This window comes from Tachyglossus aculeatus, chromosome 7, assembly GCF_015852505.1.
Source record: "Tachyglossus aculeatus isolate mTacAcu1 chromosome 7, mTacAcu1.pri, whole genome shotgun sequence".
NCBI classification, from domain to species: domain Eukaryota; kingdom Metazoa; phylum Chordata; class Mammalia; order Monotremata; family Tachyglossidae; genus Tachyglossus; species Tachyglossus aculeatus.
The window spans coordinates 30,284,880-30,356,968 of record NC_052072.1 but is presented as its reverse complement, the minus strand read 5'-3'; the positions used below and the strand labels follow the sequence as shown (position 1 = coordinate 30,356,968).

General features: G+C 44.5%; 1 protein-coding gene across 5 annotated transcripts; it reads right to left on the bottom strand.

Annotated features, from left to right (window-relative positions):
* Positions 1 to 17,210: 17,210 nt before the first annotated feature.
* Positions 17,211 to 70,991, bottom strand: CTTNBP2NL (CTTNBP2 N-terminal like). Of its 5 annotated transcripts, XM_038748871.1 has the most exons (7): positions 70,947 to 70,991; positions 55,311 to 55,412; positions 53,808 to 53,918; positions 52,967 to 53,074; positions 27,761 to 27,991; positions 22,999 to 23,106; positions 17,211 to 22,446 (listed from the first exon to the last, which is right to left on the bottom strand). In XM_038748871.1, exons 3-7 carry the CDS (start codon positions 53,820 to 53,822, stop codon positions 20,962 to 20,964), a joined length of 1,947 nt encoding a protein of 648 aa, XP_038604799.1. In that variant the 5' UTR covers positions 53,823 to 53,918; positions 55,311 to 55,412; positions 70,947 to 70,991; the 3' UTR covers positions 17,211 to 20,961. The 5 variants fall into 5 exon arrangements, with proteins under 5 accessions (XP_038604799.1, XP_038604802.1, XP_038604801.1 ...); XM_038748874.1 differs by lacking the exon at positions 53,808 to 53,918; XM_038748873.1 differs by lacking the exon at positions 70,947 to 70,991 and having other exon boundaries at positions 55,311 to 55,531.
* Positions 70,992 to 72,089: the final 1,098 nt, after the last annotated feature.

Here is a 72,089-nt window from a genome sequence, read left to right as displayed (position 1 = left end):
TTATTTGTACATATCTATTCTATTTATTTTATTTTGTTAATATGTTTGTTTTGTTCTCTGTCTCCCCCTTCTAGACTGTGAGCCCGCTGTTGGGTTAGGGACCGGCTCTCTACGTCGCCAACTTGGACTTCCCAAGCGCTTAGTACAGTGCTCTGCACACAGTTAGCGCTCAATAAATACGATTTGACTGAATGAACGGGCAGAAGGGCAGGCGGTTCGGGTGGTACGGCTCAGCAGGTAAGGCCCTGCTGAGAGCTCACCTCCTCCAGGAGGCCTTCCCACACTGAGCCCCTTCCTTCCTCTCCCCCTCGTCCCCCTCTCCATCCCCCCATCTTACCTCCTTCCCTTCCCCACAGCACCTGTATATATGTATATATGTTTGTACATATTTATTACTCTATTTATTTATTTATTTATTTTACTTGTACATATCTATTCTATTTATTTTATTTTGTTAGTATGTTTGGTTTTTTTTTTTTTCTCTGTCTCCCCCTTTTAGACTGTGAGCCCAATGTTGGGTAGGGACTGTCTCTATATGTTGCCAATTTGTACTTCCCAAGCACTTAGTACAGTGCTCTGCACATAGTAAGCGCTCAATAAATATGATTGATTGATTGATTGGAATGGACCTAGGGTCGGGGGCCGGGCTGGCCAGTTCGGCTCACAAGTCAGAGGTCACAGGTCATCCTGGAGCTGCTTGGCAGCCTGGGCTGGGCAAGCCTGGTGGGCTGCCTGCCGGAGGAGGGCGGGCCTGGTGGGAGCCGCAGGCAGACACTGCCCTCTGCTGGCCCAGACGGGACACTGAGAGCCCTACTGAGAGCTCACCTCCTCCAGGAGGCCTTCCCAGACTGAGCCCCCTCCTTCCTCTCCCCCTCGTCCCCCTCTCCATCCCCCCCACCTTACCTCCTTCCCTTCCCCACAGCACCTGTATATATGTTTGTACATATTTACTACTCTATTTATTTTACATGTACATATCTATTCTATTTATTTTATTTTGTTAGTATGTTTGGTTTTGTTCTCTGTCTCCCCCTTTTAGACTGTGAGCCCACTGTTGGGTAGGGACTGTCTCTATATGTTGCCAGCTTGTACTTCCCAAGCACTTAGTACAGTGCTCTGCACACAGTAAGCGCTCAATAAATATGATTGATTGATTGATTGACACAGGCGCTCCCCACCGGCTTGGGAGAAGCCGGGGCCTGGGGGTTCCAGCCATGATCCTTTCACATACAGCTATAGGAATATCTGCATAAATATAATATATATATAGTATACATATATATGTATATATGTATGCATATATATATATATTGTATACATATACATATATGAAGCAGCGTGGCTCAGTGGCAAGAGCAGGGGCTTTGGAGTCAGAGGTCATGAGTTCAAATTCCGGCTCGGCCCATTGTCAACCGTGTGACTTTGGGCAAGTCACTTAACTTCTCTGTGCCTCAGTTACCTCATCTGTAAAATGGGGATTAAGACTGTGAGCCCCCCCCTGCCGTGGGACAACCTGATCACCTTGTAACCTCCCCAGTGCTTAGAACACTGCTTTGCACATAGTAAGCGCTTAATAAATGCCATCGTTATTATTATATATGTATATGTAGATATACATTCATTCATTCAATCTCATTTATTGAGCGCTTACTGTGTGCAGAGCAGTGTACTAAGCGCTTGGGAAGTACAAGTTGGCAACATATAGAGACAGTCCCTACCCAACAGTGGGCTCACAGTCTAGAAGGGGTAGACAGAGAACAAAACAAAATATATCAACAAAAAAAATAAATAGAATAAATATGTACAAGTAAAATAAATAAGTAGAGTAATAAATACGTACAAACATATATACATATATACAGGTGCTGTGGGGAGGGGAAGGAGGTAAGGTGAGGGGGATGGAGAGGGGGACGAGGGGGAGAGGAAGGAGGGGGCTCAGTCTGGGAAGGCCTCCTGGAGGAGGTGAGCTCTCAGTAGGGCTTTGAAGGGAGGAAGAGAGCTAGCTTGGCAGATATGTATACATATTGTATACATATGTATACACACACACCTCTACAGACACACAATAAGCACAAACCCAGACACTCTAATAATAATATATAACCGTGGTATGTGTTAAGTATTTACTATGTGCCAAGCACTGTACTAATAATACTAAAACCTATGGTATTTGTTAAGCTCTTACTATGTGCCGGGCACCATACTAAGCGCTGGGGTGAATATAAGCACTAAGTACTAAGGGCTGGGGATAGATAGAAGATAAGCAGGTTTGACACTTTTCATTCACACAGGAATATGATTTATATTCATACATTTGTGGAAACACACATAGGCATAAACCTGTAGATATTCATTCATTCATTCAATCGTATTTATTGAGCACTTACTGTGTGCAGAGCACTGTACTAAGCGTTTGGGAAGTACAAGTCAGCAACATATAGAGATGGTCCCTATACAACAATGGGCTCACAGTCTAGAAGGGGGAGACAGACAACAAAGCAAACCATGTAGACAGGTGTCAAAATCGTCAGAACAAATAGAATTTAAGCTATATAATAATAATGATGGTATTTGTTAAGTACTTACTATGTGCAAAGCACTGTTCTAAGCACTGGGAAGGTTACAAGGTGATCAGGTTGTCCCACGTGGGGCTCACAGTCTTAATCCCCATTTTACAGATGAGGTAACTGAGGCACAGAGAAGTTAAGTGACTTGCCCAAAGTCACACAGCTGACAATTGGCGGCGCCGGGATTTGAATCCACGACCTCTGACTCCAAAGCCCGGGCTCTTTCCACTGAGCCACGCTGCTTCTCTAATGCACATCATTAACAAAATAGATAGAATAGTAAATATGTACAAGGAAAATAGAGTAATAAATCTGTACAGATATATACAAGTGCTGTGGGGAGGGGAAGGAGGTAGGGCGGGGGGATGGGGAGGAGGAGAGGAAAAAGGGGGCTCAGTCTGGGAAGGCCTCTTGGAGGAGGTGAGCTCTCAGTAGGGCTTGGAAGGGAGGAAGAGAGCTAGCTTCGCGGATGTGTGGAGGGAGGACATTCCAGGCCAGGGGGAGGACGTGGGCCGGGGGTCGATGGTGGGACAGGCGAGAACGAGGTACAGTGAGGAGATTAGCGGCAGAGGAGCGGAGGGTGCGGGCTGGGCTGGAGAAGGAGAGAAGGGAGGTGAGGTAGGAGGGGGCGAGGGGATGGACAGCCTTGAAGCCCAGGGTGAGGAGTTTCTGCCTGATGCGCAGATTGATTGGTAGCCACTGGAGATTTTTGAGGAGGCAGTAACATGCCCAGAGCGTTTCTGCGCAAAAGATAATCCGGGCAGCAGAGTGAAGTATAAACATATAATATGAAAAGTTATACATACACACTGTCACTTATCCAGGCATAATATTTCTATTCACACTTGCGGAAAAGCACACACACAAGCACATACCCATGCGCGCGCACACACACACACACACACACATGCAACATACACACACACTCCCACACCCATACCGTGGCAGTGATTGATTGATTGATGGTCTCTGTCATTGTGAAGATCCTTACCCACAAGCCTTCTAATGTATTATTTAATAATACAAGACTACCAACTCTGTTTTTACTGTACTCTTCCAAGTGCTTAGCACAGTGCTCTGTACACAGTAAGCACTCAATAAATACCATGGATTGCTTGATCATTGATCCATCCCCTGCCACTCCAATTATCACGGATTTCACCTACCTATAGGTAAATCCCTCTCTCCCCACCCCCATGCTCTTCCACCTCACACCCACCCTCTTTTAATCTACCCTATTGCCTACTCCCAAACTCTACTTTTAAAATTGTTTCTCTGTTTCCCTGAAAGTCCCTTGTTTCCCACCACCACTACCTATGTCCCTGAGGCTTAGGGCCATAAAGGAGGATAGTGTTCACTTTATCAATGGTATTTATTGAAGTACAGTGCTCTGCACACGGTAAGCGCTCAATAAATACGATTGATTGATTTATTGAAGACTTTCTGTGTGCAGAACTCAGAACTTGGTGCTTGGGAAGATACAGTAGTGTTGGTAGACGCGATCCCTACGCTCAAGGAGCTTACAATCTAATCGTGGAGGACATTAAAATAATTTGCAGATCGGAGAAGCTGCAGAACAAAAGGATATGTACCTTGACCTTTGGTGAAATAGACTGTGAGCCCCACGTGGGACAACCTGATCACCTTGTATCCTCCCCAGCGCTTTAGAATGGTGCTTTGCACATAGTAAGCACTTAACAAATGTCATCATTATTATTATGTGAGAAGCAGCATGGCTCAGTGGAAAGAGCACGGGCTTGGGAGCCAGAGGTCATGGGTTCTAATCCCAGCTCCCCCACATGTCTGCTGTGTGACTTTGGGCAAGTCACTTAACTTCTCTGGGCCTCAGTTCCCTCATCTGGGGAAATGGGAAAATGGGGATGAAGACTGTGAGCCCCATGAGGTACACTCTGATGACCTTGCATCTACTCCAGTGCTTAGAACAGTGCTTGGCACATAGTAAGCACTTAACAAATGCCATTATTATTATTATTATTATTATTATTATTATCTATCTTGTCACCGACCTCTCGCCCACATTCTGCCTCTGGCCTGGAATGCCCTCTTTCTTTATATCCAACGATCACTCTCACCACCTTCAAAGTCTTATTGAAGGAGCATTACTTCCAAACCTTCCCTGACTAAGCCCTCATTTCCTCTTCTTGCACTCCCTTCTGTATCACCTTCAAACTTGGATTTGCTCCCTTTATTCACCACCCCCACCGAGCCCCTCAGCACTTATGTACATATCCATAAATTATTTATATTAATGTTTGTCTCCTCTTCTAAACTGTAAGCTTGTTATGGGAAGGGAATGGGCCTACCAACTCTGTTGTACTCTCTGAAGGATTTAGTACAGTGTTCTGCACATGGTAGGTGTTCAATAAATATGATTGATTTAAGTGCTGTGGGGGTGGAGGTGAGGTGAACATCAAAAGACACACAACGAACTTATAGTCTAGGGGGGATACAGACACTAATATGAATAAATAAATTACAGATATGTACATAAGTGCTGTGGGGCTTAGGGAGGGTCAAATCCAAGCATAAGGCTCCTTGTGGGCAGGGAATGTGTCTGTTAATTGTTATATTATACTCTCCCAAGAGCTTAGAACAGTGCTTTGCATGCAAAAAGTGCTCAATAAATAGGATTGAATGAGTGAAGGAAGGCTTTCACAGAAGGAAGTGGAAGAAGAGGGCCTTTCAGGGAAGGCATCTTGGAGAAGTTGTGCCCTCAATAGGGCTTTGAAGGGGGAGGCTGTTCCAGGACAGAGGCAGGATATGGGTGAGGGGTTGGCAAAACCCTTGAGTTTCCTAATATGAGGTTTGAGTGGGTGTGTGTGATGGGAGAAGATGTGGGGGTGTGGGAGAGGGCAGGAGAAGAGGCTGATGAGAGTGTTAGGAGCTCAAATTTTACTACTTTCAGCTGCCTCCTCCCAGACTCCAAGCACCTCCGAGGCACTGCTAATGACAGCAGTGTGTGAGTGAGAGGCAGCATAGCTTAGTGGATAGAGCAAGGTCCTGGGAGCCAGAAGGATCTGGGTTCTAATCGTGACTCTGCCACTTGTCTGCTGTGTGACCTTAGCCAAGTCACTTCTTTGCCTCAATTACCTCATCTGTAAAATGGGGATGAAGCCCGTGAGCTCTCCGTGGGACAGCGACTGTGACCAACCTGATTAGCTTGTATCTACCCCAGCATTTACTACAGCGCCTAGCACATAGTAAGCACTTGTCAAATACCAAAGGCAAAACAATAACAACAACAGCTCCATCTTCTTGCTTGTCCCATGCAGCTGGGGTCTCTGACATGGATTGGCCTGTATGAGCACTAGCCTGCCCAGGAGCCCAGTAGCCCAGTGGGCCAGTCTACTTTTGGATGGATGGTAGGCCCAGTCCAGTTCAATTTATTCTAATCCTGGCTCTGTCACTTGTCTGCTGTGTGACCTTGAGCAAATCACTTAACTTCTCTATGCTTCAGTTACCTCATCTGTAAAACAGGAATGAAAACTGTGAGTCCCATGTGGGACATGAACTGTGTCCAACCTGATCATCTACCCCAGTGCTTAGTACAGTGCCTGCCACAAAGTAAGGACTTAAAAAACCCCACCAACCAAAAAAAACCCCATCTTATTCTAGGCTGCCGTACTTGAGAAAATGATAGGAAACTGGGAAACCGGTGTTGGAATACACTTCCGATCCACCAGGAAATTCCCAGTACCTCGGGATTAGAGCATCACTGAAGCCTCAAAAGATGGTGACTCAAGAATGCTGATGACTGGGGCCCCTAGAACTCCTACAAAAGAAGACATGCAGGCCATGATCAGTGAGCGCTCAATAAATACGATTGATTGATTGATTGATTGATTGATTGATCAGTTCACAGAATGAGCAAAGTGCTAAGTTGGGGGTGGTAGCACCCCCAACTATACCTTAAGAACTAGTGCCATAAAACAGACTAGTATTGAGAGGCAGTGTGGCCTAATGGAAAGAGCATGCACCCAGGAGTCAGGAGACCTGCATTTTAATCCCAGCTCTGCCGTTTGTCAGCTGTGTGATCTTGGACACATCACTTACTTTTTTTCTGTGCCTCAGTTTAATCATCTGGAAAATGGGGATCAATCAATCAATCGTATTTATTGAGCGCTTACTGTGTGCAGAGCACTGTACAGGGGATGAAACACCTGTCCTCCCTCCTTTAACTGCAAGTCCTGTGTGAACCAGGGCCTGTGTCCAGTCTGATTATCCTGAGTCTATCCCTGCACTTAGCATAGTGGTAGGCACATAGTAAGCACTCAACAAATACCATTATTGCTACTATTGAATAGGTTTAACAGATGTGTTGTAAATCTGAAGCAGAATGTAGATTGAGAAATATCATGCTATTCATTTTACCTCAAAACGTCTTAAGCTGAGGACTGTCTGTATTTGTGTGTTGCTTGCCTTAGATTGCTAACTTCCACGGGGAATGGATGAAAAGTATTTCATTTTATTATTATATTATTTTGGTATTTGTTAAGCACTTACTGTGTTCCAGGCACTGTACGAAGTGTTGGGGTAGATATAAGCAAACTGGGTTCATTCATTCATTCAGTCGTATTTATTGAGCACTTACTGTGTGCAGAGCGCTTGGGAAGTACAGGTTGGCAACATACAGAGACGGTCCCTACCCAACATTGGGCTCACAGCCTGGAAACAGTCCCTATCCAAATACCATTATTATTATTAATCCCCATTTTACATATGAGGGAACTGAGGCCCAGAGAAGTTAAGTGACTTATCCAAGGTCACACAGCAGACAAGGGATTAGAACGCATGAACTCTGACCACGGCCACAGCCCCCTTCTAGACTGTGAGCCCACAGTGGGGTAGGGACCGTCTCTATATGTTGCCAACTTGGACTTCCCAAGCGCTTAGTGCAGTGCTCTGCAAACAGTAAGCGCTCAATAAATACGATTGATTGACTGATTCAAATCCTGGCTCCGCCAATTGTCAGCTGTGTGACTTTGGGCAAGTCACTTCACTTCTCTGGGCCTCTGACCTCATCTGGAAAATGGGGATTAAGACTGTGAGCCCCCCATGGGACAACCTGATCACCTTGTCACCTCCCCAGCGCTTAGAACAGTGCTTTGCACATAGTAAGCGCTTAATAAATGCCATTATTATTATTATTATTATTATTATTATTATGGACTGCGAGCCCGCTGTTGGGCAGGGACAATCAATCAATCAATCAATCAATAGTATTTATTGAGCACTTACTATGTGCAGAGCACTGTACTAAGCGCTTGGGAAGTACAAATTGGCATCACATAGAGACAGTCCCTACCCAACAGTGGGCTCACAGTCTAAAAGGGGGAGACAGAGAACAGAACCAAACATACCAACAAAATAAAATAAGTAGGATAGAAATGTACAGGTAAAATAAATAAATAAATAAATAAATAGAGTAATAAATATGTACAACCATATATACATATATACAGGTGCTGTGGGGAAGGGAAGGAGGTAAGACGGGGGGATGGAGAGGGGGACGAGGGGGAGAGGAAAGAAGGGGCTCAGTCTGGGAAGGCCTCCTGGAGGAGGTGAGCTCTCAGCAGGGCCTTGAAGGGAGGAAGAGAGCTAGCTTGGCGGATGGGCAGAGGGAGGGCATTCCAGGCCCGGGGGATGACGTGGGCCGGGGGTCGACGGCGGGACAGGCGAGAGCGAGGTACAGTGAGGAGATTAGCGGTGGAGGAGCGGAGGGTGCGGGCTGGGCTGGAGAAGGAGAGAAGGGAGGTGAGGTAGGAGGGGGCGAGGGGATGGACAGCCTTGAAGCCCAGGGTGAGGAGTTTCTGCCTGATGCGCAGATTGATTGGTAGCCACTGGAGATTTTTGAGGAGGGGAGTAATATGCCCAGAGCGTTTCTGGACAAAGATAATCCGGGCAGCAGCATGAAGTATGGATTGAAGTGGAGAGAGACACGAGGATGGGAGATCAGAGAGAAGGCTAGTGCAGTAGTCCAGACGGGATAGGATGACAGCTTGAATGAGCAGGGTAGCGGTTTGGATGGAGAGGAAAGGGACCGTCTCTCTATGTTGCCAACTTGGACTTCCCAAGCGCTCAGCACAGTGCTCTGCACACAGTAAGCGCTCAATAAATAGGACTGAATGAGTGACTATGGAGAGGGTCTTAGTCTGCGCTCCTGATGATGAGGAATGGCCTCTGGGATTTGGTTTGCGGAAGGACCTGTTCCTTGTCTTCGGCATCAATCTCGGGTGCTCGCACGTTATTTCCAATTCTGACAGCAGGGGGCACTGCCCTCCAGCTTTTAGCGGAGGCGCTGGCAGGCATGCGCACTTGGAACAAGCCGGCCGGGCCCGAGGGGCTGCTCCTTGCTCTCTATTAGGGAGCGGTAAATGGAAAGAATTTCTTTTCTTTCTCTCTTTCTCTTTCTCTTTCTCTCTCTCTCTCTCTCTCTCTCTCTCTCTCTCTCTCTCTCTCTCTCTCTCTCTCCCCCTCCCTCTCCCTCTCTTTCTCTTTCTCTCTTTCTCTCTCCCTCTCTTTCTCTTTCTCCCTCTTTCTCTTTCTCTCTCCCTCTTTCTCTCTTTCTCTTTCTCTACCTCTCTTTCTCTTTCTCTCTTTCTCTTTCTCTCTCTCCCTCTTTCTCTTTCTCTCTCTCCCTCTTTCTCACTCTCCCTCTTTCTCTTTCTCTTTCTCTCTTTCTCTTTCTTTCTCTCTCTCCCTCTTTCTCTCTTTCTCTTTCTCTCTCCCTCTCCCTCTTTCTCTTTCTCTCTCCCTGTCTTTCTCTTTCTTTCTCTTTCTCTCTCCCTCTCTTTCTCTCTCTCTCTCTCTCCCTGTCTTTCTCTTTCTCTCTCCCTCTCTTTCTCTCTCCCTCTCTTTCTCTTTCTCTCCCTCTCTCTCTTTCTCTCTCTCTCTCCCGCTCTCTCTTTCTCTTTCTCTCTCCCTCTTTCTCTCTTTCTCTTTCTCCCTCTCCCTCTTTCTCTCTCTCCCTGTCTTTCTCTTTCTTCCTCTTTCTCTCTCCCTCTCTTTCTCTCCCTCTTTCTCTCTCTCCCTGTCTTTCTCTTTCTCTTTCTCTCTCCCTCTCTTTCTCTCTCCCTCTCTTTCTCTCTCCCTCTCTTTCTCTTTCTCTCCCTCTCTTTCTCTCCTTCTCTTTCTCTCTCTCCCTCTCTCTCTTTCTCTTTCCCTCTCTCTTTCTCTTTCTCTCTCTCCCTCTCCCTCTTTTTCTTTCTCTCTCTCCCTCTCTCTCTTTCACTCTCTCCCTCTTTCTCTCTCCCTCTCCCTCTTTCTCTCTCTCTCTTTCTCTCCCTCTCTCTTTCTCTCTCCCTCTCTCTCTCCCTCTCTTTCTCTCTCTCCTTCTCTCTCTCCCTCTCCCTCTTTCTCTCTCTCCCTCTCCCTCTTTCTCTCTCCCTCTCTTTCTGCACTTACTGTGTGCAGAGCACTGTACTAAGCGCTTAATTTGTTCCCTCAGGGTTCCCAGCCAGGGCCAGGAGCCCCAATAACCCTAGCCTGGCATGCAGGAGTGTGGGAATAATAATAATAACAATAATAATAACAACAACAATAATAATAATAATAGCATTTATTAAGCGCTTACTATGTGCAAAGCTCTGTTCTAAGCGCTGGGGAGGTTACAAGGTGATCAGGCTAGCCCCTTCCTTCCTCTCCCCCTCGTCCCCCTCTCCATCCCCCCATCTTACCTCCGTCCCTTCCCCACAGTACCTGTATATATGTATATATGTTTGTACATATTTATTACTCTATTTTACTTGTACATATCTATTCTATTTATTTTATTTTGTTAGTATGTTTGGTTTTGTTCTCTGTCTCCCTCTTTTAGACTGTGAGCCCACTGTTGGGTAGGGACTGTCTCTCTATGTTGCCAACTTGGACTTCCCAAGCAATTAGTACAGTGCTCTGCACACAGTAAGCGCTCAATAAATATGACTGATTGATTAATCAGGTTGTCCCTCGTGGGGCTCACAGATTTAATCTCCATTTTCCAGATGAGGTAACTGAGGCCCAGAGAAGTGAAGTGACTTGCCCAAAGTCACACAGCTGACAATTGGCAGAGCCGGGATTTGAACCCATGACCTCTGACTCCAAAGCCCGGGCTCTCTCCTACTGGGCCACGCTGCTTCTCCGTGGGAAGGACTTGGGCTGATCGACGGATAGACATTCTGGCAGAAATGTGAGTGAACAAATGCACACACACATACACACCACACCCCCTCACACCCTTCCAATCCGCGCAGAGAGAGAGAGAGACTGAGACCCGAATTCAAAGCAGAAAGAGAACTGATGAATGAGGGTCTTTGTGTGTGGCCTGACTCACCGAGCCTGAGAGAGAAAACAAGCTGGAGGGGGATGAAGAAAGGGTCTGTTCGGAGCTGCCGATGAGATTTCCCCAGGGTCCCGGGCAAGGTCACCACCTTAGGGTGGAAGGAACAACTGCCACTATGGAGGGTTTGCTGAGGAAAAACAACTAGGGGAGGATACATGCATTTTGTTCATTTTGTTCATCGGCCCCCGGGCCTGGAATGCCCTCCCTCTGCCCATCCGCCAAGCCAGCTCTCTTCCTCCCTTCAAGGCCCTGCTGAGAGCTCACCTCCTCCAGGAGGCCTTCCCAGACTGAGCCCCTTCCTTCCTCTCCCCCTCATCCCCCTCTCCATCCTCCCCATCTTACCTCCTTCCCTTCCCCACAGCACCTGTATATATGTTTGTACATATTTATTACTCTATTTTATTTGTGCATATCTATTCTATTTAATTTTGTTAGTATGTTTGGTTTTGTTCTCCATCCCCCTCTTTTAGACTGTGAGCCCACTGTTGGGTAGGGACCGCCTCTCTATGTTGCCAACTTGGACTTCCCCATCGCTTAGTCCAGTGCTCTGCACACAGTAAGCGCTCAATAAATACGATTGATTGATTGATTGATGAAGAGGGGCAGGGGGGCGGGGCAGTAGGGAGTGTCTGCAGGGGGTGGGGAGGAGGGGGAGCTGGAAGGTAATTTTCAAGTTGCAAAAGAGCATTCCTGCCTGGGCTGTACATTCCCGCTTTGGGAGGGGAGAGCTCAGAGCCCGGACACACCCAGGAGTCCCACACAGGCTCAGCCGCCTGGCTGAGCTGCCAACTCCTCCTCCCACGAGGAGGGAGGGAGGGAGGGGATGAAGGCATGGAAGGAGGGGGAGAGGGGCAGAGGAAGGAAGGAATGGAGGGAAGGAGGGAGGGACAGTGAACACACATGCCCCGCATGGGCTGCGAATTGGGTGGTAATAATAATAATAATAATGGCATTTATTAAGCGCTTACTGTGTGCAAAGCACGGTTCTAAACGCTGGGAAGGTTACAAGGTGATCAGGTTATCATCATCATCATCATCAATCGTATTTATTGAGCGCTTACTATGTGCAGAGCACTGTACTAGGCGCTTGGGAAGTACAAATTGGCAACACATAGAGACAGTCCCTACCCAACAGTGGGCTCACAGTCTAAAAGGGGCAGACAGACAACAAAACCAAACATACTAACAAAATAAGATAAATAGAGTAGATATGTACAAGTAAAACCTGTATATATGTATACCTGTATATATGGATATATGTTTGTACATATTTATTACTCAATTTATTCTACTTGTACATATCTATTCTATGTACAAGTAAAACCTGTATATATGTATACCTGTATATATGTATATATGTTTGTACATCATCATCATCATCAATCGTATTTATTGAGCGCCTACTATGTGCAGAGCACTGTACTAAGCGCTTGGGAAGTACAAATTGGCAACACCTAGAGACAGTCCCTACCCAACAGTGGGCTCACAGTCTAAAAGGGGGAGACAGAGAACAAAACCAAACATACTAACAAAATAAGATAAATAGAATAGATATGTACAAGTAAAACCTGTATATATGTATACCTGTATATATGTATATATGTTTGTACATATTTATTACTCTATTTATTCTACTTGTACATATCTATTCTATGTACAAGTAAAACCTGTATGTATGTATACCTGTATATATGTATATATGTTTGTACATATTTATTACTCTATTTATTTATTCTACTTGTACATATCTATTCTATTTATTTTATTTTGTTAGTATGTTTGGTTTGGTTCTCTGTCTCCCCCTTTCAGACTGTGAGCCCACTGTTGGGTAGGGACTGTCTCTATATGTTGCCAATTTGTACTGCCCAAGCGCGTAGTACGGTGCTGTGCACATAGTAAGCGCTCAATAAATACGATTGATGATGATGATGATCAGGTTGTCCCAAGGGGGGGCTCACAGCCTTAATCCCCATTTTACAGATGAGGTAACTGAGGCCCAGAGAAGTTAAGCAACTTGCCCAAAGTCACACAGCTGGCAATTGGCGGAGCCGGGATTTGAAGCCATGACCTCTGACTCCAGAGCCCGTGTTCTTTTCCACTGAGCTACGCTGCTTCTCTACTTCCCAAGAAGTACGCTGCTGCTTGGTACTTCCCAAGCGCTTAATACAGTGCACTGCACACAGTAAGCGCTCAATAAATACAATTGAATGAATGAATGAATGGTGCAGCCCCCACTTAGCCAGAACCAGAAGGACAAGAGCAGGTTTTGGCATATCTCTTTTTTATTTTAATAAAAAATAGATAGATTTAATAAAAAATAGAGAAGCAGCGTGACAGTGGAAAGGGCATGGGCTTTGGAGTCAGAGGTCGTGGGTTCGAATCCCGACTCCACCACAAGTCTGCTGTGTGACCTTGGGCAAGTCACTTAACTTCTCCGAGCCTCAGTTCCCTCATCTGTAAAAATGGGGATTAAGACTGTGAGCCCCACGTGGGACAACTTGATCACACTGTATCCCCCCCCCCCCAGTGCTTAGAACAGTGCTTTGCACATAGTAAGCGCTTAACAAATGCCATCATCATCATTTTAATGGTATGTTAAGCGTTTACTATGTGCCAGGCACCGTACTAAGCGTTGGGGTAGATACAAACTAATCAGGTTGAACACAGCCCCTGTCCCACAAGGGGCTCACAGGCTTAATCCCTATTTAACAGATGAGGTAACTGAGGCACGGAGAAGTTAAGTGACTTGCCCAAGGTCACACAGAAGACGAGTGGTGGAACAGGGACTAGAACCCAGGCCCATGCTGTTCCTGGCAGGTCATGTTTTTCTCAAATCTCCTCTCAGGGAGGGACTCCTCAGGAACAATGCTCCACAGAGTTAAGAAGCAACATGGCTTAGTGGATACAGCATGGGTTTGGGAGGCAGAGGACCTGGGTTCTAATCCCCACACCGCCACTCGTCTGTTGCAAAACCTGGGCAAGTCACTTAACTTCTCTGTGCCTCAGATACCTCATCTGTAAAATGGGGATTAAGACTGTGAGCCCCATGTGGAACATAGACTCAGTCAAAACCTGATTAGCTCATATCTACCCCAATGCTTATTACGGTGCCTGGCACACAGTAAGCACAAATACCATCAAAAAAGTCCAGAAAAACTGAGCAACAGCTGGCATTGGCTGCAAAAGCAACAACCCCTTCCTCTCCCCCCCTACCCCTACCTCCAACAGCCTTCCAACCTGTTTGGTGGTATCAGAAGAGATCCTTCGTGGGCGAGGAGTGGGGAAAGACATAATTGGCCAGGGAGCAAAGGACCTGGGATGCAGGCCAGGAGAGGGGAAGAAGACAAACTCAGGACAGAAGTGGAGGAATGTGGATTAATAATAACGATAGCAATGATAGTAATCATGGTATTTGTTCAGCTATTACTGTGTGAAAATACTGCCTTAGTGCTGGGGATGATACAATATAAGCAGATCAGAGACAGTCTCAGTCCCACCTGGGACTTTTAGACTGTGAGCCCACTGTTGGGTAGGGACTGTCTCTATATGTTGCCAACTTGTACTTCCCAAGCACTTAGTACAGTGCTCTGCACACAGTAAGCGCTCAATAAATATGATTGATTGATTGATTGACTCGAGCCCGTTGTTGGGTAGGGACCATCTCTATATGTTGCCGACTTGTACTTCCCAACTGCTTAGTACAGTGCTCTGCACCCAGTAAGCACTCAATAAATATGGCAATGAATGAAAGAATAATCTATGAGGGAGGGAGAACGGGTATTGAATCCCCATTTTATTGATTAGGAATCCTCGGTACAGAGAAGTGATTTACACCGTTACATAGCAGGCAAGCAGCAGAACACTTGATTTGCAGAGAGCGCTGCAAGCCACCAGGCTGAATTCCTTAAAAGTCCCCAAAGGAGCTGGATCCTGGCAAGTGCTCTGAACTTGTGGACCGGCAGCCGTGCCAAGCCTTGGCCCTCGTAATGAAGATCCTGGCTGTTGTCTAATTTTTAAAATGAGTTCCCTGGCTAGGGAGGTGTGTTTTCACCACGCTCAAAAACTTAAAGAGGCACTTACCAGTGTCCCCCGCAGCCTCACTGGTCCCCTTCCAACACATTATTCTCGTTTTTGACATGATTAGGGAGAGTTGAGGCAAGTCAGTTTTCTCAGTGTCACTCTGAAACTTCTGTGACCACCTGCCTCTTGCGGCTCTCAGAATGTGTGTCCCCGAGAGAGGGGCCTGGGGCCACACTTCAAACCTTCATAGAGCTAAATCCTGTCGAGTTTTCGACAGTGTTTCCCACATCTGTCCTCTCCTCTTCATCCTAATGTCCATCACCCTAGTGCAGGGGGTCTTCATATTCATAGACTACCATATCAGCCTCCTCAGAGGTCTTCCCTGCCTCCAGCCTCTCATTGAGCACTGTTTGCTGAGCATTGTACTAAATAATATATATATATATATATATATATATATATATATATATATATAATGGCATTTGTTAGGCGCTTACTATGTGCAAAGCACTATTCTAAGTGCTGGGGGATACAAGGCGATCAGGTTGTCCCACGAGGGGCTCACAGTCTTAATCCCCATTTTACAGATGAGGTAACTGAGGCTCAGAGAAGTTAAGTGACTTGCCCAAGGTCACACAGCAGACGTGGCAGAGCTGGGATTCGAACTCATGACCTCTGGCTCCAAAGCCTGTGCTCTTACCACTGAGCCGCGCTGCTTCAAATGCTTGGGAGAGTTCAACACGACAGAGTTGATAGTCATGTCCACTCTTTACTCAGCTGCTGTTCACTGGCATCACAGAACTAAACTTCTAGAAAAGCAATATTGGCCTAATGGAAACAGCACAGGCCTGAGAGTCAGTCTAATCCCAGCTCCACCACTTGTTTGATGGGTGGCCTTGGGTCACTTAACTTCTCTGTGCCTCAGTTACCTCATCTGTAAAATGGGGACTAAGACGGTGAACCCCACGTGGGACATGGACTGTATCCAATCTGACAGCCCGTATCTATCCCAGAGCTTAGTACAGTGCTTGGTGCATAGTAAGTACTTAAATACCATTTAGAAAAAAAAGTTTTCTAAAACATCAATCGTATTTATTGAGCGCTTACTGTGTGCAGAGCACTGTACTAAGCGCTTGGGAAGTACAAGTTGGCAACATATAGAGACAGTCCCTACCCAACAGTGGGTTCACAGTCTAGAAGGGGGAGACAGAGAACAAAACCAAACATATTAACAAAATGAAATACATAGAATAGATATGTACAAGTAAAATAGAGTAATAATATGTACAAACATATATACATATATACAGGTGCTGTGGGGAAGGGAAGGAGGTAAGACGGGGGGATGGAGAGGGGGGCAAGGGGGAGAGGAAGGAGGGGGCTCAGTCTGGGAAGGCAAACATCATTCTGCACCCATTTCCCCACTCCTCCAGAACCTCCAGGGGTTACCCATTCCTTTCTGCATCAAGCAGGGAGTCATGACCTTTGGCTTTAAGGCACTCCATCAACTCTCTACTTATCCACTCACTTCTCCCACTACAACCCAGCTCCCCCTCTTTGTTCCTATCAAGTCAATTTAATGTGCTTGTTCTTGACCTGTAATCCTAAAATCCACACCCTGTTTCTTACCTGGAACTCTCCTCCTTCAAATCCCACCTCTCAGAGGTCTTCCCTGATTAATTTGTCCATTCCCCAGGTCACACCTACCACCTCAGCTGTTTCACACTACCTCAGGACTCACAGCACACTTGAAGATAATGACTTACATATTCTACTATTTTAACACTTATTCACATAACCATCTTTCCATTCTCTTCTTTACCCTACCTGAAATGTATCTTGTGTCTGCCTCCCCCAATAGACTGTAAGTTCCTGGAGGGCCAAAGACTGTTTTCTCTACCCTCTTTTGTACTCCCTCAAGTGCTTGAAGAATGCGCTACTCAGAAGTGCCCACTTTTCATTTTGAGTGTGGGGAAGAAAAGGTGGCAGACATCTTTGGGGAGGTGAAGACTTGGGGATGACAGGCTTCCAAGTAAAGTCTTGTCAGAACCCAAGATTGAGCAGACTTGGGAGATTAGCTCACCCTTGTTGGCATGGGCATCTGTGACTGGGAAAACAGCATGACAGAATGGGGCTCACCAAACAGAAGTGTTGTTCAAACCTTGGATAAATTGCTTCCAAGCACTTCCACAAGATCAAATCCAAGACAGCGAAGTATTCCAGAAAAAACACTTGAGGCTTTGGAACTAGGCGGGAAGAAAGGAGACGTGGCTCGGAAAGAGTACAAGAACAGGTGTTTTTATTTTGCTCAGTTTATCAGACACGATATAGGTTTGTTTCATTGGTTAGTTTTTATAATTACATTGTCTACAAACAGGCAAACTAGAACAGGGGCTGGGCTTCTAATAAAGCTTGTTCAGATCAGAGGCAACTGCAAGTTATTCGGCGGGTGCACGTTTGGTATAACGGGGAGACTGACGAGTTTGGCAGCTTCTGGGGAAAGTAGTGGGAACATCGAGGGGCTCCCGCTACTCACTGAACAAATAACAACAAAAACCCAAGTGCTCTACAAATGATACTTCCTGGTCCCGACAAGTGCGTGAAATGAAAGCAGGTGGGAGGACTCCCAAATTTTGCTAACTGGTTTTCTAGCAATTAAATTTTTTAAAATTGCTCTTGTGAAACAGTGCTCACGATGCTGCTGATTCATACTAGTAAAAAGTGTCGTATTTACAAATTGGCATTGCAAAAGGCACTTGAAGTTGAGTTGAACTCTAGAGGACTGAGTATCGGAAGTAGCTTGGATGCACACAATTCTGTGACCTCTGCAACAAAAAAGCCCTCAAATATAGGGTTACTGTGAATGCGCACTGACAGGTTAGCCACCTTATTCTCTCTCTCTCTCTCTCTCTCACACACACACACACACACAATGGAAGAGTTGACACCCTCAGCTCATCGGTTTATAATCCTGAGAAGTAGGGCAGTAGTTGAACACTGAAAGTGAGTTACACTATCTTTTTTAAAAATGATATGCAAACGTATCTCCCAGAGCCCGGCAGAAGTGACACTCGTGTCCTGGGGGCTAGATTGGAAAACTGCCAGTGGCCATGGTGCCTCAGTATCCAAAACTATCCCTGGGGCCAGAGGGATCTGCTCACAGATGGATCACCACCTTCTGACGAAGCAGCCTCTTCCAGATTCGGAAGCTTCATGGTGCCCTCTGTACTGGGCATCGCTAAACAAACATGCTTAGAAGCACTCCTCTGCTTTTAAAGAAACCAACACAATACACCTGGTTGGGCAATACACACCTCTTAATACAATAAACTCCTATACGGGCAGTATGATTTAATATGTTTTAATTTTGTCTGCTATAAAAAATGAATGAAGACTTCTGCTTGGTACATTTGGCTTTACAATGTTAATGAATAATTAATGCTAGTGTATGTGTCTGCACTTCATTATGCTCCATTAACCAGTGACAAAGCTTTGCAACAATCTGATTATAACATGTGAATCACAGAAGAACTCTTACTTATCGGCACACACACAACCTACCGCAAAACCTAATACAAACCTATAAAATCTAACTGGATTAGCTGTATCCATTGCAATATTTGTGCTTATTTTATCTCAGAAGATACGCTACTAGCAAAAATACACATTTTTTTTTTTGCATTTCCCCTCCCCATATTACACTGTAGAAGACATTATTCAGTGCATTTCCTAAGAAATAAACTTCATTATAGTATATATCTCTCTATATATCTATTCCATAAAGAAAAGAAGAAGAGCATAATGCAACTTTTAAGATTTCCACTTAAAGGGTGGGGGGAGAAATCAGCGTTTTGGAAAGCTGGTCCCCTCTCCTACTGACAAATGAAGATTTATTTGTCACTGATATTTAACTCTTTGTTCTGCTAAGCATGGAGATGAAATGGACACGCAGCAGAAGAGAAAGCTGCCATTCCCACTCCTCTCAGTCCTCAGCAGATTTCCTGGAGCATTCGTTAATGGCGGTGTCTGCCTAGGTCACTTGCTTTTTTGGTGGCACCATTGAACCTCAAAGTAACCCATAAATCATTTTCCAATTAGGAAAGAACCGAGTTCCATGGCCACTTTAATCAGTGCTGGGATTTTTCCACTGGCTGAGTAAAAGGAAGTGGATTACGGGTAGAGGAGGAGGGATTGAGGTTAGCATAATGTCAAGCTTCCTGCCTGTCAATGGTGTGACACACTGGAATAACTGATCGGGGGAGGTCAAAACCTCTCCTGTAGACAGTCCAGAGTCGCAGCACCATCCGCCCCAATGTGCTAAATGAGGTGGGGAAGTCCTGCCAAGACCAGGAAGACAGAATGAATGACCTCTCAAGGGCCCTTCCTCGATCTACAGTTTGATGAGATGGTCATAAAGGCAGGTATCCCTCCCCCCAGCCCTTCCCCACCAAATTTAAAATGACCCGGGGAAAGGGTATACTCAACTAGAAAGCCAATGATCTGAATACCCACCTAACTACATGACCTGAGGCTAACCGAAAAAGTAGTTTGGATAACTGGTATCCGTGGAGCTATCCCGGAAAGTCAGACCCTATTGATTCGCTATCCAAACCAGTGTCGAGATATTCAAACTAGTTGATCAGCTAGCTATCCTACCTAGTTGAGGTTCCAAATGCTTGGGAGACTAGGCATTCTGCAGGTCTGAATGGTCCAAAATGGGAGTCCTAGGAAGAGAGGGTACGTTCTTCCCCACTGGCAAACTCCCCATCATCTTCCGTGCCTTGACTCTATCTAGTTGACGGAACGAGCCATTCCGCATTAGCCTCCAGGATCTCCAAAATCCAGCAACTAAATTGAAAGCGCATTGGCTACTTTGGGAGGTCATCTTAAAATGCATTTCTGCTTTTCCCTTATGCAATACAAAGAACTCCAGGAATATAATCACACTAAGATTTATATAAGCATGTGTTATGTGTGTGTATGATAGCAGGTACACTTGTGACTATCTATACATATATATATATCTATATCTATATATGTATATCTATCTAGGAAAAAATTAAAAATTTGGTTCCACAGTTACAGCTGCCAAGGACCGGCAGCCTAGACAGCAAATGTAATTCAGTAAAACTGTAATTCTGACATACAGTATTATAAAGTGAGTAGTTTGAAGTTATTGCTTTGATTACATAGTAAAGAAGATCCCATCGTTCTGTTGCAAAACTTTTATACAGAGTGAGTAGAACTGTTTTCCTTTTCAAGTAATAGCAAGATTCTGGACTCAGAAGTTCTACACATAACAGTAGAATGCTTGAAGGATTGTTTTTGCTTTTTGAAATGGAATGGGTTGCCTCAGGACTCATCTCTAACGATTTCGATCCACATAAGAATAGATGCAAGCAACTACAGAACTTTAAAAGCAAGAAAAGTCACAGGACAACTAGCATCCCAAATATTTCAGGCTGAGGAGGGCTTGTCCGGGCTGTTTACAGCTCAGCTTTGGGGTGAACGTGGCCTGCCATTTGAAAGGGGTCATCCCATTCCATGAATGCAGTGCTATTTCACAACCGGAGGCTTGTAAGGAGAATAATTTAAGTGGGTCAAGAGCAGGGTTAAATGCAACATTCACACTTCACAAAAGATCCCGTTCCTGCCACTGGATGATCTTTGTTTTTCTGAGCAGAGAACAACATTCAGAGTGTAAGTTGATTTCAGGCACTTTTTACACACGTCCATTTGGAGTTAAAATCTGCACGGACGATTTCAGTCCAGAAAAGACGGCGGGGCCACCACCCGAGACCCCATCACAAGGCGACGACCACCGCCGAGACGAGATGTCATTGTGGTGCCCTTCCATCCGCGGTACAAAGATTTGAAGACAAAACCCCACAACCGTTTTCTACTTGGAAAATATAAAATAAGGGGAATTTCCACGTAGAGTTTCCGCTACTCTCAAAATAAATAACATGATCTGACCAAACGTTGGTCACTGAGGGCCGGTCCACCCCACCACCTAAGTCTGTTTCCCCAAGACTAACTGCTGGTGGGCAACAGGATCTCAATCTCTTTGCCATTGGTTACTACCGCACTGTTAGAGCAGCTACTGGCTAGGTCCTCCGGGGTACCCAGAGAGGCTGCCTGGGACGGGGTTTTGGTCAGTGGAACCGTGGAGGATGGCGCTGGGGCCAGGCCCGGTTTTTTGGGCGGGATCGGAGGGGGGTTTCCTCTTTCGGCTCTGGGTATGGTGGGGGATTTGATGCCGGGGGACAGAGGGCTCAGTGGACTGGAGACTTTCCCTGGGGTAGGTGAGTGGCTGCTGTCGCCTCTTGGGTTGGGGGAGCTGGCCAGATTGCGATAGTCCGTGCCAAAGGGCGAGCTGTTGGGGGAGACGGGCTTGATGGGCCCCTGCTGGCTGGTGAACCTGGAAAGCACCTGAGTGACCGTGTTGCGAGCCAGCTGCTTGGCGGCAGAGTTGTCGATGAGGGTGGGGGACAGGTCTCGGGACGGGGGGCTCTGCAGGCCGCTGGCCTGTTGGTCTTGGTCAGCTTGGGACTGGAATTTGTGTCGAGCCGCGTGAAATCGCTGGTTGATCCCCACTTGGTAGGAAGACTGGTAGCTGGGGCTGCTGGCTGATGGCCCAATGAGCCGTTTGCTCAGCACGGGCGAAGAACACGGGGAGGAAGTCAAGGAGGAGGCGGCCGTGCCGCTAGGAGACAGCGAGATCCCAACGGATGGAAGATGAGCGGCCATGGGGATGGGAGACTCGGGTCCCGCCGGAGAACCGCCACCGTTCTCCATCGCGTTCTCTTGGGCCGGCACGGCCAACTTCTCTCTTGAGGGGGCCTGGGGCTCCGCCCCGCTGCTTGGCAACGGCTCTCTGCTGGCTGACATCTCTGGGTCACAGTGACCGTTGGTTTTTGTCAACGGGGGAGCGGGTGAGGCGGGGCTCAGCAGCCCAGTGTTGATCCCCTTGACGCTGACACTCACGGAGGTCCTTTCTGCCGGCAGGTGCTCTGTCTGACACGACACAGACACCAGGAAGGGCGGTTCGGTCGCTGTGTCTTTAGACACCACCCCCGACTTCTTGGTTGGCTCATTACGGCCACTGGCCTCGTAAGATGCTTCAAGCTCCTTCACAGTTTTCTTCAAGAGCTCCATCTCTTCTCTGAGAGCCTTGGTGCGGTTTTCTTCTCTGTTCAGCTTGGCTCGTAGCTGCTCCCTTTCAATGTCGAACTCGGAGAGCTGCTTTTCTACCTGGGCCTCGGTCTGCATCCCTCGCCTCCTCTCGGCTGCCAGCTCTTCCTCCAGCTTGCTCGCTCTGCTCCGCTCTTTCTCCAGTTTTAGGCTCAGTTCCCCTGCCTTCTGTCCTTCCTCTGCTGCCTTGTTGGTGGCCTTCTTGCACTCCATCACCAGCATGGAGGACAGCTGCTTGTGGCGGGACCTCTCTTCCTCCAGCTGGCTGGAAAGCTTCTTCTGCTCCTTTTCGAACTTCTTCACTTGAGACTTCTCAAATTCCAGCTGGGAAGAAAACCAAATGGTTTATTAGAGGACCAAAGCCAAAGCAACTGTATCTTCCCACTAGACTAAAGACACAGCCTTTTAGACTGTGAGCCCACTGTTGGGTAGGGACTGTCTCTATATGTTGCCAACTTGTACTTCCCAAGCGCTTAGTACAGTGCTCTGCACACAGTAAGCACTCAATAAATACGATTGATTGATTGACTAGAAGCTCCTGGAAGGCAGGGATCCTGTCTACTAACTCTACGGTACCCTCCCAAATGTTTGGTACCGTGCAAGGCACAGCGTAAGCCCTTGATCAATACCACTGACTGACCGATTGACGGGGGAGAGGAAAGCCTTGGAGATGAAGCGCCAATCAGGTCAGGCCTTGAAGAAAGCCACAGAGAGACTTAAATACAATTCCAATGAACGGATTAGCTTGGCATCACTACCAAGACAGTCCACCCAAGTCCTGAGCAATTTGACGGGGAGAGAGTCGGGGCGAGGAAATGAGCTGAGCATCCACCTCCATTTGCCAGTCCCCGGGGCATGAGGGCCACAGCCCCTTACCTGTTGAGTGAGTCGTTCCCGCTCCTTCTCCAACATATAGGTGACATCATCCCCTTCGGCAGTGTCTTGCGCATGCCTCTGCCGTTCTTCCTCCAGATCCAGGATCACCTTCCAAGGGCAGAAAGGAAATCCACCTGTCATCTCTAAATATCAAAAAGCCTCACATCTTCTCATGCAAATTTCAAAGAATTACCCCCAGAGATATGGTTAGCAGCTGCAGGCTGTAACTACCTCACTGCCCAAGTAAAGCTTGTGTAGAAAAGTGGGAGAAAGACCAAAAAAGGCAATGAGACGGTACCAAAACAGAGTGGGACCGTGGAGGAGATTCTGCTTAATTTGGTGCATGATAATTAAAGATAATGACATAAAAGGGAAACCCCCATCTCTCCTCCTGTGCCCATATCTGCTGTTGGATCAATAAGCTCCTTATGGAGAGGGATCATGTTTCCAGCCTTTACTGTACTCTTCCAGGCACTCTGCACAAAGAAGGCACAAAAGAAATACTATTACTTGATTGATGGACTATTATATAAAAAAGAGCACTCTTTAATGTCACATATCCGTAATTTAGTTTAATGTCTGTCTCCCCCTCTAGATTGTAAGCTCCTTGTGGGCAGGGGACATGTTTATCAACTCTTGTATTGAACTCTTCTGAGTGCTTAGTATGGGGCTCTGCACACAGTAAGCCCTCAATAAATACCGCTGATTGACTGACTGGACCAGTCATCTGGGCCTAAAATGAAGGACATTCTTCACAGGGCCTCTGCTTCTCACCATCTACTTTTACTACTGAAGATGGTGGCAGAGAATCAAACAGAATTATGAAGGAGGAACATGAGTTGGAGGGAAAGATTCCCTGACTGAAGAGAGTGGGATTTTCCCCACTCGCTTCATCACGAGCACTACAGACACACACAGATATTGCTCACGGCTCCAGAAACATTCCCAGGGACCCGACCTTTCTTGGCTCCACCCATCCTAGCTGCTGCTTTTCCCGCATTTTTCTTTAATTGCAATTAACCTGAGCGAGAGAGTTCAAACTTCTCAGAGTTTGGCTTCGAGAAGAGAGAGCTTAACCCAGCTGTTCCTAGAGGCTGTTACAAAAACCTCGCCGGACCAGTAGACTACACACCCACTTTGGAAATTTTACACTGGCTTATTACAGAAAAGGCCAAAGCAAACAAAAAAAAAAAAAACCAAACCCAAATCCTAGGCCCTAGACCTGCATGCATCTCCATTAAATGCATTCCTGAAGCAAGGCCCAATACGCATGCCAGCTCTCTGGAGTCCTTGGCACCCAACTCGAAAGAATCGGGCCAAAGAAGCGTGCTGGGTTGCAGTCTTAATGTTTCCAGATCACTACAATTCTGATCGTTCATTCAAACTCTCTTCCAAATTGTCAGCAAACAATTAGAGGAAGAACTTTTAGTCAAAAGCAAAGGTTGAGATGCAAAAGAGTGGATGGGCTTTAGTGCTGGTGAACCCTCCCCAGCCTAAGGACCACTACGCTGTAGTAGCTGCTAAAGCAGTTTAGGGATTCACCTGCTTCCTGCCATTCCAAATGCAGGAATGTTGGTGGGGAGCCAGGCTCAGTGGAAAGAGTACGGGATTTGGAGTCGGAGGTCATGGGTTCAAATCCCAGCTCCACTGTCAGCTGTGTGACTCTGGGCAAGTCACAACTTCTCTGTGCCTCAGTTCCCTCATCTGTAAAATGGGGATTAAGACTGTGAGCCCCACATGGGACAACCTGATCACCTTGTATCCCCCCTAGCACTTAGAACAGTGCTTTGGCACATAGTAAGCGCTTAACAAATGCCATTATTATTATTATTATTATTATTATACTTGAAGAGAGGAAGATTTTAGTGGACACCTTCTGGAGGGTGGCTAGTAACACCAGAGGGCAAATAGCTGAAAAGTCCCTCAAAGCTGCTCAAATTCCACTGCCTGAACAGTTCCTCAAAGTCCCTCAAATTCCACTGCGCTGAGGGTAGTGGAAGCCTCACAGCTACTTAGACTGGGGACAAGGTCATTTCTAACAAGGGAGAATTGCTCTTAATCAGCATTAGAAAATGGTTATGATAATAAACAAACTCGAAACAGCAAAAAATGAGAAACAATTTTCAGTATGCACATGCCACAATTTAGGTGAACACACACACACGATGCAGTACTCCTCAATGGTCAGTTCAACTTCTATAATTTGTGCTCTTCACGGTGAAAATCAAAGATCTATTAAGCACCTATTGCTGCTCAATTTGAGCTAAACAATTTAGCATTTTAATAAGCAAACATCCAACACAATCTGGTTAACCCAGGACTAAAACAAGAGGTGGAGGACCTGGGTTCTACTCCTGGCTCTGCTACTTGTCTGTTGTGTAATCTTGGGCAAATCACTTAAGTTCTCTGTGCCTCAGTTACCTCTTCTGTAAAATGGGGATTAAAGCTGTGAGTTCCACATGGGACACAGACTGAGACCAACCTGATTAGCTTGTATTTATCCCAGATCTTAGCATAGTGCCTGGAGCATAGTAATCACTGAATACCATAACAAAATTCTGAAATAGCCTTCTAAGAAGAAATGTAGTTTTTAAATGAAATAATCTGCCAGTGGTTTTCTTTTTAGTAGGGTTCAGTGATAGTGGGCAGAGGCAGTGAGCGGTCCAAGATGAGAGGGAAAGAAAAAGGCAAGAGTCCAAGCTTCCCAGAATTCGGCTCTGAGAAGAGCTGAAAGACTAGCCCAGCTGTGAGTCGGGAGATACAGGTAAAGAGAAAGAACGAGAGATGAGAAATATGCATAGACACGCATGGGCCCCCACACATACAAAATCCCACACAAATGTGCTTTCACCCAGGTGGTCTTCTCCTTGGCCTGCTGTTTGTAGGATAAGAGACAGAGTTGAGTCCTTTTCTACTGTCAACTTCTGCCTCCTGCCTGGTTTCCTGCTCTTTCCTGGAGAGAGCTGCTCCTGCTGCTGCTGTTGCTGATGATAATGCTACTGCTGCTACTGAGAGCTAACGCTGGCACCTAGTAAAAAGCTGGTTCCCAACACCCCATGAACTCAGGAATGCAGCTCCCTACAGCACTGGCACCTCCAGCCCAAAGCAATGAGCAGGAATCTTGATCCCAAACCTTTCTCTGAGGAAGGTGGGGTGCCAGGCCAGAGAGGATAGTGGTGACTGTAAGCTTGCCCTCTAGATTGTAAGCCCATTGTGGGCAGGGAACCTGTCTTCCAACTCTGTTGGACTGAACTCCCCCAAGAGCTTACTACAGCGCTCTGCACAAAGTAAATGTTCAATAAATACAGTTGTTTGATTGAAATAAAGGGTGAAAGATGTTGCAGCCCTGGAGGTAGGAGAAAATCGCTGCATCTCAGGCTGGGCCAAGCTGCCGGAGGGGGTCTGGAGGTGGGCCAGGGGAGGCTCTGAGAAGCCTAAGGGTGGGGGGGTGAAAGGGGTCTGATCTTCCTGTTAGAGCCAAGAGTGGGGAAGGTGGGGCAGTTTTTTTTTTTTAATTGGCATTTGTTAAGTGTTTACTATGTGCCCAGGACTGTACTAAGTGCTGGGGTAGATACAAGGTAATTAGGTTGGACACAGTCCATGTCCCACATGGGGCTCACAGTCTTAGTCCCCATTTTACAGATGAGATAACAGGCACAAAAGTGAGGTGATTTGCCCAGAGTCACACAGCAGACATGTTACCTGGCTTCTCGGGCTCCAGCAATTCCCCAGAAGAGGGGACAGTCTGGGGCCTGGCTCCCCCAACCCCTTTGAGCAGGAAGTGGGGCTTAGTACAGTGCTCTGCACACAGTAAGCGCTCAATAAATACGATTGATTGATTGATCCTAGAACCCACGGCATCTACCTCTCTGAACTCTGGCTCCATCATCATCATCATCATCAATCGTATTTATTGAGTGCTTACAGTGTGCAGAGCACTGTACTAAGCGCTTGGGAAGTACAAATTGGCAACATATAGAGAAAGTCCCTACCCAACAGTGGGCTCACAGTCTAAAAGGACTCCAGAACCCCAGAGGCTTCTGGGTTAGACTGCGGGGGGGCCCCATAGCATTAAAACTTTGTTAGGTTTAGTACTATGCCTTGGGCTGCATTTCTAAGGCATGTAGTAATCGGAGGGGGTTAAAATAGCTCAGGGCATGTGAACACCAACCTCAGCCTCCCAGCTACAGCAAGGAGCTTGAGCCAGAAGAGGGAATCCTTGGGCCCCGTTGGCTGTCCTGTTTGGTCTTGCACTGCCCGATTCGCATGCCCTGACTCATGCCCCTGTCCAAAACATTCTTTTAATCTCTTTTTTTCAAAAAATGGTAATTGTTAAGCCTTTCTGTGTGCCAGATACTGCGCCAAGCGCTGGGATAGATACCGCCTAATCAGTTTGGCCACAGTCTCTGTCCCACCTGGAGCTCACGGTTTTATTCCCCATTTTATAGGTGAGGTAACTGAGGCACAGAGAAGTGACTTGACCGAAGTCACACAGTAGACAAGTGGGAGAGCCAGGACTAGAACCCAGGTCCTTCTGGCTCCCAGGCCTTTGCTCTATCCATTAGGGCAAGCTGCCTTACCATGTTTTAAGGGAAAAGGTCTCGTCTATAATGATTCTCAGGAGGCTCAGTCGGTCAGTTGTATTTACTGAGCGCTTACTGTGCGCAGGGCAGTGTACTAAGTGAGGGTGAAAATTTGTAGACGACAAGCAAAGAGCCACGGGGTGGGTCCGTGCCCCACACGCTGATTGAGACGAGCCTACCTTCCGGTGTCGGCTTTCAGCGGCTGCCAGTTGGGACAGCATGCGCTCCTGCATGTTCTTGCACTGCTTCATCACTACTTTAAGAACAGACAGGGGGTTGGTGCTGACAGGCTGCTTGTCACCATGATTCTCCTCTTTTAACGTTTCAAAGTCTCTCTGTAGAGCCATTAAGGGGTCACTGATGTTGTATTTTCCATAGCGTTCTTCAATGAAAGTGTCTCTGTGTTGGGCCTGAGGAAAAAAGACAAACAGGAAAGTGGTGAAATGGAGGAAGAAGGGGGTGTCACCAGGTCAAAGTAACAATAAAACTGTTTTCTAAAGCCAAAGGAAAAGTCAACAGCTGCTCAAGATGGGGGCTTCACACACAGCCCACTGTCAGACAAGAGCGTTGAGAAAAGAACTGCTAATATCCTGTATATGAGAATTGCTTCTGTGAAATAAGAAAACACAAGATAATACAATTAATTCCAAGGCTTTAAAGTGGAATTTTGTGTGTGTGTGTGTGTGTGTGTGTGTGTGTGTGTGTGTGCGTGTGTTCGGATGTACATAATAGTATTTATTAACAACTTACTTTGTGCAGAGCAGTCTACTAATCATTTGGAGAGAGTGTTTAGGATTCAAAAGCGTATTATCGAAGGTGAATGGGATAACTGTTTTGTCCTTTTTCAAATTTTCCTACTGATTTCATCAGGAACTATAAGCTTCTTCCCTTTTGTCTCTCCGCCTCCTCTACAGCAGGAAACATTTGTAACAAGAGCAAATCCAACTCTAACGCCTGTGCCAGTGGTAACAGCCCAAAATTCCAGAAAATAAAAACAATGTCGGGTTTGAGTTCGTCTTTTTTTTTTTTTTAACCAGGGCACAGTTTGTGAACATATAAAACTGCCCTGTGTTTCAACTAGTCACTCGTGCACCCAAATAAGGTAATTTACAAGTGCTAATGAATGAGAAGATGGAAGTCATGACAACAGGTTTGGCTTAGGTCCAAGCTGAACTCTCAAGGTCGAATTAGTTCACCAGCCACAACTTGTGACGATGCTGAATCCAGGGTCTGAGGCCGAGGAGTGGAAGTCAGGCCTCCTGGGTTCTATTTGTGGCTCTTTGGCCTCCTTGCTTTTTGGCCATATGGCCAGGACTGTACAACATTTAATCAACTGGCCCTCCAACCCCTGGAAGGGATCTGCAGGCTAGTAGCCCCTGAACTAGCTAAAGCAAACATGGTGGTTTTAATAATAATGGGGGTATTAGACTGTGAGCTTGTTGTGGGCAGGGACTGTCTCTCTTTATTGCTGTACTGTACTTTCCAAGTGCTTAGTACAGTGCTACGCACACAGTAAGCGCTCAAAAAATACAACTGAATGAAAGAATGAATGAATGTGTATTAAGCGCTGGGGTAATAATAATAATGATAGCATTTGTTACAAGACAATCAGGTCGGATGGACACGGTCCCTATCCCACATGGGAAAATTGTTTGGAAATTTCTTTGCCTTTTCAAATCTGAGGTTACATGGAAAGTGGTTGTCTCAAATGGCTAAAAATCAATCAACTGTATTTACTGAATGCTTACTGGGTACAGAGCATAGGAAGAGTACAATACAACAGCATTAGTCAATACATTCCCTGCCCACAAAAGAGCTTACAGTCCAGAGGGGAGCTTATTACAAGGAACTCCTCAGTTCTTTCCTTACTTGGGAATGGAGCCATTACTCATACTCAGGGCAGCTCCAATCTCTGGATTACAAGCTCCTGGAGGTCAGAGAACACCTCTACCAACTCTGTTGTACTGTCCCAAGTGCTTAGCACAGTGCTCTGTGCACATTAACCACTGAATTAATACCACTGATTGATACAGTCAGTTGTAAACCAGTTAATTAACAATCCAAGATTAAAGCAACTTGCAGCTGGGCTCACTTGAAAGCTCCCACACATTAAAATATACTCAAGGAGCGAGACTGAGCATGTGCATGCATGCCCGCAGACACACATATCTTTTATGAAGAGGAAATCTCAATGACGGTCACATTTTCTGATTCACAACCACCACTTCCAAACACGGTGTGTGAGTGATGCAGATGGAATCACTACTCTAGAAATGGTTGATTGGAGCAGAAAGGAAGTGAAAAACGAGCATCCACAAATTTTCCCAAAGTGTCACGAATCTTTTCCTTCTGAATTCCACAGAAAAAATGTGCTTCCTGGAAGGTGAGCTGGAATGACAGTTATATTCTAGTTGGGAAAGATTTGGATGATCTTGGTGGGAAACTGGGTGTGCTACGGAAAGGGCGTGTCACTTTTGCGGGGTGAGATATGAATACTGAATATTGCAGCTTCTTTAAATCTGTTTTGGAAATTTCTTGTTTAATTTAAAAAGCAGCCCTTAGTTACTGATACCTGAGTTACTTTGGGGGACCTAGGGATGGAGAACAACTGTTAGGGTTCTCTGCTTTGTCTTCAAGGCATTTGTGCAGTGATTATTCAGGAAGGGAAAAATAGAAGATTTCACATGTGAAGGGAAAAAGGTCCGTGGAAAAAGGGCTTAAAGGGTGGAGCTGTCCCTCCAAGGCCATGACAAGGAAAGGAGAAGTCGAAAAAGCAGTAAATGTGGTAAAGTGCCATCCATCATCATCTTCTCAGGTAAAAGCTTAAGACACTGTTCCATCACTGGAATGCGCAGTTTCCAACCCTGAGCTGTAATGTATTAATGACACTTCAAATGGTTTACAAGAAGAATATGTTCTAAAATGTTCTCAGATTTCCTGGCTGGTTTTGAAAGGATGTTAACTAATTTCTTGCTATGTTACTCATTTCACTTCAGTGATAACCTATAATTCAGCTGAAAAGAAAAAATGCAATTTGTCAGAAAACACAATGGTCCTTAATTTCAGACAATAGAAGAATAAGCAGCCAGTTAAACAGTTGCAGTGAGAGAGGGAATTACTGAGACAGGCATAACACCCTAATTGTCTATTACTCATTTCTTTTACTGCCACAGACAGAAACATTCTATTGCGGGGTTCACACAAAAAAAGTTTTACACTCCACCCACTACATGACGTAACATGAATGGGATCTAGCACTCCTGTTTTGGTATTCCTACTGCCAACTGCCAAGGGAAATGTGACGCACAATAGGCTACTAAAATACATTGTTCAATAATTTACACAGTACACATTTCCGTCTTAAATCAGAAAAACCTTCACCATTATGCCTAGAGTTATCTTTCATATTTAAAGCTGCACTGCTGAGTGGGGTTTCACCATTAGAAAAATTGGTTCAGCCCACACTGTACACAATGGTAGTAGGGCACATTTTTCCCCAATTAGGTGCATTCGTACAATAAGTCCGCTCAGACACCAGGACTGTTGTCAGAAGGCCTCATGAGCAAACAAAAGCCCAATAATGGGCTGCCTTCTTTAGGAAGACTTTAATTTATGGAGTCTTGTAGATTCTAAGCTCGTCGTGGGCAGAGAGCATGTCTGTTGTGCTCTTCCAAGCACTTGGTACAGAGCTCTGTACACAGTAAGCACTCAATAAACACCACTGATTGATTGATTATGGATGGAAGGGGAGGGCAGAAGGGGGTGGAGGAAAAGTGAATCATGTGTTTGACTGGTTTTCCCAGGACTGGTAGGGGGCACTGAGTCATCCAGACTCTTCAACAAATGTGCACCAGAGCTGGTAGCCAAAGAAGCATATCTAATACTGTGACTTCTGGGGAATAAAATCATCCAGACAAGCTGGGTCATACAACTTCTTCCCTTGCCCTATTTTCTGGAACTGGCGATAACTAACTGATCTTTTGCTTGGCTTTGCCTCTTATGAGACAAGCAGTTCTAGTTCTACATCAAGTACAAGAATATGACATTAAAGAGATTTATTTGGGCTCTCTATAAGACCTTAGCAACCCTGTGCTACGAAACCAGAAAATGCAATGGAATCTCCACATTACCTCATGATTGCATCTGGTATAATACAACGTTCCTACTTAGGTGATACATGTTAAACACAGTAGCTGGTTTCAGATACAACTCAGAGCTCTTAATCCATAAATAATTCCCTGTCTGCTATCCATGACAAACCATAAACAGCTGTGTGAGGAGAGGAAAGCAAGCCAACCACTCTGAAAATTAACAATGTTAAATGACTATTCTTTGTTTCAGAAAGCCCTTTCACTTAAAAAGAGAGGAAAGACTGGATTTTAATTAAGTGACAAAGTACTGCGACCACACCATATAAATATTAGACGTTACTTCAATTTTCTGAGTTAAAAACTGTAACCCGGTGTGCGAAGTACAAAAGAAGTATGATTTTCATAACTTAAAAAGCTATTCCTAAGAAATGACTAACAAAAGAGTTTCTCTGAAAGGCAAAAATCCATAAATGAATATATAAATTCACCACATCATTTGCAGAGACTGAATTCTTGAACAATGCCACAGACCATAAAAACCATGGGAGGGCAATGAAGACCTAATGGAAACACCGTGCTGCGTTCTGACTTCTGCGTTCTGGTTCCCAGCACTCCCCCCACGAAATCCCCATGACTGAGGTGGTATTTACTTCAGAGTCCCAAGAGGAGCCTAAATTTCACAGCAGGTGGACTGGTTTGGGTCGGTTCAAGCTTCACGGGAAAATTAGGCAAGACAGTCTGGCTTCAAGGTTCTGATGGACTGAAGGCAAGACACATAAGCCCACCAGCATTTACGTACTCATCCGTAATTTATTTTAAAGTCTGTCTCCCCACCTCCTCCCCCTAGGCTGTAAGTTTCTTGTGGGCAGGGAACATGTCTACCAACTCTGTTCCCAGCACTCCCAAGTGCTTAGTACAGTGCTCTACACAAAGTAAGCGCTTGGTAAATATGACCGATTGATTGACAAATTAAGGGCCTTTCCCCCTGGAGGCTGGGGTGTTGAAGGCACTGCCTTTTTCGCAGCCATCATGGTAGAATGAGCCTCTCTGGGACGGGGCCAGGATGGGAAATTTCAGGCACAGCTGGAAACACATCATCCAGCTGGGCTGGGAACTCCCACCCCTGGACTGTAAGGGCCCATTTTGGCACAGTTATCCAGCTGTCCACGGCACACCTGTGTTTGCCATTAGTCTAGCGGTAATGGGGCTGCCATTCCGGCCCTCCGATCTACACAGAAATGATGGGACTGAGTGGAGAGTGCAGCAGTGGAGGGGCAGAGGGATGGCTTCAGGGTCCCCATCTCTTCTTCCCTCTCCACTCACCCTCCCCGCTTTCTCTTTCCCCTCCACTCCCTGCTTGCTCTTCCTTCTCCTACTTTTACTTCCTTCTATCTTCTTCTCTGCCCCTCCCTTATTGGTTCCACACCCTTTCACAGCCTCACCCTCATCCCACCTAAGGTGATCAGTTATTTGGTTAAATTATCCTGACATGTCAAAAACAATATTACCGGCCATTAGCTGGCTGGAGATTTTTATGGCCCACTGATCCTTCAAAATGGCTCATCATCAATCAATCGTATTTATTGAGCGCTTACTATGTGCAGAGCACTGTACTAAGTGCTTGGAAAGTACAAACTGGCAACATATAGAGACAGTCCCTACCCAACAGTGGGCTCACAGTCTAAAAGGGGGAGAAAGAGAACAAAACCAAACATACTAACAAAATAAAATAAATAGAATAGATATGTACAAGTAAACTAAATAAATAGAGTAATAAATATGTACAAACATATATACATATATACAGGTGCTGTGGGGAAGGGAAGGAGGTAAGATGGGGGGGATGGAGAGGGGGACGAGGGGGAGAGGAAGGAAGGGGCTCAGTCTGGGAAGGCCTCCTGGAGGAATTGAGCTCTCAGCAGGGCTCCCAGGCCAATGGGGTTCCTGTAGCAAATGTACAGGGCTCCAGGTCCCCGAGTGCACAGCAGTGCATGACTCCAGGTTGTCACAAACTTTCTTCTCATGAAAGGAGCGGTTAGCTTAAGGAGCCACAAACGATTCCTACTTCAGGGGTTCTGGGGAGCAGATGAAGGATGAGGATCAGGACCAGATGCAGATTTAATTTTGTCTGGCCTGACCACGACTCTTTGGCCGGGCTATCCCAGGACCTCTAGGCTGCTCGAAGTCCATGCAGGGTTCTGCTTTTTAATTTTCAATATTCACGGCACAGGCACCCACTTCATGCCAGTGATGGCTCCCAAGGACTCCACCCTGTGAGGTGGCACCATCAGTTTCCCCCTCTCCTCCCCTGGCCCACAGCTTTTTGGGCAGGAAGAGTATCTGTAGCTAGCTTGCCTCACCCCTTGGAACTGCAAGTGTGTTGGAGGCGATGCCCAGATGGCAGCAGAGAATGGTCTGGGCCCAGGGACCTGCAGGGTTTCCATTGTCAGGCTATGGGATGAGCTAGAGCAGCTCTCACCCTCTGCCCCAACACCCGTAAGGGCAATCACTAGACTGCCCCTCCCCTGGCAGTGGACTGCCCTCTTCCTTCTCCACTTCCCATTCAGTGCCCATCTGCCACTGGAGCTGATGGTGGCAGTGGGGGCCTAGGAGGGGATGAGGGTGCTGCTCACTGTGGCATTAGGGTCTTGATCACCCTTTGGGTGGGGCCTCGAGGACATGGATGGTGGCACTATGTGGGCTTTGCCGGGGTGTGCGACGATGGCAGCTTTTGGGCCATGTCCTGTGAGCGCTGATCCCAGGGTGAGAACATAGCCTGCTCTTTGGTCCTGCCGCCAGAACAGGAGGAGGAGGAGGAGGATAAGGATCAGATGGAGACATACTAGGCAGAGCAAATTTTAATCCATTAGCTACTCAGAGAACTAAACTGGGCACTTGGGAGAGTGATAATGATGACGGAGTCTCCATTCTGAAACAAAAAGCAGGATGTGGAAGGCTTCAGTACCTAGAAACTGCAGGAAGGAATTGATTACAATAGAAAAGACCCGTGTTCTATCACTTTCCTCATCTTTCCCATCCCTTTTCCTTTCTTCCACCCCCCAGGACAGCTCTCTATTCAGGACAGATCTCCTTGTCTGCCTAAATAGGAAACATCCTGAATACAGGCAGTCCTCAGATTTATGACTCAATTTGGTCCTGAAAATTGCTTTTAAGTCGGAAGGTTGAAAGTCAGAACCAATTTTCACATAGAATGTTACAGATGAGGGTTGTTGGTTTCTGAATTATGGCCAATGTATTTCAACAAAAGACGTGTACTCAATTACAGCTGAGTAATATAGCTGCATTTAATGTCTTATATCAATCAATCATATTGAGCAATTACTGTGTGCAGAACACTGTACTAGGCACCTGGGAGAGTACACCAATATAACAGACACACACCCTGCCCACAACGAGTTCACAGTCTAGAAGGGGAGACACAAATTAATAGAAATAAATAAAATTACAGATATGTCCATAGGTGCTGTGGGGCTGGGAGGGGGGATGAATAAAGGGAGCAAGTCAGTGAGATGAAAAAGGGAGTAGGAGGAGAGACTAGGAGGGCTGAGGGAGGGAAGACTTCTTGGAGATGTGCCTTCAATAAGACTTTGAAGGTGGGGAGAGTAATTGTCTGTCGGACATGGAGAGGGAAGGTGTTCCAGGCCGGGGGCAGGACATGGGTGGGAGGTTGGTGGCTAAATAGATGAGATCGAAGTAAAGTGAGAAGGTTAGCGTTAGAGGATCAAAGTGTGTGGGCTGAGTTGAAGTAGGAGAGTAGTGAGGGGGCAAGGTGATTTGAGTGTTTTAAAGTCGATGGTAAGGAGTTTCTGCTTGATGTGGAGGTGAATGGGCAGGCGCTCTTGGTTCTTGAGGAGTGGGCAAACATGGCCTAAACATTTTTGCAGGAAAATGATTCGGGCAGCAGAGTGAAATATGGACTGGAGTAGGGAGAGACAGGGTGATACAGTAATCAAGGTGGGATGGGGTAAATGCTTGGACTAATGTAGTAGCAGTTTGGATGGAGACGACAGGGCGGATTTTAGAGATGTTGTGGAATAGGTTTTGTTATTGTCTCTCCACAGTTCCCGAGGGTCCCCTCCCTTCCTACACCACCTGTGCCGGGAGAAGATAATGCCATAAAAGAGGACAGTGTTGTAAAGTCAAAATGGCAAATGGTATTTGAATGCTTCCTATGTGGAGAGCACTGAACCAAATGTTTGGGAAACTACAATCCAACAGAGTTAATAGAAGTGTTCCCTGGCCACAAGGAACTTACAGTCAATGGGAATGTAAATTTAGAAATGAGGGCCGAAAACATCTCAAGTGGAGGACTGCATATATGTTGAGGAAAATACACTGGCTGATCTGTTAACTGATGCCGTTGAATAAATAGTAACGCTCACATAATACTGTCGAAAATATGAGGCAGCTAGGCATAGACCTATACATCCTTTATTTTAGATATCTGAAAGGAAGCTGAACTGATAGTTACTAGGTATTTTACACTGTCAAAAGTTGTATTTTACAGGTTCTTGCCTATCTTTACATTATGGCTTTGGGGAATTTTGGGGGGTAAAATGACATTAAGAATTTTCCAATATTTTGGCTTTCTTTTAACGTTTATTTTTATATGTGTGGGGTATAAAAATAGGGTCAGATCTTATAAAAACCCTAACAATCCACACCCTAAGAGAAAACCCTGCTCCTGCTTGCAGCAAGGGAAGTCTGGAGTGAAAGTGAACTAGCAACCAAAGTGAACTAAGAATCAAAACAAAAGGAAGGAATCCAAGAGTAAGTTTACAGGTCCTTTGATCTGTCAAAGCCAGAGACCACAGGAGTTTCCACAAAGATTCAATTACATTTCTAGGCGAAAAAGAGAGAACCTGCACATTGTAAGTATTTAATAAACACTATGCACAGTAGTAATAGTATTTATTAAGAACAAAACACTGCATTAAGTGCTGAAAAAAGTATACAGGTGGGAATTAGACACTAAGCAGGAATTGTGATCGGTATTATTATTGCCCTATTCAACAATGCCGAAGACCAACTGAAATAAGGGTGAGAGTGCCAGAATTTGATAACACAAATGAAAGGGTAAGGGAAGCAGCGTAGCTCAGTGGAAAGAGCATGGGCTTTGGAGTCAGAGGGCATGGGTTCAAATTCCAGCTCTGCCACTTGTCAGCTGTGTGACTTTGGGCAAGTCACTCAACTTCTCTCGGCCTCAGTTCTCTCATCTGTAAAATGGGGATGAAGACTATGAGCCCCACTTGGGACAACCTGATCACCTTGTATCTACCTGGCGCTTAGAACAATGCTTGGCACATAGTAAGCGCTTAACAAATACCAACATCATTATTATTATTATTATTATTATTATCTGGAAAAGAAAACTTCACAGGGGTCAAGGTAGTTGAGGGTGATACCAAACTGTCCACTCATCACAAAAAACAGCAGCCCCAATACACAAACACATGTCCTATTGTTACTTAATCTTTAGTCAAACAATAGCTTGAATAGTTCAAAGCAAAGGGGAATACGATTTACTTGATCAGAGCTTTAAGAGTCTGTTACTTTACATACGTATAGAATGGGAAGGAAAAGGCCTACCCTGGAAATGGGCTGTGGCAGATAAATAGGAGTATCAGCAGTTCAATGAATCACAGGAAACTCCACAGGGATGATTGTTTGCACTGATAGGAAGATGAAAAAAAATCTAGAAAACCCAAACAATTGCCTCTGAAGTATTACACAACAGGGAACCAAGCCCACTGACTGACAACTGGGGGTCTTAGTAATTTGAAAGGCTAAAACTTTTTTATGCTATTTAAAAGATTTTGCATTTTTCATTGTTTATTGTTCCTAAAATTTAATCTCTAACTACACATTCCACCCTCCCCCTTCACCCTACTGGGTTTAAGTTCCATGAGGGCAGGAGAGCTTATCTTTTATACATTCCCTGTCATCTCCCGGCATTTGAAAAAGTACTTCCTGCAAACTCCGTGCTTTAGCAAATGATTGATTTTGATGATAAAAGTGATCCTCAAACATTTTTCCTCGGCTCCATTGTTAAATGGATTTCATATTCCTTCACTGCCGGGCAATAAAAAAAAAAAACATGGTTCTATTTCAGACTCTAAAAAACTTGACCATGGTGAATGCTTTGGGTTGGCATTTCCTGGAGGGTTTGCCTCGTCTTTTCCATAGTTTTTGTTGCAGTTAGATTTACGGGGCTCAGGGACGGAAGATGCTGCTAAAGATGAGGGCAAAGAGGCTGGGGTGGGGATCAGGGATTTGGCAGATGGCAGAAAAGGAAGGGTGGGGGTAGTGGCGGGGGGAGTGGGAATCTGAAGACCAAGAAAGTAAAGTATCATTGTGTTTGGATTAAGATTGAAGAGGGCCATTTTAATACATTAAAACGGTCCTTAGACCAAAAGTTTGGAAACCAATATTATAATTTGCTCTCATAAATCCACAAAAAGGGAGACAGAAGCAATAATTACTATATTACTATTATAAAACGGCAAGGACCTTTTACAAAGTTCTCCAGACTTCACAAATCAGCCTGACCCTCATTTCCATTTGTTAGGTACACTGAAGCAGGGCTCATCAATATGTCAATGAATATTGTTTGATTTTTGGAATGAAAACAATTACCTAATGAACAAAGCCTAGCTCTCTGACATAATACTGCAGATGTTGAAACAAATCCGAAGTAGCTATTTCCTGTCTAAAGTACATATTGTTCTTCTTTGCTGCTTTTTGTGGGATGAAAACAATATCCTCGATTTTAGGAAGACAGGCAAACTGTATGGTGCACATCACTTATTCAAGTGGATGGGTAGGGGTTGGACTGAAGCACTTGATTGATATGCTCCATGCAGCTTGCCCTTCCTCCCATTCAAATCCACCTGTCATCATCCCTCACCACCTTCAAATAATAACAATAATGATGGTACTTGTTAAGCATTCACTATGTGCCAAGCACTGTTCTTTGCACTGGGGTAGATACAAGTTTATCAGGTTGGACACAGTCCCTGTCCCACATGAGACTCACAGTCTGAGTCCCTATTTTACAGATGGGGGAACTGATGCACAGAGGAAGTGAAGTGACTTGCCCAAGGTCACACAGCAGACAAGTGGCGGAGCCAGGATTAGAACCTAGGTCTCTCTGACTCCAGGCCTGTGCTCTATCCATTAACCCACGCTGCTTCTTTCCTCAAGTCACCTCTCCTGGGAGGCTTTCCCTGACTAATTTCTACTTTCCTGGCTATGTCATCCCACCAATCAGTCCAGTACATGTGAATGTCGGTATATTTATTCCCTTATTTATTTTTACTTTTGTTGTTCAAATGAAGCTATGATTTTCTCCTTAGTCCAGTTTGTCTGTCCCCCTCTCCCCGCCCCCCCCCCCCACCCATTAGATTGTAAGGATCAGGTGTTCTATCTTTACTATATGCTTCCTAATACTAGTGCAATGAATAACCTTCCACATAAGAAGCGTCTCATAAATACTGGTGCTATACTTATTAGATATATGTATGCACATACGTACATAAACACACACTTACTCGAACCCAAACTATCTCACAATTTTCTATTTCTTTTCATTTACGTTATGATGCTTTCCCCAGTTTTTTAATTTAGAAAGTGGCTGGGTCTGGCCAGTCCAAATTCAATGGAGGAGTGGACAATCATCTGGTTGATGCATTTCGTGCAAGTGGCTCAATCAGATAATTCTTCCTGAAAAGCGGAAATTTTAGTTTAAGAATATCCGGTCACGCAGTCTGCAAGGAGCCATCAACTGGATTGCTCAATTTCTATTTTGTTTGAAATGCACACACTTAACTTGGAGGAAGTACTAAATTTTAACTGGTACATAGTTGCTAACTACCATGGAGATGACTTGCTCACAGAGATTCATACTTAAGAAGAAATGCAGAATCGGCGAAGAGCCCTGAACTGACACAGACTGAGGTTATATTGAATCTGCAGCACAAAAACCTCTACACACCAAGATTTTCAGAGCTTAATGTTTTTACTGAATTCTGCTACCTCGGCAACTCATAATGCTCACCCTAACAAGTAGAAACTCCTTATGATTGGCTTTAAGGCATTTTAAACCACTCAATCAGCTTTCTCCCTCCTACCCATCCACTCTTCTCCCACTACACCCCTACATACACACACTCTCTCTCTCTCTCTCTCTCTCATACTTAAGAGTTCCTCTTTCTGTCTCTCCTGCCTCTTGCTCACACTCCCCCTCCTGTCTGGAATATTCTCCCCCACCATATCCAACAGACCACTACTTGCCTCATCTTCAAAGTCCTTATGAAATCTCATCTCCTCCAAGAGGCTGTCCCTGATTTTCTCTTCTCCCCGACTATCTTCCAAGCACTCAATACCACGCTCTATGCACAGCAGGTGCTCAATAAATATTGCTGATTGATAAGACCATGACCTACCCCAGAAAACATGTTCGTGAGCAGTTTGGCTTACAGGTGATGTTAAGTATATTCAAAACGAAATGGCAAAGCAAAATTACCAAAGAAGTCATAGGAAGCACTCATTTCTCAGATTCCGAGGTATCAGCTCAAGTAGAGTTTTCTTTCATGTTTGAATATGTTATTTTTGGTGATGAGATTGTGTGTGTGTGCGTGCGTTCACGTGTATCCACCTATCTGATGGCTTTTAACCATCCACAGTGAAGATTTCTGATTTTTATGAATTCGGTTGGGATCTAAGGTCCATTTTAAATTTCCTCCGATAAGCAACCACTGTGCTATTAGGCTATGACTTTATTCCAGTGGATAAAATTAACTTTCTAGTGATCATTAGCAGAAAGCAGCTTTCTGAAGTGCAAAGACCATGAACTAGAGTTGGGGGGATTGCATGTAAATACTATAGGTGAACCTCAAATAGCACGTTTTTAAAAATAAAGACATTAAGCATAACATGGCTCCTGGAAACACTCACGATTTACTGAGGGTGTGGACCCTCAAGTTTGCCCCTCAAAATGGTTGCCACCTGGTCTGAAAACCCATCCTCAGAGTGGTTGCCTGCACCCTGAAGTCTTATGGGTGGGTTCCTTGAACAACGGCTTATTCCATTTATGCATTTTTGGTTTGTATTTACGACTTCCCTTCCTTTTCACTGCACGCATTCACTTTGTGTCATTCAGCCTCTCTAATATTATAAATTGTACAGTTTTTGAGGACAGGGATAGTGTGTGCTAGTCTTAGTGCATTATTATTAATATTATATATTATTAATATACTCCAGCGCTTAGAACTGTGCTTGATGCATAGTAAGTGCTGGAGTATATACAAGTTAAATAATAATTATGGTATTTGTTAAGGGCTTACTATGTGCCAAGCACAGACAGAACACAGTCCCTGTCCCACGTACGGCTCACAGCCTAACTAGGATCGAATCCCCATTTTACAGTTGAGGAAACTGAGGCACAGAGAAGTATAGTGACTTGTCCAAGGTAATACAGCAGACACGTGGTGGAGTCGGGATTAGGTCCTCAGACTCCCAGGCCCACGGTCTTTCCACTAGGCCATGCTGCTTTTCAGATTCAGAATGCTCCTAAATTCCTAGTACAGAGCTCTCTGTACAAAGCACATCTCCTCCAAGAGGTCAATCAATCAGTCAATCATATTTATTGACTGCTTCTGTGTGCAGAGCACTGTACTAAGCGCTTGGGAAGTACAAGCTGGCAACATATAGAGACAGTCCCTACCCAATAGTGGGCTCACAGTCTAGAAGGGGGAGACAGAGAACAAAACCAAACATATTAACAAAATAAAATAAATAGGGCTTAGGTCTTCCCTAAGCCCTCTTTTCCTTTTCTTCCGCTCCCTTTTGCGTTACCCTGACTTGCTCCCTTTATTCATTCCCCCCTACTCATCCCCGCCAAGCCCCACAGCACTTATGTACATGTCTGTAGTTTATACTAATGTCCATCTCCACCTCTGGACTGTAAGTTCATTGTGGACTGGAATGTGTGTTATACTGTACTCTCCCAAGTGCTTAGCACAGTGGTCTGCACACAGTAAGTGCTTAATAAATACAACTGACTCTCCACACACAGTAGGCACTAGGTGAACACTAATGAATGAATGCTGTTGGTTTGCTGCAGCTCCTCTGAAGGTTTAACACATGATCCAGATTAACCCTGGCCCCCTTCCAGCACGGACCTCTGAGGAGAAGCAGCGTGGTCTAGTGGATAGAGCACGAGCCCGGAAATCAGGAGGAGCTGGCTCCCCACCTCGTGTGCTGTGGGAAAATCACTAAATGAATCTGGGCTTCAATTACCTAATCTGTAAAATAGGGATTAAGGCCGTGCACCCCATGTGTGACAGGGACTGTGTCCACCCTGATTAGCCTGTATTTACCCCAACACTTAAATTAGTGAAATGCCATGAAAGAAAATATATGAGATAGGTTACTGGGAAACCACCAATATTGTAGACTTCTAGCCTGCCCCATGTCAAACTGTGTCTTCTGAATCACTGAGTCTAGGGGGCTGAGAGTGAGGTTCAAGTCCCTTTTTGCCCCTTTGTGAGACCCTAATCTAATTTTCCAATCAATCAATCGTATTTATTGAGCGCTTACTGTGTGCAGAGCACTGTACTAAGCGCTTGGGAAGTACAAGTTGGCAACATGTAGAGACAGTCCCTACCCAACAGTGGGCTCACAGTCTGAAAGGGGGAGACAGAGAACAAAACCAAATATACTAACAAAATAAAGTAAATAGAATAGATATGTACAAGTAAAATAAATAGAGTAATAAATATGTACAAACATATACATATATACAGGTGCTGTGGGGAAGGGAAGGAGGTAAGATGGGGGGGATGGAGAGGGGGACGAGGGGGAGAGTTTCCATTAACTCAATGACTCAGAGGACACAATTTCTTACAGCAACATTTTCCCAGAATTGACAATCATGCCTTGTGGGTTGTTAGCCTCTATTTTTGGTGATAAAAACCTAATATTCCATATAGGAAGTTACCCCTGCTTATGCGAGACCTAAGTTCAGGCTAGATCCACTAGACTGTCAGCACCCGGAGGACAGGGATCATGTCTACTAACTCTATTGTATTGTTTCCTCCCAAGTGCTTAGTATAGTGCCTTGCACACAGTAAGCACTCAATAAATACCACTGATTGTTTCAGTCACTATTAACTACCTAGAGTGTTTTTAAAAAACATAATTTTCTAAGTGGAAACTATTATATGGAAGTTCACAAGATTTTGAGTTGTCTGGGGGAGTTCAGGGAAAAGAGGGAGGGAGAGACACAGTCTGAGAAAGAGAATGAGAAAGGGAGAGTTTGGGTGGGGGATAGAAAAGCACAGAGAAACACACAAAAAGTGCTTCTCTGCCAGGGAAACCCTGGTGTTTTCCCTAGGGAATCGCCTAAGCTTTTCTATGTTGACTATTTCTCACAAATGCAATCCCTGTTTCCTTCTTCTAAATGCCCTCTTTCACTAAAAGTTTTCAGCAGCAATACAAGGCATTTCCTTCTGTTTTCCAAATTGTCTTTACACCTGGTTTAACTTTCAGGGTTTGGGAGAAATCTCTTTCTATTTATGGGGGTCCATGGGAAAGATCTCTGATTAAGCAAAAGACCACAAGATTAAACCACGAAAGGAAGACATAATACGGGGAAGTGGAAGAACTGGAATAAGTCATTTCCCCTTTTAAACTGCTGAGTTTCAAGCTGAACAAATGTACTGGAATCCCCCTCCAATCTAATCTGTACTGCTGCACTGCCTCATCTTCTGGAGAACTGGAAGTTCTTTAAATAGCAATCATGAAAGCTGGACTTCCATATTTTTTCAATAGCCATAGAAAAACAAGACAGACACATGTCTGCTAAATAAGGGATGTGCTCTTCTTCAGGCCCTTCACACTTGAAACCTGAGGACAGCATTTCCCAATGAGAATGCTGAAACTGCAACTAGTTGAAGGGGAAATAGGCACTAGATGACAAATAGCTTTATTTAGGAACTGGATGGCTTATACTACATTTACAGTAGACTGTAAATTTCTTGTGGGCTGGGAACATGCCTATCAACTCTTTTGCACTGTACTCTCCCAAGCGCTTAGTATAGAGCACACTCTGCACATAGTAAGCGCACAATAAATAGCATTGATTGATGGACTGATACTCTCCAAGCACTTAGCACACACACAAGATAAGGGCTCAATAAATACCACTGATGAATGGAACCCATTGCTTCTCTTCACAAAGAGAAGCAACATAATCAGTAGACGTTAAAACCTTAAGTCAGTCATAGGGAATAGCCGCAAATTTGCTAAACTTTTACTTAAATACTTGTGAGGAGGCTAGGGCAGTAGTCAAGCTGGTACTGGGTCAATGGCTAATGATGATGAGATCCAGTTGGTGAGTGTCCCAGTTACTGAGTGTGAGAGATGGGGGCATCCATGGATCTGAGGAGTGGGCAGAAGTAGCAGCTGGGGGATCACTGGGAACACCCACGGGGGTACTAAAGGCTCCAAGGATCAGTGTAGAGCAAGAAAGAATTCAGGAAACAGAGCCACCCAAACCAGTTTCGAACTAAGTTAAAACTTTCCATGAGTCTTTTTCATAAAAGAAACCTTCATATTACTGGTGGGGGGGGGGGGGGGGGGATTCAACCCTGCTATTTGGTAGCATAAACCTCAGCTTACTTTGATGGCTTTTAATCACATCATATTTCAAAATATCAACACTGGACCTAAAAGATGATTTGCTCAAAGTTGTTTCAACTGTACTAAACATCCTTGGTGTTGACAGCAAGCAAGATAAACACAATTCACTGTAGATCAGGGGAGGGCCACAAAGCAAAAAAACATGATCTGGATGAGAACAGCAGACCAAAAAAAAAAAAAAACAAACATTTTCATAACTGGAATGGTGAGCAAGGGACAGCAGGGGCAGAGGTATCCTGGTCGCTGTGGCAATATAATGCTTTTCCTCCCCAGTTAGTTTTCACCATGAGGTCCATAGCAAGCAATGAAGAGAAACATGTGGCCTGAAAACCGCAGAGTTAAGCCACAGTTCGGCCACTGCTGCTATAGATACAAGAAAGGGTTTGTCGTGCTTTACATAGCAATGCAATGTACAATATTTGCTTTTGGAGGAGTTCTGAATGTGACCAGATGTAAGGTTTGAAACACCCTAGGCAACTTCTATAAATACATACACACATGCAAGCTCTGACTGAATTGCCAAAGCTCCAACATCCTGAGAAAGCATACTTTGTATTAAGTAATAAAGTAGGTAAGTCTATTTTGACTAATATTTCCTGAATTGTGATATATGGACACTAAAATCAATTCAATAGGTTTTTTCCATATTATTCTACTTTGCTCTTAAAAGAGCTGCAGTGATCTTCTAACTCAGTACATGCTTTTTACTTTAGATGTTATATCATAGTATAAAAACACAAGATTATTTGAAAACAAATTAGGATCTGAGGTCTTTTTTAAGCAAACACTACACTAAAAGCCTATATTCCATCCTACAACAAGAGATGAAGCCTGGGTTTTTTCCTCAATGTTCTTTCTTACAAAAAGCATTTAGATAAATCATCAAGTTTGCAATCGGGAAAAAAAGTTTTAATTCCTGAAATTTTACAAATTTGGCAGAATAGTAACCATTTTCCTCAGTAAAGATTTTAAAATCTAAAAAGCGCTTTTATGCCAGGAATTTTTTTGGCTGAAAAAATTCCCCAAAACTTGCTTTAACTGCAACCACAATTTTTCCTATTCCTCAACTGCTTTTCAATTTTAAATCTAAACAATTTTGTGATTCTTTTCCTCAAGCAACTAACTGCTAACATGGTGACTGGCTTTTGCCACATGATAAAATAAGGGAAACATTTCCACCATGCAACAGGAAGTTTAGCTTTAAAGAATGAGCAGTAGGGAATGGCAGGGGGAAAGGCCAAAGATTCAAGCTGCCTTTTGGGCAAAACTCCGGACACAAATCCACAGGATAGATTTTAACTCGAACTCAAGAGTTCTCTCGAAGAATCCTACCATCCTCCGATTTTCCCTTTTTTACATGAAGAAAAACAAATAACCTTTCAGTGTACTTGAGGAAAAGAATTCAAGACTGTTAATTTCAATTAAAAGGGTGCAGTGCTTCCCCAATTTATAGTTGTAGGTGCGAGCCAAAGAAATTATTCTTAATGAACATGTGTCTGCCTCCAAGTGAGCATCTACATTAAAGTTGTGTAGTGAAGAAGTTAACTTAAAATGGGCGTAACTGATCATTAAAATAATTTATGAAATAAAAATCTGTGCAGCAGTCTCTGCCAACTTGTACCTCCCAAGTGCTTAGTACAGTGCTCTGCACACAATAAGTGCTCAATAAATACGATTGAATGAATGAATGAATGCTAGGTGCTGAACACTTTAAATTCCTATTTGTCGCGTCTCCTTTTGCAAATTTTGAAATAATATATCACCAGGATTTTTTCCCTTCCTCTGAAATAACAGTCATAAATCATTGAGCGAGGAAATTTACTGGATTGGGTTGGATCTGCTAAGGCAGAGTGCAGCCATTTCTCTCCTTTTACCTGGAGCTTCTGTAATAGGACACATGGTTTTGCCTAAAATGAACTAGACAGAGGGAAAACCCTCTCTAGTCTTTATTGCTCCAGCTAGATAGGTTCACATCTCCATACTCTGGCTCAGGTAGGAGACCCAGATTCTCTATACTCCCTTGTAACTCTCTTCTCTTCTTCAAATCCCATTTCCTGGTGATTGGCTTATTCATTCATTCATTCAATCGTATTTACTGAGCGCTTACTGTGTGCATAGCACTGTACTAAGCGGTTGGGAGGTACAAGTTGGCAACATATAAAGACGGTCCCTACCCAACAGTGGGCTCACAGTCTAGAAGGGGGAGACAGAAAACAAAACAAAACATATTAACAAAATAAAATAAATAGACTAAACATGTACAAATAAAATAGAGTAATAAATACATACAAACATATATACATATATACAGGTGCTGTGGGGAGGGGAAGGAGGTTAAGGTGGGGAGGAGGGAGAGAGGAAGGAGGGGGCTCAGTCTGGGATGGCCTCCTGGAGGAGGTGAGCTCTCAGTAGGGCCTTGAAGGGAGGAAGAGAGCTAGCTTGGCAGATGTGCGGAGGGAGGGCATTCCAGGCCAGGGGGATGACGTGGACCGGGGGTCGATGGCGGGACAGGCGAGAACAAGGCACGGTGAAGAGATTAGCAGCAGAGGAGCGGAGGGTGCGGGCTGAACTGTAGAAGGAGAGAAGGGAGGTGAAGTAGGAGGGGGCAAGGGGATGGACAGCCTGGAAGCCGAGGGTGAGGAGTTTTTGCCTGATGCGTAGGTTGATTGGTAGCCACTGGAGATTTTTGAGGAGGGGAGTAACATGCCCAGAGCGTTTCTGGACAAAGACAATCCGGGCAGCGGCGTGAAGTCTGGATTGAAGTGGGGAGAGATAGGACGATGGGAGATCGGAGAGGAGGCTGATACAGTAATCCAGATGGGATAGGATGAGAGCTTGAACGAGCAGCGTAGCGGTTTGGATGGAGAGGAAAGGGCGGATCTTGGCAATGTTGCGGAGCTGAGACCGGCAGGTTTTGGTGATGGCTTGGATGTGAGGGGTAAACGAGAGAGCAGAGTCAAGGATGACACCAAGGTTGTGGGCTTGTGAGACGGGAAAGATGGTAGTGCCGTCAACTGTGATGGGGAAGTCAGGGAGAGGGCAGGGTTTGGGAGGGAAGACAAGGAGTTCAGTCCTGGACATGTTGAGTTTTAGGTGGCGGGCAGACATCCAGATGGAGATGTCCTGAAGGCAGGAGGAGATGCGAGCCTGGAGGGAGAGAGAGAGAGCAGGGGCAGAGATGTAGATTTGGGTGTCATCAGCATAGAGATGATAGTTGAAGCCGTGGGAGCGAATGAGGTCACCAAGGGAGTGAGTGTAGATCGAGAACAGAAGGGGACCAAGAACTGAACCTTGAGGAACCCCTACAGTAAGGGGATGGGAGGGGGAGGAGGAGCCTGCAAAAGAGACTGAGAATGAACGGCTGGAGAGATAAGAGGAGAACCAGGAGAGGACAGGGTCTGTGAAGCCAAGGTTGGATACCGTGTTGAGGAGAAGGGGGTAGTCCACACTGTCGAAGGAAGCTGAGAGGTCGAGGAGGATTAGGATAGAGTATGAGCCGTTGGGTTTGGCATGCAGGAGGTCATTGGTGACCTTTGAGAGGGTAGTTTCCATGGAATGTAGGGGACGGAAGCCAGATTGGAGGGGGTCGAGGATATATGACCTCACTTTTGAGGATTGTCACTTTCTCAAGTACAGTTCTAAAGTCCAACCAGATGGTTACTGTGTCAACTTTTTGCCCACTCAAATCCTCTTGGTGTTCACCCTAAGTCCCACTGACCTTTGAATTACAGTGACAATAACAACACAAAAATCAAAGCAAATTCAAGTAAGGAAGGAAAATTCACGGCTTTTGTAAAAGTAAAACTTCAGATTTAAGACCACCCAAAGACTCTGGTTTTCTCCTTGCTACTCCAAATCCCACACGGGAAAAGTTTCTGAAAGATTCTTAAGTGTAACAAAAATGCAGGTACTGTTCTATTAGGAAGAGAAAAAGTGAAGAAAGTGAAATGTTTTTCCTTTGCTACGGTTATAATGGTTTCCCTTGGATTTCTTCATCCGCTCATCAAGATCTGTCCTGTACTATGTTCAGTTACACATTTTTCCCTTTATCTTCGACTTGGTTGCATGAGTGAACTCAATGCTTCCAAGTGTTTAGTTACATGCTCTTCCCACAGTACCTGAGGTTCTCCATAACTGTTATTAATAAGGACAATGATGGCGGGGGGGTGCCCAACAAGGGTGGGAAGTGGATTTGACTGAGATATTTACAGAGATTTTAGAATGCAACAAAGCTGATTTATAAATATAAATTTAAACCAGGATCTGCTCAGGCACTGTTCTGAAAGTTTTTGATAAAACAAGCCTCATCAATGATCTAGTGTCCCCTTAGACATTGTAGAGCTATCTGACTTCAATCAATCAATGTTACTTCATGAGCCTCTGAGTGCACAGGATTCTAACTAAACACTTGGGAGAACACAAGAGAAGCAAGGCACGTATTCCTGCTTTCAAGAAATTACAATCACAATGGGGCAGACAGACACAAGCTATTTACAAATAGTGGGAGCAGAATACAACATAACAGGAAGTAGTAAAAAGCATCTCGACGAATAAATAAGACAGCTAAATTAACTGAATATACAAATAAAAATATCCACATGTACACATTACCTGTTCAAACCCTCCAATGATTGCCCATTTCCCTCAGCATCAAGCCAAGATCCCCTATCATTGGCTTCAAGGCCCTGCACCTTTCTTATCGGCTCTCTTCACCTGTACTAGCCTGTTTGCACTCTTTGCTCTTGCCAACCCATCTCCTGTCAATACCTCACATTTGTCTTAACCACATCTGACCCCTGGCTCATGTTGTCCCTAGCACCTGGAATTCCCTTCTTCCCCAAATCTGCCAGACCTCAACCCTCCCCACCTTCAAAGCTTTCCTAAATTCTACTTCCTCCAACAAATCTTCCCCATCTAATCCATCAGTACCTCAAATCTCATCAATACTTCAGGCAACTTTAGCATTTACGTACTTATTTAGTTAACCTCAACACTTTTCAACACTTATTTTGATTCCCTTGCTCTGAATATTTCTCTGTCCAGCTTTCCCATTGGAGTACAAACTCGTCTTGGGTAGAGATGTGTCTTTTGCTTCTGTTTTACTTCCCAAGTACTTAACAAGGGTTTGCAATAAATACCATTAATGCCATTACAACTACAGATACATAAATTCTGAAAATAGGGATAAAAATGTGTTAAGGGTGGGTGTTGTGTTGACATGCCTGGGGTGCTATGAATGAACTGGTAACAGATTATTGGAAGAGCTGAGATTTTAGGAGAGCTGTGATCTGGTAGACTTAGGGTAGTGGGAAGGAATTCCAGACCCAGGGAACAGCATGACAGAGGGATTGGAGAATAAAGAGTGAGGCTCAGTTAGAAGAGTGTTAGTTAGGGAGGTGGTGAAGAGTGCTGATATGTAATACAGAGAGAGCTGGTGAACAGCCTTGAAGTCAGAGGTAAGGAGCTTCTATTTCATGTAGAGAGGGATCTGGGTAAACTGGAGAGTTTTGAGGAATAGGGAGATGTGGCACTTCAAAAAGCATGTAGCAGCATGTCGTATCATCTGAAGGGAGGGGAAGAGACTGGAGGCAGGGAGGTCAGGGAGGAGGCTGATACAGAAGTTGGTGTATTTTAACAGGTTAGAGAAGGTGGTAGCCGTATGGGTGGAGAAGAAGGGTTGGAGCCAGGAAATTCATTCAATCATATTTATTGAGTGCTTACTGTGTGCAGAGCACTGCACTAAGTGCTTGAGAAGTACAAGCTGGCAACACATAGAGACGGTCCCTACCCAACAGTGGGCTCACAGTCTAGAAGGGGGAGACAGACAACAAAACAATGTTGTGGTGGAAGAATCAGCAGGGTTTAGCAGTTGACTGAATGTGAATCAATGGGTTAATCAATTAACGGTATTTACAGGGTGATTACTATGTGCACAGCACTGCATTAAGGCTTGGGAGAGTACAATATATAGTAGAATTGGTAGAAATGACCCCTCCCCTCAAGGAGCTTACAATCTACAGGGGGAGAGACAATAAATTAAAGAAGGGGAAGCAGCAGTGAATATGAATAAGCACCTAAGTGCTAAGTGGACGGGGGATGGGGTGCGTAACAAAGAGGCTACTAAGGGAGTGGAATCTGTGCTGGAAAAAAAAATGAAGTTCAAGGGATGGGAAGAGAAACGAAATAGATGTTTCCTTAAGGAGGTACAAAAATTACCAGTATATCAAAAATGAAGACTTTTGAGACATATAATTAAAGAGGGAAAAAGAGAGGGGTAAAAATGATCACATCAGTCATTCAGGCAGTAAATACTATTCTCAGATCCTTAATGGGTAATTATTCAGAATGCTGAAATGAACTTCACAGCCAATATTACAATTCCTATATATAAGAAAACAATGAAAAAAAACCCCACATATTAGGTCAGATCTCATCCCAACTCAAAGAACTCAGAATGGCAATTGTCTTTCTGCATGAATCAAAAATGAACTTTGAAACCAGTTGCCAGTTATTTTATCTAAAAATAGACTGTTTAAAGTTTGTCACTTCTGGCAAGGCTATTCATTTCATTCATTCTCAATTCATCTTAAGCCTGAGGAGATAAACTTATCACCTACAGCCTGCATGCAGACTAAATACACGATTTGCAGTTGACATGGAATGTCTCCCATATCATAATGCTCCCTTAATTATAGTAGTTTCTCCAGTTTCTTTTTCCACTTGCCAGAAGCTGCCTATAGTAAATAAAACTAGACTCTCGCAACTAAAAAAAATTAATGAAAACATGCCCAATAACCACTTTAAAACATCGGTAAAGACTAGAACCAGAAGGCGGTATAAAGCACATAACAGATTGTAAACTTTAACAATTCATAAGACTTGCTTTGAAGTAGAATGGAAGGCTTTGAAAGTGGCCAAGAGCACATGGATTTTGTCTAGCCTTTTAAAACTGCACTATATTATTTGGAATTTTATTCTTCTACATTTTAAAGGGCAGGTAAATTCAGTTCTATCAGACTGCTTAAGGCAAAGGGGCTGTTAACACAACTCATAACTTTCAGTTTATAATCATTTTCCCACATAACCTCATAAAGTTGAACTTTAAAATATGGGAACTCTGAGTTTATGATTTTTAGATGATTCAAAACCAATACGCTCACAGAGCACACAATTATTCTTTGCATTCACCAGCACTCACTGGAAGCCTCCAAATGGTGCACAAAAGATTGGGATGGTAAAAAAAAAAAAAGTGACTCTCCACTGTGCATAGTCATTATCAGCATTTATTTGGTATCTACTGTATGCAAGAGCCTAAGTAGAAGATGTGGTCTTTGGCCTTAAGGAGCTTAAAATTTAATGGGGGAAGACATATAGACACAAATTATATATATACACATACGCTAAGAGTAATCAACTGGTAAAAGCAAAAGCAAAAATGAATGAATTAATGGAACAGTAATACACCTCAAAGCATAAATCAAAGGAATAATCATAAGCATGTGAGGTGTAATGAGGAAATGTAAAACAAGGCTGAAGGGAAATAAGACAATCTGCCTTCTTGAATTTTATCCACTTCTCCAGCAAAAATGCCTTCAATTATTAGACTACTAAACTTACTGAACTAAAGTCTTGTGCATGAATGTAATGACCATACTTACCCTACAAACACATCTGTATTTAAGTCCCCGCAAATTAAGAAGCAGTGTAACGAAACATCCAATTGCCCTGAAGCTAGTCATACATCCATCTATGAATTCATTTAGTTTATGCAGCCAGCCACAAAGAAATTCACCTGATCACGCCAGAAGTAAAAAGTAAACATTTTTTCTAGGATGATTATAATTTTAGAGTGATCTAGGAAAGGATTACATTATCATAGTTAAGACTGAAACAACTAGACTGTAAGGGAATGTGGGCAGGGAATGTGTCTACTATCTCTGTTATATTGAACTCTCCCAAGCGCTTAGAATGGTGTTCCGCACAAAGTAAGTGCTCAATAAATATTATTGACTGATTTAATCCCAAGACACCCAGGTTGGGAGCGGTAAAGGGACAGAGAAAACACTGCTTTCAATACGGTCTGTTCTGCAGTGGGCAATGTGTGCTTGCCAGAGTGGGAATGAGAGATTCATCTTTGTTGCTCTAAAGAATATTTTTAATAAAAGAGACAGAGAACTTTATATGAATTATCATGAAATGCCAGTATAAGTAATCCTTTAATTCCACAAGGGATCAAAATAATTTTGACAATATGAAATGATGTGTATCCTGTTCTTGCACACATTTTACATCCTGTACTTCAGGATATATATCAAAATATGCCTGTCAATACTGAAGGAAAAAAACAATTGGGAATCAACTCCTCCCTCCAGATACTCAATGGTAATTGCCCGAATGGGCGTTTGGCATGAATAACCATGGCACTACTTACTCTCCTTTGTGAAACTAACTCCTGAAAGAGTCATCGGCTAAATGTATCTACTGAGCAATCGTGTACTCTGCAAATGGGAAGGTATCCAGACACTGATTTCCTTCTAAACCCTGGACTCCATTCTCACACCCATGACCTACCTTTAAAGCTTCGATGACAAGATCTCTGGCTTCCAGTTCTCCTTCCAGAATGCTGAAGAGTGTCAGTAGTTCCTGTTTGCTGAGTTTTTCCAGATTCATCCTGAATGCCTGAGACAAGGGCAAGAGTTAGCATCACAAGCAGAAAACTTGGTTCAGTGTAGTTCAAACAGCAGAAATGACACTAAAACAAACCCCTACTAAGAAAGGATACACTTAATTTGAAAGTATCATTACATCAGGTTTTCATTACTAATTGTTTAGCAACAGAAAAAAACCATTTTCTTTATGGTTTTTATTGCCAGTTACAAAGATTGTTTGTCAACTTTTTTTCCTTCTCAGGGTTAAATGAATACCCCAAAGGGGTATGTGTTTGGATGTCTAGGAGAACAGACAGCTCTTACACTCAGAGGACAACAAAAAGACCACAAAACTCTGCACAGGATGCATTAGCAACTGAATAGATCGTCCATCTCAGTGAGAGTGCCAGCTTAGAGTACCTGGAGAAGAATGCAGAATTAGGGAGACATTAGGAAGCTGATGTCTATTCCTTTTCTATCAAGAGGGTAGAACTCTAGAGGAAATGTCCAGAATGGATAGTAACTTGTTCAGGATAACGAGATCTGACCAACAGTATGATTGTGTGGCACTCAGATCCTAGTCAGCCAGTAGGGAGGCTCACTCAGGGCAAACGAGCCAGGCTGGGGACAAAGGACCCATGGGGGGTATAATCCCCCCATGTGAGTGTGAGGGTTGAGACTGTCTCTGAGGGGGTTCATTTGACTGCATATCTGGGAACCCTGCAGCTCCCTAGAACATGGGCTCCTCTATTAGACAGTATTACCAAATCGAATTTCATCTATGACAACTGTGTTGGGGACCACCATTGGGTCGGGATTCCTTCAAGGGTCACTAATTTGGCATCACAATTCAGAATCTTCTGATGGGTAGTTGTCTGAAAGAGAAAAAAAGTTCTCTTTCGTAAACACTATGCTATATATGCAGTTCACTTAATCATGGACTTTTTCAATTTTGAAATGACAACCTAAAAATATAATGTTTAGACAGCCTAATTGGCCAGTTCACCACAAACTGAATTTATTTGGCCTAGAAAATCAAATCTCTGCTTTTCTGCACCATTTGAAATATGTGAAATGGCATTCTGTATGGCACGGGCTCAATCTTTTCCATGAGACTGATTCCACACAAACCACACACAGACCAAAATGAGACAGCTACACAATCTCCAAGGGTCCTCCATACCACAGTGATTTGTAAGAGACAATTTTAATGGTCTGCAATAGGGGCCGAACAAATATCTTCAAAAAAATAGCAAATCATGTTTCTCCCCTTTACTTGATTGGTTCTTTCCTAACAGTATACTCTTAAGCATAGATCTTCGCTTCCGTAAATTGCTAACTCAAAATCACCTAATACTGGCGACTGACAAAAAATTAATTGACACCTATAGTCGACCTATTGCCACCAGCTGACTAGACCATGTAAAAAAAATGCAATAGTATACTGTTCTGCTAGATTATGTTTTAAGGCCTGCTGCAGACATCCATTTTTCTCTGCACTGGTAACATCTATTTAACTAACTCTGTAGCAAATTTTATTCACTTGTGAATTCAGCACAGTGAAGGTATGTACTTTTTTCTGGGTTTAGGAAACTCTTATTCTAGTATAATTTTTAAATTCTAAAGTAAGTCTTCCCTCGTCTGTTCTTTCCACATTTCTGGAGAGAATCCTAAAAATAGTTCATCTAGATCTGACGTGGGCTATAGCCAAGGATAAGGATCAGTCAGTCAATTGCATTTATTGAGCATTTATTGTGTGCAGAGTACTTAAGTCCTTGGAAGAGTACAATATTGCAGAGTTGGCAGACATGTTCCGTGTCCACAAGGATCTTACAATCTAGAGGGGGAGATTGAATAAATTATGGATAATAATTAAAATAAATTATGGTGTGTATATACATGCTGTGGGGCTGAAGGTGGGGTGAATAAAGGGTACAAATCCAAGTACAAGGGCAACATAGAAGGGAGAGGGAGTAGGGGAATTGAGGGCTTAGTTGGGGAAGGTCCCTTGGAGGAGATAGGATTTTAATAAGAGTTTGAAGGTGGGGAGAGTGATGGTTTTGTCAGATATGATAGGGGAGGGAGTTCCAGCCCAAAGGCTGGACATACTAGAATTGATGCCCCAATCATTCTTCTTAAAAACCGTTCAGTCCATGTTTTCCACTCTTTAAGAATCTCCAGTGGTTGCATATCCACCTTTGCACCAAACAGAAACTCTTTACCTTTGGTTTTAAAGCACTCAATCACCGTGCCTCCTTCTATCTTACCTTGCTGTTTTCCTACAGCACACTCACTTGGCTTCTCTTCCACCGTACTTCAATCTCATCTTTCAAGGATCTGGGAAACTACCTCTAATGGACCTTTGAAGGCTGAAAGTCAGAACAGGGAGATGGGTGAAGGCAATTCACGACAAAGCATTGAAGGGAGGACAGGGAAGGGCATGTCATTTTACTTTATTGTACTTCCAAGCGTTCAATGTTCTGCACACACAAAGCATTCAATAAATACCAGTGATTGACTGACTGATGAAGAAAGAGTATAGATTGTGGTGATAGGAGACGCACTGTGGCCTAGTGGATAGACTCTGGAAGTCAGAAGGGCCTGGGTTCTAATCCCCACTCTGCCACTTGTCTGCTACATGACCTTGGGCAAGTCACTTAACTTCCTCTGTTCCTCAGTTACCTCATCTGTAAAATGGGGAATAAGACTGTGAGCCCCATGTGGGACAGAGGCTGTGTCCAACCCAATTAACTTGTATCTACCCCAGCCCTTGGTACAGTGTCCGGCACTGTAAATACCATTTGAAAAAAGTAATATGTGTCTATCTCATATCACTGTAAAAAATGAAACTACTTCCAGGGTCATTTCAGTCATACAGTAGCTGTACTTTAGACAGAAAAAAATGGTATTTTTTGCTCTTGGTGTGAAGACTAATATACTTACTTACTGTCTGTGCACCCAATAAGGTGATGTTGATAACATGGAGAGAATAACTGGTTCTCTAAGTAGAAACTGTCCAGTATATTCATTCATTCAATCATATTGAGCACTTACTGTGTGCAGAGCACTGTACTAAGCGCTTGGGAAGTACAAGTCGGCAACATATAGATGGTCCCTACCCAACAACGGACTCACAGTCTAGAAGGGGGAGCCAGACAACAAAATACATAGACAGGTGTTAAAACTGTGAGAATAAATAGAATTATAGCTACATGCACATCATTAATATGAGAAATACTAGAAATTGGGAGTCATTTTCTAGCATGGTGGTTAGGAAACTTTAAAATACTCCGATTCTAAGCTATCTGGTGCCATTTCAATACTGAGGGAACAGCTGCAACAGCTGGAACATTCTACGTCAACTAAATAATGCTATTTTGTCTTTTTTGTCAGAAAAGATGTCTACAAAACACAAAAATAGAAAGAAAGAAATCCTACCCAGAACACAGGTGCACCTCCCACTATCTTTGGTCAAGGAATGTGCCTGTTTAGTCTTATACTGTACTCTTCCAAGCACTAAGTACAGTGCTCTGCACACAATAAGCACTCAATAAATCCAATTGAATGAATTAATCTCCTTCATATTGGCTGCATTTGAAAGCTCTTACTTAGCATTTTGTTACTGTAATCTGAATGTATTATCACTTGGCATTAATGCTCCGGCCTTAAATGACAATGAAAAATGATAGTTATTACTTTTTTCAGGACAGCTGTGAATTTCCTTATCTGGGAGTTCCTGAGGCTGACAGGTTCACCATATACTGTGACCTAAAGTGGAAGTATAATTTAAGGTCTTTATGCAATTGTGGTTATGTAAATTGCAAGGTAACTATCCATTCTAAAGACTGTCAACAAAGTCTGTTTCTTCACAACATTCATAAAGGGCAAATTTACTGTCAAAGGGAAAAGTGCAACTTTATCACCACAATATTTGGTAAACCTATAAAAGTCAAGTTTCATTATTTCACATGAGTCCAGAGAGTTGAAGGGTGATGCCAATGATACAGAGCAGAAAACAGCTGGTGTTTACAGCAGAAATTGTCTACTAAGAGGAAAAGTATCAAGAAATTGGACATTGCTATTGCAGCTATATTTGCCTCTAAGATTTTCAGTGCCAATTCAATATAAGACAGCGAGTTAGCTTTTTACATTTCCTAAAAATTGAACACAGCAATAGACTTTATAAAGCAAATTGACTTTATAATCCTGAATTAACAAATGTGCTTTTGTTTGAATTTCCATGACTTGCATGTAGAGTGCTCAGAATATTTTTTAAAAATGCCATAGCTACAAGAGAACTTTTAAACCTGCCAAATTATGTATGGAAAAATCTCGCCAAAAAAAAAATCCACCTTCCTACGCAGGCTATGGCTAATTAGTTCCTGGCATAAGTGGTGCCATTCGTGGGTCAGTCCAGTCGTATCGCATGTCCGGTTGGCAACAGAAAGCTTGTGATGGCTGCCTGATTTGATAGTCATCCTAATGGGTTAGAGATGTGTCACTGAATATTACCCTCTATCATTTCTATCAATCCCACAAGCGTTTAGTACAGTGGTCTGCATATAGTAAGTGCTTAATAAATATGATTGAATGAATTAATGGCCTTGCATTGTTTCAGTCCCTCTTCAAACCTGGCGCCCCACCGCCCCCCATCTCTTGCCCCTAATGACTTAGCAATATACTTACTGACAAAACCGAAACCATCAGGCATGATCTCCCTAAAATATCCCCTACTCCTCTTCAGTCCCCCTTCCTCCATCCTCCTCCACTCTGACTCTCCCCAGCAGTCTCAAGAAGAGATCGTTCAATTCCTCACAAAATCTATCCCCTTCACCTGGGCTTCTGACCCCATCCCTTACCACTTCTTTAAAAACACTTGTCCTCTATTTTCTCCCCTCTCTGACTGCCATCTTCAAGTGTTATCCTCCCCCACTGCTTTCAAACATGCTGTCTCCCCTATCCTAAAAAAAAAAAATCTTCCTTGATCCTACAGCTCCCTCCAATTATCACCCCATCTCTCTCCTACTGCCTCCTGAGGTAACAATACCAGTTTACCACCAGTGAGTGAAGAAGTGTTTTTTTGGGGTTTTTTTGCTTTGGTACTGGCACCTTTAAGCTTCACTGAGTGGCCTCACAACCTGGTCTTGAGGGAGACAGTGGCCAATTCTGTTTCCTCTGTTTTCACCCCTCATGACTCAGAAAACTGTAATCATGCTTCCTTAGTCTTCATCTTTCCAGACAGCCTATCGTCATATGCCAACTTCTCCTTCCCCTTAATCATCATAGTTACACATCTCAGTCTCTTCTCTAAGTTTATTTTGTCCTGCTTAGGGTAGAGCAACAAAACTGGAAGCAGCATTCCACATGAGTCTGAACCATGGTTTGACCTGGTGATAACCCTCTGCCTTCTGTTTTCTAACCTCTTCTTGATAGAAGGGGACTGCAATGCTTTTAATTAGGTACCTTTTGTTTGAAAATAAATGACTCACTGATGAAGCAGTGTGGCCAACTGGAAGAAGCAGGGTGTTGGGAGTCAGAGGACTTGGATTCTAATCCTGGTTCATTCATTCAATCATATTTATTGAGTGCTTACTGTGTGCACAGCACTGTAGTAAGTGCTTGGGAGAGTACTATATAACAATAAACAAATACAATCCCTGCCCATAATCCTGGTTCTGCAACTTGTTTGCTTTGTGGACTTGTGCCTCAGTTTCTTCATCTGCAAAGAGGAGATTCAATACTTGTTCTTCCTACTTGGACTGTGAGTCCCCTATGGGAGAAGGTGTCTGACCTAATTAACTTGGATCTACCCCAGCATGTAGAACAAGTGCTTGACACATAGTAAACATTTTTTTTAATCATTATTATTGGCACAAACGCTCACTTCACTGGGGCAATGACACTGTGGAAGTGACAGACACCTTGAGCTACAACCCCACAGTGTTTTGGGCAGGAAGGGTAGCCCTAGTTAGTCTGCTCCACCCTTCAGCTTTTGAAAAGGATGAGTGAAGGTATCAGTGTGGTGACTCATCTTTTGTCACCCAAAAGGTTTTGGATGGAGGCTGGACACTGGCTGGGTGTTGGCGGGGAGGGTGAGATAGGTGTGGAATTGGGCCTTGACTACTGGGGAGCTCATGGTGTGAGCAGGGTGGGCTGAAGCTTGAGCTCATTGGAGAAAGGACTAGTGGGAAATCTGGAGCTACGGCAATATCCCAGACTCTCGCGTGGAGGGGGCTCGCGTGGTCCTGTGCGATGGTCAATCAATCGATCGATGGTACTGAGTGCTTACTATGTGCACAGCCCTGTACTAAGTACTTGGGAAAGTACAATACACTAGAGTGCTACATAAGATCCCACCCCAAAGGCAGCTTACAGTCCACAGGAGGAGACATATTAAAATAAATTTCCAGTAGGGGAATTTGTAAAGAATATTAATATGTGCGTAAAGTGCTATGAGCTTGGGGGAGTATTAAACAAATTAAGGGGTACACATCCAAGCGCTTAGTGAACACAGAGGGGAGGGCAGGAAAGGGAAATGGGGGTTTAGTCCGGAAGGCCTCTTGGGGGAGATGTGATTTTAGGAGGGTTTTGGAAGGTGGAGAGAGTGGGACTTGGGTGTGAAGAGGGAGTTCCAGGCCAGAGGAAGGAGGGAATTTAGGCAAGCGAGCAGATGGTTCCTCGAGGGGGCATAGGGGGCTACTTGTTTTTGGCCCAGTGAAGACCAAAGGGAAAGCAGAGAAGAACAGGGAGGAGGTTCCTCCTTTTGAACCCTTTACTTCCTTCCAGCACTTAGAACAGTGCTTTGCTCATAGTAAGCACTTAACAAATACCATTATTATTATTATTCCCCTCTTTCTCCTTCCACTTCTTCCCCTGCCCCTCAAAGCTCCACTCCTAAAATGAAAACTGGCACCACTGACTACTGGCCGGGTTTTATAACTAATGTACAAAACCAAAATCAATGCTGCAGAAAACCAAACCACAAAAAATGGTTTTTCTTTTTATTGGCTATACTAGACTGAGATTAAATGCTCAATTTAGCTACCTTAAACTTCTAAGGCATGACAAGCATAAGGCATATAAGATAGTTTCAATCAATCATATTTATTGAGTGCTTATGTGTGCAGAGCACTAAGCTAAGTGCTTATGAGAGTACAACACAACAATATAACAGACACATTCCCTGCCTCCAATGAGCTTATGCCATTCATTTTGACACAGACTGTTACCATCATGTTTAGGTGTTACCTAAGGAATAGAATAGTCTATAAATCTGAAATATATTCCTGTTATAATGCCTTAAAGATGTAATTCCTGATGTGCCCAAGTATCACTGCAGCTACATCAGATTCTCAGATATCATTTTAAAAACTGCATTATCTTTCAAGAATGGAAAGGCTACCCATTTCAACCTTCTGAAACAATACACCCATTTAAGGACTAAGTATGAATCTCAGGTTCATGTCTCCACAACTCGTGATCAGACAACCTACAATGAGGTTTCTAAAAATGAGCTTTCACAACATACTGTTCTTTCAACTGAGAAAGCCTCCGTTCCAACAAAGGACCAACATCTAACGATTGAATGAATCTAAGCTCTGTGCCTGGCATCTAAAGGGGAGTTTTACATTTGTCAGAAACAGAAACGTTTTCAATATAAGCATTTGAACCAAAGCCTGGAAATAGCTGACTTCTAATTTGCTTTAACATTCAAAAAATAAAATCCAGCACGTACATAATACATAACTAAAAATTTCAGTTTAGAGCAATGTGAAGTCTACAATCTGGTCATCCTGAGTGGTCAAGCAAGTGGTGTCAAAAATGAGTTACTTCTAGCTCACGGATCAATAGAAAGTTAAGAACACATCTGTTAAAGAAACGAGATAATGAGTTGTTACTTTGGGACAGATTCTACACTGTTTCCTGAAACACTAAAACCAAATAGCTAATTCAAAGTAACTCGGCCTTTTCTGGGATTACTAAAGCACATTGTTTCTTCTCACTATTTCCAATGGGTCTAAGATTCAGGAACAAAAATATCTTTGTGTTTAAAACTCCATAATATTTAGCAATAAGACAGTCACTTGCTTTCAGGCCCCAGAACTCTCAAAACCAGCTTCTCAGAAGTCCTGCAACATACACATAAAATGTGGCCAGGCCATTGCTAATCTTAGTTACATTAGACCTGAATTTCTCCCTTCATGTAACTTAGCTACCTATTACAGACTGCCTTTGCTTTGTTCTACAGGAGTACATTTACAAACTAAATACTGAACAATACGAGACTGCAAAGCCTTTTGACAACCATTTTAAATAAAACATACTTTGATTCTTTGAGGGATATTTCAAGCATGCTGTAATGCCTGATAGCAATAATGCATTTCATAATTTTCTGAATTTCTGGAGTGTCTTTCTTCTGAAGAGTTCAAAGCACTTTCACCTTCCTACCCTTCTTTAATAAGCTCTAGGAACTTTAGGGGAAAAAAAGAAAAAAAACTCAACTAAAATGATTCCATTAATCTCACTATATAACTTACCCTGCCAGACCTTCAGATGCCTAGGGAAACAAGTCAACAGGGGAACTAGGCTACCAGATTACTTCCTGCCCAACCTGGCTCATGAGGTTAGTTGCTTTTAACATCTCCTCCTCTCTTATTGATGCCAATGTGATTTACAGATATGTGTACTGAAGCAAGATGTTGTGAACTGGCTTCAGACCCACAGAACAACAAACATTAAAAAAGGACATTTCACCAAGTCATTAAAAACAGGTCTGGCCACTTAGATATCTGTTTACACCCCTTCTAGCTTCTCACCTGTAAAGAGATCCCATCTAGAAGAGATCAACACCAGTAGTTCTATTAAAATAGGTGCTTCATTATACCTAAAATTTTTTCTCTTTATGATGACCGATTGTCAGAAATTGCTTTTTAACTCTGTCCAGATTCTGTTGGAATCTCAAACATTAATCGTCCTGGGTCTTCACTATGTTTAACACTATCTGGCTGAAATGAGACCAATCTTAAAAAAGCAACATTTCTTGTACCATTTCACCTGCACTAGTTGTTGACATTTAAGTTTAGAGAAGCAGCGTTGCTCAGTGGAAAGAGCACGGGCTTTGGAGTCAAAGGTCATGGGTTCAAATCCCGGCTCCACCAATTGTCAGCTGTGTGACTTTGTGCACTTCACTTAACTTCTCTGTGCCTCAGTTCCCTCATCTGTAAAATGGGATTAAGACTGTGAGCCCCACATGGGACAACCTGATCACCTTGTATCCCCCCAGCGCTTAGAACAGTGCTTTGCACATAGTAAGCACTTAAATACCTTCACTAATTAAGTCTCCCTGGCATTCAATATGAAATCAGGCCATCATGATTTGTGACCAATGATGACACAGACTACAGAAACTCAAAATACACACCCTCATTTGAGATTCCACTCACTTGTAAAATGATTCATGGTTTGTGATTATAGAGGTGGAAGGGCAGGAAAAAGATGTTCAAATGCAAATGTTAGATGAAGTCACTATTAAGCCTCCACATACCCTACTATGCTCGTGGATCCTGAGTCTGTGTGTCCAGTTTAGGTCTGCGTCAATCTAAACTCAGTAAGGCATGGTCAGGGTCAGTCAGGTTTAGGTTCCACCCCATATCTGCCTCCTAGCCCAAGAGGCTGTGGCTCAGCAGGTGGGTGACTACTATGACTGAGACTGTGAGCCCCACATGGGACAGGGACTGTGTTCAACTCGATATGCTTGTATCCACCTCTGCATTTTGCACAGTGCCTGGCACACAGTAAGTGCTTAACAAATATCACTACTATTATTACAATGGATGTGGCAGTCTGCACGTATCTTTACCCTCGATTATTTCCTCCTATCTGTATTTTACTCTCTCAATTGCTTAATACAGTGCTCTGCACAGAGCAGGCATTCTATAAATACTATCTAGCCTGCCTACAAGTGGGCTCTTATCACCTGGGTTGCTGAGACTACAGTTCCCAGCAGCCCTGGGAGCAAAATGCACTGTCTGAGGTGGTACCCTTCAAAATGGAAGAGGGTGTACATTTAACTTCTGGACAAGGATCCCTTTGGATCCAGTTTGGTACTCTGATGTTAGGGGTAAGTGCTTGTATTAGGTCAAGTCCCAGATTTCTGGCTTGCACAAAGCTCTCAGGAATTGGCTCGCCAAAGCAGGGTGAGCTTAAAAGGTCAGCGTTCCTCCCAAGAAACAAACTCATTTCCTAACTACTTATAAGGATACTGAGGCAGAAGGGTATGAAACAAAACAGTTAAAGTCAGTGCTTGGTGACCTTAAACATACTGCACTGCAATAGAGAATAGGAAGAGACGTTTTCACCAGACTGGGGCAGCTTCCTATTCTTGCATAGCAATGCCAAGCATGCATTTGGTTCGGCAGAATTTCTATAGCTTTTTAAATGAAGTCATATTTTACATTTTTAATAACTGAGAACGGGCTGTGATATTTTTAGAAAACTTACTTTACAGCCTGCTCAAAAACAGCTCAAGAGCATTAGAACTGAGGGGGAAAACTGGCATACACAACCTATGGCTATACATCCTTTTGATCAAACAAAAGGACACCTCTCTACTCCCTTTATTCCTGACCAAAGAAGCAGGTAAGTTTCCAAATTAAAAGCCGAGATGTTTAGTCTTTAAGAGAAAAGAAAAAGAAAAAGAAAAAAAAAACAGCTCTCCACAAAGAATGAAGACACTCATTCCAAAATGATTTCTAGGATGCTCATTAAATTCTGCTAGAAACAAAAATCTGTCCCAAATCTCTTGCTATCTAAAGCTCAACCGACATGAAATCCTTTGGTTAAAATGTAGGTGGAAGGGATTACTCTTTGTCCGCTCCCACTCTATTTATGAAAAGCAGGACACTTCTGCTGTATCCTAATTCCACTCCGCTAATAGACCATTTAACATTCAAGTCAACTGAGCCTATCTTTGATTCGAATGCAAACGTGTAAATAAGCCCAATTCAGACAAGGTGTTTTAAATAAGAATAAGGAGGGGTTGGTTTCTTGCTATTTAGCTTCAAATCTTCAGAAAACAGTAATGTTCTGTTTTGAAGCAATTTGACAAGCCATTTCTGGAACCTACTATCATAGGATAGCCACCTATCTTCCAAAATTGAATGTCTATATCTATTTCTGCTCCTTGTCTTCTGCCACTAACACCCGTTCCCTGGTAGTCGCTGTCAGTGTTTTTTTTTTTTTAACGGTATTTGTTAAGTGCTTACTAAGTGCTAGGCTCTGTAATAAGTGCTGGGGTAGATACAAAATAATCAGGTTGGATAGAGTCCATGTCCCACCTGGGGCTCACGGTCATAATCCCCATTTTACAGATGAGGTAATGAGCCGCAGGGAAGCTAAGTGACTTGCCCAAGGTCAAACGGCATACAAGTGGCAGAGCTAGGATTAGAACCCAGTGTTACCCTTCTCCACTCAAAAAGGCCAAAATTTTCTCAAAAAAACCCTCCAATTTTGTTCTGTGAATCAGCTTGCACTGCTAATACATATATAACCACACTGTGAACTGTCTTTGCTCAGCATGGATGAAATTCATTCCTTCAATTCTATTTATTAAGCGCTTACTGTGTGCACAGCACTGTACTAAGCTCTTGGGAGAGGACAATATAACAATAAACAAACACATTCCCTGCCCACAATGAGTTTACAGTCTTGGGGTGGGGGGGGAAGGACACATATTAATATAACTAGATTACAGATATGTACAAAAGTGCTGTGGGGCTGGGAAGGGGAAAGAACAAAGGGAGCAAGGCAGGACGGTGCAGAAGGGAGTGGTGGGGGGGATCTTAGTCATGGAGGGTTTCCTGGAGGTGATGTGCTTTCTATAAAGCTTTGAAGGGGGCGGTGGGGGGGAGAATAATTGTCAGATTTGAGGAGGAAGGGCATTCCAGGCCAGAGGCAGGACGTGGGTCAGGGGCCGGTGGTGAGGCAGGCAAGATCGAAGCACAGTAAGGAGGTTAGATGGGCTGTACTGACCATATTCTGTTCCAAGCTTATTGCACTTGGTGCACTGGTGGAAACATGACCAACAGAAATGGAAGTCTCTCCCAACCTTCAAATCCTTATTAAAAGCACACCTCCTCCAAGAGGCCTTCCCCCTCTTCTCATCTCTTCTCCCACTCCCTTCTGTGTCGCCATTCCACTTGGATTCAGCCCCACAGCACTTATATACATATCTGTAATTTATTTTTATTAATGCCTGTCTTCCTCTCTAGACTGTAATAATAATGATGATGATAATAATAATGATAATGGCATTTGCTAAGCACTTACTATGTGCCAAGCACTGTTCTAAGCACTGGGGTAGATACAAGATAATCAGGTTGTCCCACGTGGGTCTCAGTCTTCATCCCCATTCTACAGATGAGGTAACCGAGGCACAGAGAAGTTAAGTGACTTGCCCAAAGTCACACATCTGACAAGTGGAGGAGCCTGGATTAGAACCCACAACCTCTGACTCCTAGGCCCGTGGTCTTTCCACTAAGCCACGCTGCTTCTTTCTGTCCTTCCAGGTGGCACTTATATTACCAAAGCACCTTACATTATTTAGTTATTTACTCCTAACAACATCCCTGTGTGGTAGGGTTCAGGTATTATTAGCCCCAATTTACAGCTGGAGAAACTAAGGCATGGGGAGGTTAAGTGACTTGCCCAAGGCCACACAGGGAACACGCGCAGAGCTGGAACTCGAACCCAGGATCTCTGGTTTTCAGGTCCACGGCTCTTCTATCACGCCAATGTTGCCTCCACTGTAAGCTCCTTGTGGGAAGGCAATGGGTCTACAAACTCTTTTATATTATACTCTCTCCCAAATGCTTAGTACGGTGCTCAGTGAAAAAGACTAATTGCCTGAGGGCAAGTGGTGACCCAGGACAACTATAATCTATTCATTCAATAGTACTTATTGAGCGCTTAATGTGTGCAGAGCACTGTACTAAGTGCTTGGGAGAGTACGATAAAATAAACAGACATATTCCCTGCCCACAATGAGCTTACATCAGGGAGCCAATTCATTTATTCATATTTACTGACTGCTTACTGTGTGCAGAGCACTGCACCAAGCACTTGGGAGAGTACAATACAACAATAAACAGACACATTGCTGTGAGCACGGTCTCGATCCTGAAGGCATACCATTAAAAAAATTCTAGGCAAGCTGGTGACCTATTAAAGTTACTTACCTAAAAATTGTAGTTCATTAATCTTATTTACATTCCCCCGCAGTTCACAACCATTGATATTCAACCCTGGAATAACCAACACTGAGGAGGGTGAAAAGCTATTTTAAATTTCAAGAGTGTTCTAATTACCTTAGATGAAAAAGTAGAAAAGTTTTTTTTTTCCTCTGCAGAAGATGGTCATAAAAAGTTGGCTAAAGTGAAGCTTCAGTATAGTTTTATAAAATAACACTAAGTCAGAGCTTTTGTGTAGCACAGAAAGAGAGAACTGGGGCATCTCATTAATATGTGTCTTAGCTTTTTAATGTCTTTTCTTTCCCGGCTATACCAAGACTGTGATTATTTTACACTTCCATAACTTTGCTCATGTTCTCAATGTGGCCACACAAGTGCCAACCATTTTTTATTTTTGTCTTTGCCATTTTTTATTGTATTATATAGTTTTTTCTTTGTGTCACTGGCAGCTTGAACAACCTTTCCGGCTGAGTTAATTTTCTTCATTTGTAATTACTATTAAAACGCACCTTCCTAAGGTTTGCTTAGTGTTAATGCTCATTTCTGGGGAGCCATGATTCCACTTCCTATAATAAATTTTGGTACATAAATGTCAGAAATCTTCAGTGCAGATCTCCACAAAATCAAAATTCTTCCTTTTGTCTTCCTGGTTTTGTACTGTGCCTGTGAGGGTAAAGTTGAAGTCTGGGAACAAAGTCCTAAAAGACTTGAATATGCCCAATAGTTAAGACATGAGGGTTTCAGATTCACGACTCACAAAAAAAAATAATCCTCCAATAAAGTTTGCAGAGGGATTAGCTGTGGGAGGGAAAACGCAACCTCTGATGGGTTAAATCTTAGTGAGTTTATTTCTGTGCGCTTTATTACCATCCTCAAACATCAGCACTGCTTCTTGCTTCTGTAAGAACTATAAAAGTGGGACTAAACAAAAAAAGGAAAGGAAATAATGCTAAAAATATACACCACAAATTTTTATCTCTGGCAAGCCGCAAGTTCACGGAGTAATTTAAATTAGTCTGGATTGCAAATTGAGGTTGACTAAGTCTTTGCGGCATACACACGACTTTCAGAAGAAAGGTATAATTATGATACACCTTAAGTTTGCTTTTATTCTTTCATTTTTTTGTGAATGCTCTTTGCTTTCTAAATTGGACGGACAATGTTAATGTTGTAAAACAAAACTATCTGGTAACCTAAGCAACTAGAAGACCTAACTATTAATTCTTTCGCCTGTGGAAATAGGGACCATAAAACAGTGGGTGGAGAAACCTAAGAACACGAAACTAGATTAATTATAAACCCGAAGACAACAGGGCTTGAGTTTCCCTTCCTTTTGTATCTGGGGCATGAGATCTTCAAGTTAGTTAAGTCTGCCAGGCCAACACACCAAACCCAAGAGGGTTTGAAAGCTCTATTTCAGGAGGACACATCTCTTGGCTAGGACAATTTATTTACATTCCTATAATGTTTCCGATTGAAGAAGCCTAAATTATTGATCGACTAACCACCGAGCACCACCAACACATACACTGGCTTAGGGAACTGGCTTAGTGAAGGCTACTACCAGATGAGTTTTCCCGAGGTGATGGGGATGCACAGAATAGGATTTACACCTTACTCTTTCCAAAATGCAAACCAAATGCTTTTAACACACATATCTGATAGATAATGGAGAGAGGGAAGGAACTAAAACCCACAAAGTCTTAAGAGACAGAGATTTATGCTAATTTCTCCCTTCCATCATCTAAGAACTGGATGGGCCGAATGCCTGCTCATATTTTCCCTTGGTGAGGTGAGGTCCGTGGGGGTTCTCTGCCTACCCCTGGCCTTACCTGGATGGAGAGGGAAAGACGGGCACCAAGAGCTGGGGTGCAAGAAGGCTCCCTGCCCACCCCAGGCCATACCTGGATGGGAAGGGGAAGATAGGCACCCAGAGCTGGGGTGCAAGAAGGCTCTCTGCCCACCCCAGGCCTTACCTGGATGGGAAGGGAAAGATGGGCATCTAGAACTGGGGTGCAAGAAGGCTCTCTGCCCATCCCAGGCCTTACCTGGATGGGGAGGGGAAGATGGGCATCTAGAACTGGGGTGCAAGTGGGCTCTCTGGCCCATCCCAGGCCTTACCTGGATGGGGAGGGGAAGATGGGCATCTAGAACTGGGGTGCTAGAGGGTTTACGAGGGAGTGGACGGTAAAGGAGGGCTCTCTGCCCACCCCAGGCCTTACCTAGATGGGGAGGGGAAGATGGGTATCTAGAACTGGGGTGCAAGTGGGCGTTCTGCCCATCCCAGGCCTTACCTGGATGGGGGAGGGGAGGATGGGTATCTAGAACTGGGGTGCAAGTGGACTTTCTGCCCATCCCAGGCCTTACCTGGATAGGGGAGGGGAAAATGGGCATCTAGAACTGGGGTGCAAGAAGGCTCTCTGGCCCATCCCAGGCCTTACCTGGATGGGGAGGGGAAGATGGGCATCTAGAACTGGGGTGCTAGAGGGTTTACGAGGGAGTGGAAGGTGAAGGAGGGCTCTCTGCCCACCCCAGGCCTTACCTGGATGGGGAGGGGAAGATGGACATCTAGAACTGGGATGCAAGAGGGCTCTCTGCCCACACCAGGCTTTACCTGGATGGGGGAGGGGAAGATGGGCATGTAGAAGTGGGGTGCAAGAAGGTTTTCTGGCCTACCCCAGGCCTTACCTGGATGGGGGAGGGGAGGATGGGTATCTAGAACTGGGGTGCAAGTGGACTTTCTGCCCATCCCAGGCCTTACCTGGATGGGGGAGGGGAGGATGGGCATCTAGAACTGGGGTGCAAGTGGACTTTCTGTCCATCCCAGGCCTTACCTGGATAGATAGGTGAGGGGAAGATGGGCATCTAGAACTGGGGTGCAAGAAGGCTCTCTGGCCCATCCCAGGCCTTACCTGGATGGGGAGGGGAAGATGGGCATCTAGAACTGGGGTGGTAGAGGGTTTACGAGGGAGTGGAAGGTGAAGGAGGGCTCTCTGCCCACCCCAGGCCTTACCTGGATGGGGAGGGAAAGATGGGCATCTAGAACTGGGATGCAAGAGGGCTCTCTGCCCACCCCAAGCTTTACCTGGATGTGGGAGGGGAAGATGGGCATCTAGAAGTGGGGTGCAAGAAGTTTTTCTGGCCCACCCCAGGCCTTACCTGGATAGGGAGGAGAAGATGGACATCTAGAACTGGGAAGCAGGGGAAGATGGGCATCTAGAACTAGAGTGCAAGATGGCTCTCTGGCCCATCCCAGGCCTTACCTGGACGGGGAGGGGAAGATGGGCATCTAGAACTGGGATGCAGGGGAAGATGGGCATCTAGAACTAGGGTGCAAGACGGCTTTCTGGCCCATCCCAAGCCTTACCTGGATGGGGAGGGGAAGATAGGCATCTAGAACTGGGATGCAAGAGGGCTCCCTGCCCACCCCAGGCTTTACCTGGATGGGGGAAGGGTAGGTGGACATCCAGAACCAGGGTGCAAGAGGGCTCTCTGGCCCATCCCAGGCCTCACCTGGATGGGGAGGGGAAGATGGGCATCTAGAACTGGGATGCAAGAGGGCTCTCTGCCCACCCCAGGCTTTACCTGGATGGGGGAAGGGTAGGTGGACATCCAGAACCAGGGTGCAAGAGGGCTCTCTGGCCCATCCCAGGCCTCACCTGGATGGGGAGGGGAAGATGGGCATCTAGAACTGGGATGCAAGAGGGCTCTCTGCCCACCCCAGGCTTTACCTGGATGGGGGAAGGGAAGATGGGCATCCAGAACTAGGGTGCAAGGGGGCTCTCTGGCCCATCCCAGGCCTTACCTGGATGGGGAGGGGAAGATGGGCATCTAGACCTGGGATGCAAGAGGGCTCCCTGCCCACCCCAGGCTTTACCTGGATGGGGGAAGGTAGATGGACATCCAGAACTAGGGTGCAAGGGGGCTCTCTGGCCCATCCCAGGCCTTACCTGGATGGGGAGGGGAAGATGGGCATCTAGAACTGGGATGCAAGAGGGCTCTCTGCCCACCCCAGGCTTTACCTGGATGGGGGAAGGGTGGATGGGCATCCAGAACTAGGGTTCAAGAGGGCTCTCTGGCCCATCCCAGGCCTTACCTGGATGGGGAGGGGAAGATGGGCATCTAGAACTGGGATGCAAGAGGGCTCCCTGCCCACCCCAGGCTTTACCTGGATGGGGGAAGGGAAGATGGGCATCCAGAACTGGGGTGCAAGACGGCTCTCTGGCCCATCCCAGGCCTTACCTGGATGGGGAGGGGAAGATGGGCATCTAGAACTGGGATGCAAGAGGGCTCCCTGCCCACCCCAGGCTTTACCTGGATGGGGGAAGGGTAGATGGGCATCCAGAACTGGGGTGCAAGACGGCTCTCTGGCCCACCCCAGGCCTTACCTGGATGGGGAGGGGAAGATGGGCATCCAGAACTGGGGTGCAAGAAGGCTTCGGGGGGGTCGGGAGGTGAAGTGCAGGGAATAGAGGAGAAGAGCTGGGATGGGATAGCGCCGGCGAGGTCTTTCCAGGTGCGGGTGAGGCCGGGAAAGGGGAGCAAAATCAAAGGAATGGAAACCCATCAGGGCCAGGGGAGGGGTGGGGGGGAGAGCCAAGGCTGAGGGGGGTCCGAGGGGGCGGCGTCTCCCCCGCAGCCCCTCGACGTCCTTACCGCTCCCCGGAGGTCCGGGCCCCGCTCGACGCCGCCGCCGTCCGCTCGCGCGCGCTCCCGCTCCCCATCCACCAGCCCCTCCCACCCGCCCCGCGCCCTGATGACAGCCGCCCGGGCCAATCAGCGCCCCGCCCACCCCGCCCACCCGCCAATGGGCTGCGAGGGGAGGCGGGGCTTCGCGCTGTCAGTCGGGCTCCTCAGGATCCCTTTTGTTTGGGAAGAGCCGGGCTTGGGGATGGAGAGGGCGTCACTTCCGGCCGGGACCGACCGCCTTTCGGGCCTAGGCGCTTGTTCCTAATAATAATGATGGCTTTTGTTAATAATAATAATAATAATAAAAATAATAATGACATTTCTTAAGTGCTTACTGTGCGTAGCGCTGGGGAGATACAAGGCAATCAGGGTGTCCCACATGGGGCTCAGGTCCCCATTTTACAGATGAGGTAACAGGCACATGGAAGTACAGTGACTCGCCCAAAGTCACACAGCTAGGGCCTAGGCGCTCGTTCTGAATAATAATGATGGCATTTGTTAATAATAATAATAATAACAATAATAATAATAATAATAATGACATTTCTTAAGTCCTTACTATGTGTAGTGCTGGGGAGATACAAGGCAATCAGGGTGTCCCACATGGGGCTCACGTCCCCATTTTACAGATGAGGTAACAGGCCCATGGAAGTAAAGTGACTCGCCCAAAGGCACACAGCTAGGGCCTAGGCGCTCGTTCATAATAATAATGATGGCATTTGTTAATAATAATAATAATAACGGCATTTCTTAAGTGCTTACTATGTGCAGCGCTGGGGAGATACAAGGCAATCAGGGTGTCCCACATGGGGCTCACGTCCCCATTTTACAGATGAGGTAAAAGGCACATGGAAGTAAAGTGACTCGCCCAAAGCCACACAGCTAGGGCCTAGGCGCTCGTTCATAATTATAATGATGGCTTTTGTTAATAATAATGATAATAATAATAATGACATTTCTTAAGCGCTTACTATGTGTAGCGCTGGGGAGATACAAGGCAATCAGGGTGTCCCACATGGGGCTCACGGCCCCATTCTACAGATGAGGTAACAGGCACATGGAAGTAAAGTGACTCGCCCAAAGTCACACAGCTGACAAGTGGCGGAGCCG

Excerpts from the sequence above, each read along its gene's own strand:
- CTTNBP2NL (XM_038748871.1), bottom strand. Across the intron at positions 27,992-52,966 it reads TTGTCATCGAAGCTTTAAAG|GCCCAACACAGAGACACTTT; the intron begins GTAGGTCATGGG and ends TTTTTTCCTCAG. Across the intron at positions 22,447-22,998 it reads GGGAACGACTCACTCAACAG|CTGGAATTTGAGAAGTCTCA; the intron begins GTAAGGGGCTGT and ends TTTTCTTCCCAG.